Genomic DNA, 72,089 nt, shown 5'->3' with positions numbered 1-72,089 from the left:
GTCTTTCTCAGGTCTGCATCCCCTTAACAATTGTATGTATTGAGCCGTACTGTATTGTACCCATTCTGCAATCTGTTAAATAAAGTTTTCATTCATTCATTCATTCATCTCACTTCAATCATTTTTATTGCAAATGCAGAACATGGTATTTTCTCAAGCAGTAAACACTGTAATCTGTGTTGCATGTACCTCACAAACTGAACAGTTAGTAACAGTTTCGATTTTTATTTAAAGATAACGAGAGCAAGTGAGAGAGAGAGAGAGAGAGGTATCGGTAGATAGAGAGAGAGAGGTAGCGGTAGATAGAGAGAGAGAGAGAGAGAGAGAGAGAGGTAGCGGTAGATAGAGAGAGAGACAGAGAGAGAGAGAGAGAGAGAGAGAGAGAGAGAGAGAGAGAGAGAGAGAGAGAGAGAGAGAGAGAGAGAGACTATGCTCGGAGCATTTGAGTAACGTTACATTTTCAACAAGATTGCTGCTATTTAAACACTTGATGGAAAATGGGGTAACGTTAACCTTATGTCGACTGTAGTATTGTATGACCTCGACATAACGTTTACACGTTAACGTTACTCCGTTTCCATGCAGTAATTATAACGGTGGCCAGCTAAGCTAAGGGAGCTAACTGCTAGCAGTAGCTAACGTTAGCTGGTAGCTGTAAAGTTACAACGAATCAGCTGTTGATATTATGCGCCATCAGTAGACAACGTATCATGTATTAAACTAGAGTTATAGACAGGGTCAATTTTCAGAAAATCATAACCCTGAAGGCATTTCGTGTTTATTTTTGGTAGACAACATTTCTAGGGGTATTAAGGGGTGCTGAATCCAAATATGCTGTATACCAAGCTCAAAAATGTCAAATAAGGCCTCAAAATTGAGAAATCCAACATGGCCGCCAGCGCCAGGCTGAAATCTATTTAAGTGCATATCTTTTTGACTAAACAAGGTAGAAACATGAATGAAATGTGTTTTTATATGTTTGCATACATGAGGAATTTAAAATCATATCCTGATTTTAGATCAGTTGTGAAAATGTTGTTTGAAACTCATATTTATAGCAGAAACGGTGGTCGTTATTGATGCATAACTCATCAACCAAATAAGAAAGAAAAGCAGGATGATCCCAGGCCATGGATTTATGCATCAAACTCTTTTCTCTTGATTTTTTTTAATCAACATGTCATTTATGCAAATTAGATAGTCCTTAATATGCGTACAGTAGCTTAGGTACAGTAATTTATTGTCAGTCATCAATCGTATTCAGGCAGGTGTCGCAGATGTCTTGCAGTTGCATGATTCATCCAATGCCACTTTTCCAGAATAGAATAGAATAGATTATAATATAATAAAATAAAAATATTATTTTACTATATCAATATAAGTGAAGGTTCAAGTTTCTTTATTAGTTATTGTAACTGAGGGGTACAATTCCCTGACTGTATTGATAAGTATGGTATCATTAAACCACTACCGCTTTATGTACTTTAACTACTGGCCATACAGTACACGATATCTAAATATGATGAACACTTTCCCACAATGAAATCGGTTCCACACAAAGGTAATAATCAAATATTTAATATAGCAAAAGGTACATATGATATTTACTATTACATTTATGATTTGAATGCACTTGTAAGGCAAATGAGTACTCGTAGGCAAATCAACACTGAATGTCCAATCTCTGGTTACGCAGGAAGCAAGTATACAACCTGGCTCTTAGGGAATTAGATCTATGGTACACTTAATGATATAGCGGGATGTTCTGGAAGGGGTCCTCCCGGTTGTAAGCCGGTAGGGGGGGTAGGAGAGCCGTCGGTAGTAGACCGTCTGGTCAACGATATCTAGGGAGACTTCAAGTACAGAAGACAGTGCAGTAGACTCTTGATCCGCAGATGAATACACCTTGGTTCTCTTGTAGGCTGTAGCTCCACAATGAAGAAGAAGCTAGGCGACCTCAGTCTCTCTGAGCGCCGACTCAACTTGACTCCTCTCGGGGGTAAATCCAACACTCACAGGCGTCAGCGATTATCCGCTCCACAAATCACAGTACCAAAGCAAATATATTCCAGCCGCATAGGGCTCATCAGTCGTCGGGTAGGTAATCCAGTGTACATGTCCCTCGGTCCTCGTCTAGATCTCCTCGGATGAAGGCGCCATGTGGTCGGCCCAGCCTGGTTAAGACTCTAGATAACACGAGGAAGCGTTGGAGATGCTGGTCACTTTAGAACTCTAACCGCACGATGCACCATACACGATAGACTATTATTACTTAATAGAAATACGTCGCACTCGACGGTACAGTGCCAAACTCTGACAATTCAGCTATTAATTCGCACGAGGTCTCGATGCTATTCTAAGGCCAAACAGGCCATACTACACCGCACGTCGTATCGTGGGTGAGGCTTCACGTTCTGTTACTAAGTTGGAAGAAGGGTAAAGGACTAAAGGACTTCTACATTTACTTGCGCCATATTTATATGCACGGTGAACAAATAGTGCCACTCTCATTTCGGTAGCCGTATCCCTGAGCGGAGCCGGGGCTAGTACGGACATGTCTCGTCGGTACCTTTGAACTTGACGCCAGGGGCTGGTCCCCTGGCGCCTGGTCCTTTTGTCCAATAAGAGAATGAACTATTATGGGCTATAGTAGGCTAAAGGGATATTCCGTGTATATGTACAAGGAATATACAAGGGATATCAAACGATATACAAATACTATTCAATATATATCCATAAATAAATATATATATTCGGTTTAATCTGATCCTTCGTAACAGTTATCATACAGAATACTTTGCATGAAATGTTTCTTTCTGTGTTGCTCCTGAGAGTGTGCTAGATAATAACAAGATAGTATAAAATAAGTATAATAAGTATAAAATAGAAAGTCAAGAAGTCAAGTACATAAACAAGTGTAAACAACAAAATTGTTCAGTGTTTCTATATATACAGTATGTACAGCTGGTACAAAAATGGTGAGGTATAGCTTAGCTTGTGGTGCCATCTTGTAGTGGTGAGGTGCAATAAGGAATGAGAATGATGTGCAATTTCCTTACCAATAATATAAATATAAATATAAAGTGTAAATTGTGTCTAAAGTGGTAAAGTGGGTGATACAGTGTGTTGTTTATTTAAGTGAGTGTATGTGCGCTGTGGGTGTGTTGATGGTTTGCTTATTGTTCATTGTTCATTCATTGAGCATCCTGATGGCCTGGGGATAGAAGCAGGGTTCGAATTATCATCTGAGAGCTATGGGGGCCCCCTGAATTTTTTTTTTTTACTATTATTTTCCTGAAATTGTGGCTGTTTTCGAAGTCATATTTAGAGGAATATCTCATTAGAATTTGTCTAATACTAAGTAATAATGACATCACACAACAGTCTAATCATTAGACTATTGTGTGATGTCATTATTCAGTCTCATTCTTAACCATCAATATTTGTTCATTTTCTTACTCACCTCTGATATATAATGCTGTAGAAATCGTCGGAAAGGAGAGACGCACAATTTCTATCTTACGACAACACCAAGTAGTGTGTCATTTATTATCTTCTTAGCACAAGTGACAGCTGTCAGATCTATGCCGTGCTAAACTCTGACAGCTCCTCGTCACCAAAACCTTTTATGAATGACATTCCACCAGCGCGTCTTCTCTAAGCCCAACCCCCATTAAAGTGACAGTGCCCCATCAATACATCAAAACAATCTAATGGTGAATTATGTCCATAGCACCCACTACAATGCCATATTTACTTATTTGCATTTTGCATCTGATAAAATACAACAATTTAATTTGAAAAATGAGACAAAATGTATGAACTTGAATTAACATTTATTTGTCTCTGCACTTATAAATCAAAAACTAACAAAATAATCGAATGGAAAAAAAACAGCAGCATTCATCAGGATACAGTAAGTAACATTATCATCTGATAATAAAATGAACATAAAAGCTGCCCTCTAGTGGCCGGCGATAAACTCTTCATACTTGTATAAATCAAAATAAATAATGTTATAAACAAATGTGCACAGGTAATCAAGCAACTCTGCATCTGTGCCCTTATCAAGTTCAACAAGGTCAAGAAAAACATTGTCCACATCTCAGTGACATCACATCTGACATAAATTATTATGTAAGCTTTTCCATGAATTGTGCTTTCATCCAGTGTTATACTGATACGTGAATCCTGCGATTTGACATGAGAATTTTTTTTTTCATCTCTGTGGCAATGTGCTCTATGATCTGTGCACAAGAATGATCGGATCGGTGAGCTGACCCGACTGTCGCACCGTTCAACTCATTAAGTGTCATAAGGGGGTTCAATTTGGTATAAGGCAACCTTTCTTTAGCGACAGTATATGCTGCCCTGAATGAACTGGCTGTCTCCTTGAGCAAAGCAGATGTGAATTCGCTCACTTTTCTTGGAAGCACTTCCTTCTGGGTTTGACATTCTATAGCTTGCTTATGAGCAACGCTATCACTGTGCAAGTATATTTTCTTCCTCAACTTCTTGCTCTGAGAGCTAGTCACAGTCCCATTCATCCACTGCTCTGCCAAATGGGCTCCAAATGATTTATTTAACAATATCTTGGCGTTTTTACATGGAAGGCAGCCAATGCATCCCTCCTTGGCAAATAACCAGCTATATTTATTTTTCCAAAAGATCCACTGACTCGGACCCCAGCATTGTGGTGGTTGAGTAGCAGCACAGTCCAGGTCTAGTGGTGGATACTCGGGTCTGGCAGTGGCAAACGGCGCGGTAACAATAACAGGTGCACTGCGCACAGGAGCAGCAGAGCTAACACTAATACTAGCACTAGCAGTGTCAACTTCAGTGACAGTAGCGCTGCTAGCTGCTGCACTAACAGCGTCATACTTTGGCCTTTTTATAAAACCAAAGCTGTCCAGCTTTGTACAGCCTTGCGGCGGGTTGAGCCTTTTTTTTGGCGGCATGTGGCGTACTGTTTAGTGTTTATGTTTTCAGTTGCAGCCTGCAGGACACAGACGGACCGGCAGCCTTCTGTTTACATCAGCTGCTTCTTCACTAGGTTGGAGTAGCGTTAAACTTATGGGGCGACGCTCATGGGCGACACATAGCGGCTTGGAGGTGAAATGCAGCCTATTCCACAACATTAATTACTCTGTTCTTTTAAAAACTGAAAAGAAAAATATGATCTATTAACAATTTATTTAGGTAGCATAAATAATACTAATTCGTACATAAAAAATAAATAAAAAATTATATAATTTTTTTGAGAGACCCCCACAGGGGGTCTTGACTATGGGGGCTCAGACTATAGCTATGGGGGCTGAGCCCCCATTGGTCCCCTCATAATTCGAACACTGGATAGAAGCACCTTCTGAGTCTCTCTGTGCTTGCCATGGAGACTCCGGTATCGCTTGCCTGATCGCAGCAGTTCAAAGAGGCAGTTGTTTGAGTGGCTGGAGTCTTTGATTATTCTCTTAGCCTTGCCCATGCACCACTTGTTGTAAATGTCTTGGAGAGTGGGAAGCCCACCTTCAATTGTGCGTTCGGCTGAACGGGCCACTCTTTGTAGTCTGCTGCGGTCTTGTGCAGTGCTATTCCCAAACCAGGAGGTGATATTGCCAGTCAGGATGCTCTCTATTGTGCATGAGTAGAAGTTCTTGAGGATCTTCTGACTCACGTTGAACTTCCTTAAGCGCCTAAGGAAGTAGAGGCGTTGTTGTGCCTTCTTGATAACACTGTCAATGTGTGTGGTCCATGTCAAGTCCTCGGATATGTGGACTCCGAGGTACTTAAAACTGTTCACTCTCTCAACCAGTGCCCCGTCGATGCTGAGGGGGCTGTAGTCCCTGACCCCGACCTCCTAAAGTCCACAATCATCTCCTTTGTTTTGCTGATGTTCGGGGAGAGGCTGTTCTCTTGACACCATCCCGCTAGAACCTTAACCTCTTCCAGGTAGGCCCTCTCATCGTTTGCAGAGATCAGGCCCACCACTACTGTGTCGTGAGCAAATTTGATGATTGTGTTGTTGTTCCGCTGTGCCACACAGTCATGTGTGTACAGGTAGTGGAGGAGGGGACTCAGGACACAGCCCTGGGGGGCCCCTATGTTGAGAGTGCTGGATGAGGAGGTGCAGTTGCCTGCTCTCACCACCTGGGGTCTGCCCGTCAGGAAGTCCAAGACCCACTGGCAGAGGTCATAGTTCAAGCCCAGGTCCCTGAGCTTGGCTATGAGTTTGGAGGGGACTATGGTATTGAATGCTGAGCTGTAGTCGATGAATAGCATTCTCACATAGTTCCCCTGCCTCTTGTCCAGGTGTGATGCTGCTGTGTGCAGCACATGGGCTATGGCGTCCTCCGTGGACCTGTTGGGGCGGTATGCAAATTGCAGGGGGTCCAGGTTGATGGGGAGGGAGGAACAGATGTAGCCCTTCACTAGCTTCTCAAAGCACTTCATGGCTATGGAGGTGAGAGCTACAGGGCGGTAGTCGTTGAGGCAAGCTGGCTTGGATTTTTTGGGTACAGGGATAATGGTGGACTTCTTCAGACAGGTGGGGATGACAGCCTGTTTTAAGGACAGGTTAAATATGTCAGTGAATACCGGGGCCAGTTGGTCAGCACAGACTTTTAGGACGCGGCCGGGAATACCGTCCGGACCTGCTGCCTTCCTGATATTCACTTTCTTAAACGTCCTCCTCACCTCATGTTCTGTTATCCTGAACACTGAGTCTCCATCAGCAGTGCCCCCCTCCTCCATTGCAGTGGTTTGTAGGCTGGTGCTGTTATTCCCAGCCTCAAACCTCGCATAGAAGGTATTGAGATCATTTGCCAGTTGGATGTCACTGTTCAGTTTGAGGGAGGTGCCTTTGTAATCTGTCATCGTTCTGAGGCCCTGCCACATAGCTCTAGAGTCAGCCTGTTCATATTGAAGTTCAATTGAATCCCTGTAGCGCCTTTTTGCTTCTATTACTGTCCTCCTAACATTGTATCTCACCACCTTGTGGTAATTCATGTTGCCATGTTGTTGTTGCCATGTTGTCACAAGCCTGGCGTTGTATGCTGAGGTGCGCGCCTTCAGAGCTTCACGGACGGATTTGTCTACCCAGGGCTTTTGGTTTGGGTAAACTCTAATTGTGGTAGAGGGGATTGTTTCTTCTACCAAAGTACAAACAAAGTCCAGCACTGTTTCCGTGTAGTCATTAATATTATCTGTGTTATCGCGGAACACCCCCCAGTCTGTACATTCTAGTGCAGCTTGGAGCGTCTCCTCCGACGCCACCGTCCAGCGCTTCACCTCTCGCGATACTACAGGAATGTGCTTGAGACTTTGTTTATACTGCGGTACAAGAAAGATGGCGTCGTGATCTGACTTGCCGAAAGGACTGGCAGCATGTGATTTTTAACCGCTCTTAAATTGCGAGTAGCAATGGTCTAAAATATTCCCGCCTCTGGTAGAAGAAGTCACATGCTGGTAGAATTTTGGCAGCACTTTTCTCAGATTAGCGCTATTGAAATCACCCACAACCACAATAGCAGCGTCAACGTTAGCTGCTTGGAGCTTGTTTACCTCGTTGTGGAGCTTGGAGAGAGCGTCGCCTGTGTTTGCTTGTGGTGGAATATACACTCCGATCAGAATGACAGACGTTAATTCTCTCGGGAGAAAGAATGGCCGGCACTTGATGGATATATACTCCAGGTTTGGGGAGCAGTGGTTTGAAAGCTCTTTCACGTTGCCTGGATCACACCAATTGTTGTTCAACATGAAAGCTATTCCACCTTCCCGCTTTTTACCAGAATCTTCCTCTGTACGTTTGAATACTTGTTACAGTAATCCTTACAGTGACAGCTTATTCACACTCTTCCTCAGTGTTCCGGCAGGTGTTGACTTTCTTACAGTTGCATGCTTCGATACATGCCATGTGACTCTTCCTGAATAGAATAGAGTAGAAGATAATTAAAAGATTATAGCCAGCTCCCGTACAAGTATATTCGAACACATGATACAATTGTCCTTACAGTGATTTATTCTGTTCCTTCATTCCTTTTTTTCTCTCTGTTATAGGCATTATGTTCACAATTCTGTTAACGACAAACAGTCTAGAGTATACAGTCTTGCAGGTGGATGTAGAGATGTAGAGATCCAGCTTTCATGTAGAGATGCGTACATCGGATTCTGTCATAGTGAGCCAAGAGTAGAAGCAGCACATCTGTGTCACACGCTGACACGACGATTGTTTCCACTGGAGCCTGGATGAGAAAATCAGACGTGTATCAGCTTCCTCATGGGCAGCACTCAGAGAGGAGACTTCAAGATCTGGATCTGTTGACTTGACAGTTGTCACTTCAGCAAACCCCCCTGATACTACAACTACAGTGTTCATCATCCGGGCTGTATTCTATCAGGTGGTTTGAGAGTAGTTGAGCGATATCTGATTTGTTGTCTTCAAGGGCCATGAAGCTCGACCAATCGGCAGGAAGTGGAACAGACTTGTTTTTGATTTCACGACGTACTGGTCTGTGGCGCTGTTTGCGTGTCACCCTTGTGCCTGTTTTGATGGATTGGTCATGGTATCTGTCAAAGACGACATCTACCCTCTGGTATTTTGCTCCCATCTTCAACACGGTGTCAGTGAACTTGTTGGCATAGTCACCAAATGTTGTAGTGTCAGGTTGCTTTCCGAGTGCCATTACCAGAGCTTGGCCATCAATGACCAGGCAGCTGGGTCCCTGAAGGGTAAGATCTGCAGGGGTTTTAACTTGTTTCGTCAGTATATTTGCGAACACAGACTTGTTGGTGGAATGTAGACTCCCGTTAGTTGTGGCCAGAGATGGCGTGATGGGCATGAGCTCATGCTGGAGGATATTGTCAAGGTCTACCTTACGACCTGCTCTGTAAGCTGTGATGAGCCTTTGTAGAATCTGCCTGTCCACTTTGATGGTGTTTTGCTTGTTCTTGGAAAGTTGCACAACTTCATACAAAGAGGCAAATGTCTTGGCATTGTTCTTTCGAATGGGTGATTTCAGGTTCAGGTGCTGGTCACTATCTGGAGGTTCACACAAACGTTTGTCCACAAACATGTTCAGTTGTGCCTGTCCAAGGTGTTCTGCGCCAAGTATGGATTCTTGAATCTCCGGTGTGACTACGTCCTTGTTGATGTATGTAAGAAAACTTACAAAAGCACATTTAATTCAGGTTTGTACCTTGTGTAGTCACACTTAACTCATTAAGCCCCACCATTTATTTTTAGAAAATTCGCCTAAAACAGCATGCTTACATTAAAATGCTTATATATCCAGATCTATAAGAGCTACTTGCATAAACTTGGTGCCTGAAGAAAGCTAAGACTTGGGGGATTCTAATGTTGGTGTCCAACACTGTACAGTTATTACCAAATTGCTGTCGTATTCCTGCAAACACTGAATAAATGTCATTTTTTTATCCTCACCTATACAAAGATTACAGTTAGACAGTCAAAAACACCCTGTTACTCATGGTTGCACCCCAGCTATATTCCTACTCTCTTCCTCCATAGGTGCAGATGTTCTGTGCAAAGTTGCATGTCTTGTGGGGCGGCGTGGCTCAGGGGTAGAGCGGGTTGTCCAATGATCCAAGGGTTGGTGGTTCGAATCCCGCTCAACCCCATGTCCATCCCACTGCCGTTGTGTCCTTGGGCAAGACACTTAACCTACTTGCCTTGTATGAATGTGTATGCATGTGAATGAATGTTGGTGGTGGTCGGAGGGGCCGTAGGCGTTGATTATTCGCCACGCTTCCGTGAGTCTGCCTCAGGGCAGCTCTGGCTGCAATTGTAGCTTACCACCACCGGGATGACTGTGTATGAACGAATAATGGACTCTGTGAAGCGCTCTGGGTCAGTGAAGAGTGCTATATAAATCCAAGTCATTATTATTATTATAGTAGAATAAAAACTGTGGGTTTAGCACCTGTTTTTGTGGAGAGAGGGCCTGGTGCTGGCGGCCATGTTGGATTTCTCAATTTTGAGGCCTTATTTGACATTTTTGAGCTTGGTATACAGCAAATTTGGATTCAGCACCCCTTAATACCCCTAGAAATGTTGTGTACCAAAAATAAACACGAAATGCCTTCAGCACTTTATACAAGCACATTTTCTGAAATTCTGCCTAGTCTATTAATGGTTTAATGCTTCAGTCACAGTGACGTTGAAAGAGCAGTTGTCATGAACCTCTTTCATTTCTCTATGGAGATCCGCGCTGGTACTGCTCTAACACCGCTTGCAAATAGCATTGGGGAAGCTTTAGCTTGTCCTTCGTTGTTTACTTCAAACCCGAAGTACCTCCAAACAGCACTTCTGCTGTTTTCTTTATCCACGAGCACAAGTTGCGGAGGCTCTGCATTTGCCATCATTTTCAGCTAAAAGCTCTTGTTTACAAATACAAACTGAAGACTGCTCTGTGAGGGGGAGGGCTGGACTCGGAGCAGGCGGAACAGCGCGTCAACAACTTGCTGTAGAACACTCGCCAGCTGGTACCGATACTGCAGAAAGTATCGGTATTTCGGGAAATGAGTATCAAAGCCGTTTTAAATATTCAGTATCGATATGTATCGATACTTCGATATTTTTGACAACACGAGTACTGCATGCACAGAGAAGAAAAAAGGTATGTATCTTCTTGTCTAACTCCAGGGTAGATGGCAAATAAGCTAATTTCCCAAAATGTTGGAGTTTTCCTTAAGTCATTCGTTGTGTGACATTAACGTTACATCAATAACATCAGCATATTTACCCGACCATAGCAAGCATTAGGTCGCTTTCACATATAGTTTTGGTGGACTCAGTGCGGTTCTGGGGGTGAAGTTGCAACATTGTTGCATTCTTCATTTGGTTCACCTGCTTTCACACAGATATCTGTCAGGCGGACCGAGACCTTCTGAACAATGTCACGCGGTCGAAAAGGGCGCTTGTCTATTGGACAGTGGAAATGTGTGTGTGGCTGCGATCCTGTGTGTGCGCGCGCGCGCGTGTGTGTGTGTGTCTGTGTGGACTGCGAGTCCTCCAGATCAGCAGAGCCGAGTTTTGACATGGCATTGATCCATTGTTCTATTGAAGCACATTACCACCATCCTCTCGCTAAACAACTTGTAGACAACGGTGTTTTTATGAGTGCCCACAAGTAGCTGTTTTATTAATAATATAATAAGCCGCGCGCCTCGGTAATAATAATAAGCCGCGTTTTTTCTTCCTTCTTCCCAAGATGCACAGATATATAGATAGATAGAGAGATAAGATGCAGTGTGCTTGTTTTGCAGTGAGTGCTGCGAGCAGTGGTAATAATAATCACTTCCTATATTTGGTTCGCGTTTGGTTCGATGAAGCCGAACCGAGACCTACGTTTTCAGGCGGACCAGAGTTCGACTGTTTGGTCCGCGAACCGAGTTCGACGCGCATTCACACAGACCCGAAAAACCGGACTATCGAATTCTGGTCCGAAAGTCCGGACCAAACAGCCCCTGTGTGAAAGCGACCTTAGTCTTTTCATATCTCTCAGTTCCTTTGCTCAGAGAGACTGTACTGAATTGTACCCATTCTGCAATCAGTTAATAACGTTTTCAATCAATCAATCAGACAAATGTATAGAAAGGCTTTTATTATAACATTCTTTGCAGTAAAATCTGCGGAGCACTGGTACTCGTGGGCGGTTGTGGGGCGTGCGTGTCACGGATACGTGGTGTCAATAGTGTCATCATAGGCGCCCGCAGTAAGGCAGTTGTTAGTATCGCTGCATTTCTCTACACTGAGCTGAAATTAAACGATTGCACATAAATTAGGTAAATAAATATTCACAATTATTATTTATTATTTTTATATATTTATATATTTTATATTTTATTATTTATTAACAATATTTATTTACAACACATAAATTAACTTATTACAATTATACATACAGTAGTGACAACACACATATGAACTATTTTCAATACAGGGAGGCACATACAACACTCAGGGCTCAGAGTGCACACTGGACGCTCTGACCGAAGAGTCAGTTTATCAGAGCGGAGCAGATTTTCAGAGTGAATTTATGAATTCACCTTAATATGGCCCTATGAAATCCGTTTTATTTTTTTCGGATATGAATTTTCCTGTTTTCGGATTTCTCTGATTTTATGTTTTTTCCTTTGGATTTAACCAAAATAAACTACACATTTATTGGCTGTTCATTTATATTATATCATCAGGGCTTCTCCAGGTTCCAACGCCGTATTACTGTGGTTGTATTTACTTCCTCGTGTGACATCACTTCAAATACGGCAACCAAGACGCTCCGAAAGCAAGTCGTGTCGATTAGGTACCATGCAGTGAAAAGCGGCATAAGAGAATACTTCATAATGTTTCATGCAATTAAAAAGTAAATATATATTTAGTACAGTATGATTTATTTATTTTAAATAAGTGACTTTTCCTTTTTGATAAAGTCTATAGTGCTGGTTGCGCATATGCATAGTTTATGTTGATGGCCTTTGTCTATAATGTGGCCATAAAATAGAAAGGTTTAATTATTTTGTTTGTTTGCACTAAGTTAATACTTAGACAAATGTTGCCTATATATTTCAGTCAGTTCAGCCAAACATTATTTAAGGCAAACCGCTGTAATCCTTTTACCAAATAAATGAGAAGCATGTTTAAATGCCTCCCCTCTTGCTGTACCAAAATCTCTCCTAGCTCTAACCGGTCACTGTCAAAATAATGTGCCTGATCAATTAATCGATATTATCGATTAAATCGAATTAATGATTTAGGACAATTTTGAAAAATTAAAATAAATTTTTTTATAAAAAAAATTATCTTTAGGATAAATTGGCCAAAATCGGCCTTCCTTCCACTTAATGCCCCTGCAAAGAATATACTCCCTCCAGAAAAAATACCAATGGTTAAACACTTCAGATGTTTAGGAGTAGAAGTGTTCCCTACTATAAGCCAAACGGTGAAGTACAATTACATAAAATTCCAAGATAAGATCAAATACGACTTTGACAGGTGGTCCAAATTTAAAAACTCAGTACAGGCACGGGTATCAATAGTTAAGATGGATGTGTTACCTAGAATCAACTTCATTAGCTCAATGTTACCGTTACCCCCTCCTGATGGTTACTGGAAAAAATTACACCACCGCATACAAATTTATTTGGAATAACAAACCTCCACGTATAAAAAGATCCACCGCACAGAGAAACAAAGCCGGAGGTATGGCATTTCCAGATTTTTACCACTATTTTAAAGCGTACTCTTTAAGACCACTGACAACCTGGTTTGATTCCCAAGCATCTGTATCCTGGAGAAACTTAGAAGAAAATATAGTAGCACCACATAGACTGCAGGACATAGTATACATACACCATATTATCAATTAAGCAATGCAAATTGAAATTTGGCCCCATTATTACTCATGTGATCCGGATATGGCGTGAAACACAAAAAAAATATTCCAACCAACATAAATGGCATAGTCATACTCCCCTACATACATAAAAAATGTAATCTCACCAGTTCCACATATTATTTTTACACACAGTTATTGGTTTGTTTGAAGGCTCATGGAGTCCCATTAAGGATACGAATTGAGCACCACAGATATCACAAATTCTTCTATGAAAGAGAGACATCGAGAGGTTTCGTATCTGATTTTTATCATCACTTACTAACGTCTTCCTATGGAATCCTCCCCCTAGACTTAGTCTGGAGGAGGGATATACCAGACTTGGAAATAAATTTTGATTGGCAAGAAGTCTGGGCAAACGTTCGAATTGCATCACGTAACCCGGACCATCAACAAATTAATCTTAATTATATTCATAGGACATACCTGACTCCTATAAGATTGAACAGAATGGGACTTAAACAAGACTCCAGATGTTCCTTATGTACAAATGGGGATGAGGGTACAATTATGCACATGTATTGGGATTGCCCTCCAGTTAAGATATTCTGGAAAGAAGTGTCCCAGCAACTATCAAATTTCTTATTTTTTAACATACCTGTACACCCCTCCGTATTGCTGTTGAATGATGTTTTTCAGTTTGCAGCCCCTATACAGCTAAAGAGACTAGTTTTATCTGGTCTCACAGCGGCTAAAAAGCTGATAGCATCACAATGGTTTCAACTGGAAAAAATATTGTCGGAAGGTATGGGTTCTTACATATCTCGATGTGATTTAACTAGAAATATCTACAGCAAGAATTTTAGGTGTCAGTGAAACTAAAATTGCAATCTGGTTAGAAGTGATGGAGAGAATAAAAGCTAGCATATGAATTGTAGTGCCTGGTTAGGAACAAATGATAATGGATGGATTATCCAAGTGGGGGTCCGGGGGGGGTGAGCGAGCGAGAGCATATGTATGTAGGGTATTAGATAGCAAGTATTAGGTATATATCTCGTATACTACATTTATTTAAATTGTGATTTCATTGGATGTTTACTGTTAATGCTTGTGTGTCTAATTTTATGTTATGTTTAAAAAATAATAAAAAAATAAAATACAAAAAAAAAGAAAAATTATTTTTAAGAGTCACCTTTTATTTTACAAAAAGTGATGTTTGGTGAAAGTTAGATTTGCACTTTATTAATCCCAATAGGGAAATGTATTCTTGTTTGATGATCAAGAGGCACCTTTTATTTGTTTTAAGTGAAGTTTGGTGAAAAAGCAAGTTATTGCACTATTAATCCCAATAGGGACATTCATCTTTGTTTGATCAAGAGTAACCTTTTATATATATATATATATTTTTTTTTAAGTGAAGTTTGGTGAAAGTTAGGTTTGCACTTCAATCCCAATAGGGACATTCATCTTGGTTTGATGATTTTTTTTGTCAAATAAAAACAAAGGTTATTTGAATGATTTCCTTGGCGTTTCTAGTTTTCAAGAGAAAGAAATCGATTAAAATCGTAAATCGGATCTAAAAAAAAAATCTGGGATTTAATTTTTAGGCCATATCGCCCAGCCCTAGCCTGATGTCAAACTGCCTCATTCTTTCAGTTTTTGCATGACTACGTCCTTGAGAATAACTGAAAAGTTGGATTGGGGCTGTTATCCTGGTCCAGGAGGGTGACATGGATCCACTCACTAGGAGAGGAGGATGAGTCAGATCAGACAGACTTCTAGGTCTTTTGTGAGCTGTGTGTGTGTGTGTCTTACTCTGATCTCCTGCAGGGGAACACACAATTTACAAATGACAGCGTCCATAAAGGAACCCGTGATTGCATTGCTATAGCACAAACTTATAAAACATCAGATATAAGATAGCTAGCACTAACTTTCCCTGTCTCTGCAGTCTTGCCTGCGCTTTAGCCCAAAAAGTTCAAGTTTTCAACTGAGGAAAAAAAAGGAGCTAGATACCATGGCGCTATACAGACAGTGAACGTTCCCACTAGTTAACATTAGCTAGCTATCTTAACTTAGCTAATTAATACTCCAGTCTGCAAAGAATACGACACTCAGTGCTAATTGACGGAGCTGTAAACACCGGTAGCCTAGCCAAGCTCTAGTGTTTACTGTAAGCTTGGCGCTGTTTAGCTAATGTTACATACAGCTCGTTGGTGGACATGCAGGACGCAGCCTCAACATAACTGAAATAGCGTTTGCTTAGCAAGCAAACAAATAGCGTTGTTTGACTTTCCACACCACCGTCTGCTCTGTTCAGCTGTGATGCTACTCTGCCACATGTGCTGTGGTGAGAGTATTGTAAACAATGGAGTCAGAGTGCGCTCTGCTGGTCAAACTAAGTGATGACACCATTTCTAAGCAATAAGCATCCTTTCCTGTATTCAGTTCTGTAAACATTTTCATATCTGATCTTATTGGCCAACATATACGCCAATATGTCTGTGATAGGCCAATATCGGCTGACCGATTAATCGGTTCGGCTCTAGATCAGACCACCTGTAGTACTGATCCATCAAATGTAGCTAGTATTGGCCTGGTAGCGATATTGGCTATAGGATCTGTCTATCCCCATATATTGGTTCAACATGTTACTTTCCTGGTACGAGTGTAGTGTGAAATGTCCCATTGTTAATTTCAACAGGTTACATTTAAATAATTGTATGTCCTTCTTTCTTACTCCCTTGCCTTACTTATCTGTGAAGAGGAGGTTCGCCCTCAGCAGCAGGAGAGGAGCCCCAGTCTGGGCCAGGAGGACCCACAGCCCCTACAGATTAAAGAGGAACAGGAGGAACTATTGGCCAGTCAGGAGGGAGAGCAGCTTCAAGGTCTGGAGGAGGCTGATATCATAAAGTTGACATCCACTCCTGTCCCTTTGAAGAGTGAACATGATGAAGAGAAACCTCAGTCCTCGTGGTTTAACCAAACCCAGGACCCACAGCTGCTACAGATTAAAGATGAACTACATCAACAAAATGAACTATTTAAAGATCTAGAGCCTTATTGCTCCAAGACGACTTTACATCCTGTGAAATATGAAAATGATGGTGATAATACTCTGTCCTCATGGTTTAACCAAACCCAGGACCCAGAGTCACAACAGATTAAAGAGGAACAAAATGAACTATTTCAAGATCTACAGGCTGATGGTTCCAAGACAACCTTACATCCTGTGAAATATGAAAATGATGGTGATAATACTCTGTCCTCATGGTTTAACCAAACCCAGGACCCCGAGTCACAACAGATTAAAGAGGAACAAAATGAACTATTTCATGATCTAGAGGCTGATGGCTCCACGACAACCTTACATCCTGTGAATTATGAACATGATTATGTGAATACTCTGTTCTCACAGCTCAGCCAAACCCAGGACTCAGAGCTCGTAAAGATGAAAAATGAACTACATCAAGGGCTGTATGATGATGACAGTTCTGGAACTGAGACTGAAGACAGTGATGATGACAGTTCTGAGACTGAAGACAGTGATGATGACAGTTCTGAAACTGAAAACATTGATGATGACAGTTCTGAAACTGAGACTGAAAACAGTGATGAGAGTTCTGAGACGGATGACAGCGATGATTGGAATGAGAGTGAAGGACCAAGTTTGATAACTCTGAAACCAACGAAGACAAAGAAAATAGAATGTTTGGCCAACAGCAGGCCTGGGTTCATCCAGAAGGGAGATCTGAAGACACACATGATAACTCATACTGGAGAGAAATCATTTAGTTGTTCAGTTTGTGGGGAAATATTCAGTCAGAAAGGATATCTGAATAGACACATGATAACTCATACTGGAGAGAACCCATTTAGTTGTTCAGTTTGTGGGAAAGGATTCAGCCAGAAAGAAACCCTGAATAGCCACATGATAACTCATACCGGAGAGAAACCATTTAGTTCAGTTTATGGAAAGGTTTTCAGTCAGAAAAGATATCTGAATAGACACATGATAACTCATACTGGAGAGAACCCATTTAGTTGTTGAGTTTGTGGGGAAATATTGAGTCAGAAAGGATATCTGAACAGACATGTCTGTACTCTGGTAGAAGAAACAATCCCCTCCACCAAAATTAAAATCTACCCAAATCAAAAGCCCTGGGTAGACAAATCCGTCCGTGAGGCTCTGAAAGTGCGCACATCAGCATACAACACCGGGCTGGAGACAGGCAACATGGAAGAACACAAGATGGGAAGATACAACGTCAGGAGAGCAGTAAAAGAGGCAAAACGGCGTTACAGGGATAAAGTTGAACTTCAGTTCGAACAGGCTGACTCTAGAGGCATGTGGCAGGGCCTCAGAACAATGACAGATTACAAAGGCACCTCCCTCAAACTGAACAATGACATCTCCTTAGCAAATGATCTCAATTCCTTATATGCAAGGTTTGAGGCTGTGAATAAAAACACCAGCCCACAAACCACGGCAATGGGGGGGGGGGGGGGTCTGCTGAGGTGAGACGGATCTTTAAAAAAGTGAATATCAGGAAGGCAGCAGGACCGGACGGCATCCCCGGCCGCGTCCTAAAAGTCTGTGCCGACCAACTGGCCCCGGTATTCACTGACATCTTCAACCTGTCCTTGGAACAGGCTGTCATCCCCACCTGTCTGAAGAAGTCCACCATCATCCCTGTACCCAAAAAATCTATGCCCGCTTGCCTCAACGACTACCGCCCTGTAGCCCTCACCTCCATAGCCATGAAGTGCTTTGAGAAGCTAGTGAAGGGCTACATCTGTTCCTCCCTCCCCATCAACCTGGACCCTCTGCAATTTGCATATCGCCCCAACAGGTCCACGGAGGACGCCATAGCCCATGTGTTGCACACAGCAGCATCACACCTGGACAAGAGGCAGGGGAACTATGTGAGAATGCTGTCATCGACTACAGCTCAGCATTCAACACCATAGTCCCCTCCAAACTCATAGCCAAGCTCAGGGACCTGGGCTTGAACTATGACCTCTGCCAGTGGGTCTTGGACTTCCTGACGGGCAGACCCCAGGTGGTAAGAGCAGGCAACTGCACCTCCTCATCCATCACGCTCAACATAGGGGCCCCCCAGGGCTGTGTTCTGAGCCCCCTCCTCTACTCCCTGTACACACATGACTGCGTAGCACAGCGGAACAACAACACCATCATCAAATTTGCTGATGACACAGTAGTGGTGGGCCTGATCTCTGCCAACGACGAAAGGGCCTACCTGGAAGAGGTAGAGAACCTGTCACAGTGGTGTCAGGAGAACTGCCTCTCCCTGAACGTCAGCATAACAAAAGAGATGATTGTGGACTTCAGGAGGTCGGGGGTCAAGGACTACAGCCCCCTCAGCATCGACGGGGCACCGGTTGAGAGAGTGAACAGTTTCAAGTACCTCGGAGCCCACATATCCGAGGATTTGACATGGATCACACACATTGACAGTGTTGTGAAGAAGGCACGACAACGCCTCTACTTCCTCAGGCGCCTAAGGATGTTCCAAGTCAGTCAGAAGATCCTTAGGAACTTCTACTCATGTACAATAGAGAGCATCCTGACTGGCAACATCACCTCCTGGTTTGGGAATAGCACTGCACAAGACCGTAGCAGACTACAAAGAGTGACACGTTCAGCCGAACGCACAATTGGAGGGGGGCTTCCCACCCTCCAGAACATTTACAACAAGCGGTGCAAGGGGAAGGCTAAGAGAATTATTAAGGACTCGAGCCACCCGAACAACTGCCTCTTTGAACTGCTGCGGTCAGGCAAGCGATACCGGAGTCTTAAGGCGAGCACAGAAAGACTCAGAAGAAGCTTCTATCCCCAGGCCATCAGGCTGCTAAACGAACAATAAACACTATGCAACAACCATCAAATGCTCACAGCACACACACCCACACGCACAAACTCACTTAAACAAACAAACACACTGCAGCACCCACTCTCCACACTTTAGATCACACAAACACACTTTATATTTATTGATAAAGGATTTGCACTACAACTCGTACACCTACTGTAAATTCTACCTAAATTGCACCTCATCCTATTTCTGCCTTGCACTATATAGTATTGTATATTAGTACACTACACAGTATTGTATATTATATGGTAACTCAGTTACGTCTACTCTGCATCGAACATTGTACATATGTCTATATTGAACACTGTGACCTCATTTTTTTACTTCTAATTTACATGCTATACTATGTTATTTTATTTAATACTTATCTTGTCTTGCACAGTCTCTGGAGCGTAACAGTAAGAAGCATTTTGTATAAAAGTATTCTGTACTTCTGTATGACAACTATTAAAGAAACTTGAAACTTGAAACTTGACACATGATGATAACTCATACTGGAGAGAAACCATTTAGTTGTTCAGTGTGTGGGAAGGTTTTCAGTCAGAAAGGATTTCTGAATAGACAAATGATAACTCATACTGGAAAGAGACCATTTAGTTGTTCACTTTGTGGGGAAATATTCAGTCAGAAAGGAAAACTGAATAGACACATGCGAATTAATACTGGAGAGAAACCATTTACTTGTTCAGTTTGTGGAAAGGTTTTCTGTCAGAAAGGAGGTCTGAATAGCCACATGAGAACTCATACTGGAGAGAGACAATTTAGTTGTTCACTTTGTGGGGAAATATTCAGTCATAAAGGAAAATTGAATAGCCACATGAGATTTATTTGTTCAGTTTAAGTGGAGAGTAGACTTGAAAAGAAGATAAACAGTATACACAATAGGAACCTCATGTACTTTTACTAAGCAGTATACACAATACGAACCGTACTTTTACAAAGCAGTATACTCAATAGGAACCCCACGTACCTTTACAAAGCAGTATACTCAATAGGAACCTCATGTACTTTTACTAAGCAGTGTACTCAATAGGAACCTGTGATGTACATGGGTACGTGGGTTGGTCATTACCATTATTACTGTATTTATGACACCATCTGAACATCAGGTTAGTATATGTAAATATGTTATGTTTTGGATGTGATGTGTGTGGGTGTTTGAATGATGGCTAATGCTGTCTCTTTCTCTCTATCAGGTGCCGCCCGTCCCTACACTGAAGAGTGCTGATTGTCTAATGGGTAACAGCTGATGATAATCATCTCAAGAGGGACGGGTGGACAGATATACCAGACAGCACACACTCGTCCGGGCGCCTCTCTGTGTCAGTTACCAGTGACCAGGGTGTTGGAGGTTGCCACTGTGTTGCCATTTACCACAGTGTGTGGACAATTGTATATTGTGTTGGCCTTGTGTGTTCCACTTCCACGGTTAGGTGGTAAGTTAATTTGGGTTCACACTGTTGTTTTGATACTGTAGTTTCACTGTATTATACTGCCCTTTGTTTTCACTTTTGTGTGAGTTTGTATGTGTAGTTGGCCTCTGGGCCTATTCTCTCTTCCCTGTTAAGGGATTACTACCATACTGTTGGCTTTTAGGCCATTGTTGCCACTGTTTCCCCGTGGGAACTATATTACTCACTCTTGTGTGGGTTTGTATGTGTAGTTGGCCTCTGGGCCTATTTTCTTCCCTGTTAAGGGAATACTACACATACTGTTGGCTTTTAGGCCATGTTTGCTTACTCTAGTATTTTACCTGTGTTGGCTCTTGTGCCTTACCTATTATATTACTTGTTTGTTCTCCCCTTACCTTTCTCCCTGTTTGTTAATTGTTTGTGGGTTGTTTTTTCCCTTTGTTAAATACTCATATTACAGGTGGAGGTTTGAATTCCTGCCCCAGATAATAAATATAATTTACCTTTTGAAAGCGCGTTTGTGTTGTTTTACTATCTGCCGGGACCTTGCTTTAAAAGCATCTACTGAGGGGGTTGTTTTGTTCATGTGCAGCTTGCCTCAAGTTTCTATTCTATGTGGTCATTAGACCTTAGTACATGACATGGGGGCTCAATGCCGGTCTTCTGTGTACTTGTGACATGGGAGCTTGCTGGTTGCACAATTGTATAGTTCCTTGTTGGTACATGACATGGGCATGTGACATGTGAACTTGTTGATTGGAGCGTGTCAGGTAGTTTGCGTCTTTTCATTTGGTAAGTTGTATTATTATATATCCATATTTCCGTACTGCACACTTGACTGTTGTAAACCATTGTTGTGAGTTATGCTCTTAACCATTCTATTTTTTTCCACATAGGTAAAGGGTGGATCACCTGCTTTGGTTAGGGGGAGGGGGTCGTCTATTCCGGTGGAGTGCGCAATGAAATCGGTAAGCGACTGAAGATATGTGTAGTCCTCATTCCGCGAGGGAAGTAGTTTAGACAGGGTAGTTAGTGTTACCCAGTGTGATCCTAGTTAGGTGTTTAGAACCGGCATTTATTATTTTTATGAATGTTAGATGTGGACATTAAATCGAATTGGTCAGGTTGTCATACTGCATAATGTGTCTGTTAAGTGTTGCACAGGGACATTGTTGAGTACTATAGGTGAGTGGCTATTTTGTAGGGCTTATTGAAGTCTGATTGGTTGGGTAGTATTGTGTGTTGCTACGGGAGTGTACTTTCTTTCATAACTGTATTCTGTGGTAGAGAGTAGAGCTATGGAGGTTTGTGATCAGGATGTTGGTGTGTCGGATCTTGATGGTGTTGACTCTGCACTAGGTTCGGAACATACCAGTGTTACTTCTGCTGGTGACTTGAGCGCACTGAGCGCTGAGCTGCGTTTAGCCTGTCTAGAGGAGAGGGCGGTTTTGCGCAGGGAGAATAGAGAAGAGAGGAAGGAGGAGAGAGACAGAGAAGAGAGAAAGGAGGAGAGAGAATGGGAAGAGAGGAAGGAGGTGAGAGACATGGAGGAGAGAGACAGAGAGAGGGACAAAGAGGAGAAGGCGGCTGATAGGGAATTTCAATTGGCGATGAGGAAACTAGAATTGGAGGGTGGTGAGGCTAGGCGTAGCGCCACTTCCTCTCCAGTACTTTCCGACTCCCTTTGATATTAGCCAGCATATGTCCTTGGTTCCCCTTTTTCATGAGTCTGAAGTGGAGTTGTTTTTTACTGTGTTTGAACGCACCGCGCAGGCTCTGTGTTGGCCAGTGGGCATGTGGGCAATTATGTTGCAAGGCAGGCTCACAGGGAAGGCACAAAAAGCACATGCCGCGTTGTCGTTGGATGACAGCTTAAACTATGAGCGTGTGAAAAGCGCTGTCTTGCGTTTGTACGAACTGGTACCAGAAGCATACAGGCAGCATTTTCGAAACCGCCGTAAATCTCCTTCCCAAACCCATGTTGATTTCTCCCTGGAGGAGAGACTTAATTTTGATCGGTGGTGTTCTGCGTGTGAGGTAAAAGACTTTGAGTGAATTGGTACTTGTGGAGCAGTTCAAAGCCACCCTGCCAGTCGAAGCTGTGCTCTATTTACATGGGCAGGGGGTGTCAACACTCCGACAGGCTGCTATTTCGGCAGACGAGTTTTAATGGTCACGCAAACGTGTTTCTGTACGTCCTACTGTATGTGGTGGAGGTGGCTCATTCATGAGTGACTCTGCATTTCAGCCACGCTCACCGCCGTCTAAAAGACCGGTGGTGTGCAATTATTGTAAGAAAACTGGCCATATGGTAAAAGGATGTCATACGCTGAGGAAGCAACAGGAGAAAAAAGGGTCAGCTCAGAAACCAAAAGGTGTGGGGTTGATTGGTACAGTGTCATGTTCTGACCAGAATAGCTCTCTGGAAAAAGAAAGTGATGACTGTTTTAAACCCTTTCTGTTTGATGGTTGTGTGTCACTGTCGGGTGACATCTGTGACCAACGGAAGGTGAGAATACTCCGTGATACAGGTGGTTCTCAGTCATTCATCCTGGCTGATGTCTTACCGCTGAATGAAAACTCTTACTGTCAGTCTAGTGCGATGGTGAGAGGTATTGAAATGGGGTGTATGCGTGTGCCTTTACATAAGGTGCATGTACAGTCAGATCTTATCACAGGTTGTTTTCCTGTCGCCGTTTGCCCATGTTTTCCTGTGGAGGGCGTTGAGTTTATCATGGGGAACGATATTGCTGGGGAGAGTGTGATCCCTGTGTTGGAGGTTGAAAACGCTCCATTGACTGACTTGTGTTGTGATGAATTGATTAATAATCACCCAATGTTTTTTCTGCTTGTGTTGTCACCAAGGCACAGGACAGGAAGCGAACTCAGGCTTTGACGTTGAGTGACTCTGTCGGTGGCTATCGCCCAGGACAGGGGGCCATCTATTGGAATGATGGAGGAGATTGCTGTAAGTAGCGTTCAGGGGAAGCTGGTAATTCCCAAGTTTGCTGACGTTTCACTACCACTGACTCGTCAAGCATTGATCACTGCTCAGCACAGTGATTCCTCCCTATCAAATTGTTTTGCGGCAGTGGCCAGTGCTACTGCTAGTAGGAAACAGACTTTTGTGATAGAGGAGGTGGTGTTGCACACCTAGACCGGGTGTAGCAGATTTGAGGTGTGGAGGAGACTGGAATACAAAGCGTCAAATTGTGTTGCCAATGATATGTGGACATCACATGTAAATGTTGGCGCATGACCATTTAGGTATTGCTAAAACTTGTAATAGTGGGGACGCCAAATCAGGGGGTGCGTCCGGCTCCCCTGCGCTCCATTCCGGACATGGGGGAACCTTTTGAACATGTATCTGTCATCTGCCTAAAACAAGGGCGGAAAATCATTACATGTTGACAATTATGTGTGGTTCCACCCGTTTCCCGGAGGCGATACCTCTGAGGAAAATTATTGTTCCAGCCGTTACCAAGGTTCTAATTTGAGTGGCACCATTTTGGGTCCTGTTGATGTTATTTGACAGACGCCATTTTGGATCCTGACAATGTTATTTTTGTGACGCCATTTTTGTGGGGAGATGGGCGCTGTGATGGTGACAGGGAAATGTGCTGATTTTTGTTTCCCTGTTTGCTGTCCTGTTACGCGCAATGAGATGATTCTTTATTTTCCCAGGAACTGTTTCCAGTTTGTTGTCTCCTGTTGACAGGTTGGTATCGGTGGAGCGGCCTGGCAAAAGTAAAGTTTGTTGTTGTTTTTTTTTTCACAACATTCGGTGATCCACGTGTAGACCCTTAAAGGGCAACACAAAACAGTTTGGAATATTTCCAATGGTCCAAACTATTTGCGAACATGTTATTCTCTAGAGTTCTACACACCATGGGGAATTTCATGTGTGGCTACATTTTCTGTTCCTGAACTGAGAACACTACCAGTCTACCATATGCCAAATACTGTGTTGGTGCAGGTTGTGGTTGGGGTGGGGCTGTGCCATTTGTTCTGTTTGTTATTAGGGATGCTGAACAGGAGTCAGAATTGTGTTTAGCCCTGCAGGTGTGTTTGCTTTGTCTCCCAGGGTAGGGGGCACTATGCGTCCTCGTTGGCTAGGGGAGCCCTCGCTTCTGTCCGGGGGTAAATGAGGATATAGATAACCTTTACAATGATCACAGCACAGCAGTCATGTGATCCCTGCTTTGGCGCACAAAACGTTCTACTTTGTACTTTCATTATCCATTATGTTTTGTTCTATTCTATCCCAGTCATATTCTACTAGGATCCTGTGGAGGGGAGGGAAGAGTGTCGGGCACTACTTATGTGGGAGGTACATTGTTGGTGTTGGGGTGTGTTGTGTTTCATTGCTGAGAGAAACCGTTTACAACTTGAATCGCAAGTTGCAGTACTGACAGCAATGTAAAGAGCTCTACCGGCCTGCGTGGACCAAATATATATTGTTGGCCACTTTAGATTCATCACACTACACTGTGGGGTATATGGTTAGAGTGGTGTTTCTTTGTTTATCCAGGTGAGCTTGGTTGTGTCTTATGGCACTTATGATTATGTGTGAGTTAGATGGTGAGATGGTTAGATCTCACCATGTTTTGAAAACAGTGTGCATACATTAGCCAGTATGTACTACTTACAGTTTTCACTGGGCAGAAATTAGACCCTAATGGCCTAATAGACCCGCTGCATGTGGGTGACGTCACTGCGCGTCTATTGTACCTATGTCGTTGTACATGTTGTGCATGTTTCATTTGTTCATTTGTTATGTTGTCTGCTGTGTTTTCCAGAACATCCTGGAGCACGGTGTGCGTGTTGGGAGTGCGGTCTCCCTTAAAGCAATACGCATATCAGTGGCCGGTGGCGATGAGGGAGGTAGTGAGAGGGGAGGCTCTGTGCACCCTGGACAAGGGGCTAGCTGGGCCTAGCCATGGTCCCTGGGGCTCTCCTTGCCTTCTGGCTCCAAATGCTAATGTGTCTCTCCGTTTTCTGTACTACAGGAGGGTGAACGTAATAACGGTGCCTGAATTGTTCCCGTTGTCCAGGATGGGGCCCGTCATGGCCTTCGGGATAAGGAATGCACCGGCCACGTTCCGACGGCTGATACGTCTGGTGTTGGGTGATGTGCCTAGGGGCATTGTGTGTGTTTTGGGTGAGGTGGTGGTCGACCGTGTGGGCCCGGAGCGGGGCCTGTGTGGTGCTGATGTGACCCATTTGGTGGGTGGTTTTGTGGGGGAGAATTTTTTTTCTGTAGTTTCTGTTCTCCCTGGTATGTGGTACTAACCTCATGTTGGTAATGGGTAATAATGTTTTGCTAACCCTACAGGTTCGCTCTTATGGGGGGAGGTGTGACGTACATGGGTACGTGGGTTGGTCATTACCATTATTACTGTATTTATGACACCATCTGAACATCAGGTTAGTATATGTAAATATGTTATGTTTTGGATGTGATGTGTGTGGGTGTTTGAATGATGGCTAATGCTGTCTCTTTTTCTCTATCAGGTGCCGCCCGTCCCTACACTGAAGAGTGCTGATTGTATAATGGGTAACAGCTGATGATAATCACCTCAAGAGGGACGGGTGGACAGATATACCAGACAGCACACAATCGTCCGGGCGCCTCTCTGTGTCAGTTACCAGTGACCAGGGTGTTGGAGGTTGCCACTGTGTTGCCATTTACCACAGTGTGTGGACAATTGTATATTGTGTTGGCCTTGTGTGTTCCACTTCCACGGTTAGGTGGTAAGTTAATTTGGGTTCACACTGTTGTTTTGATACTGTAGTTTCACTGTATTATACTGCCCTTTGTTTTCACTTTTGTGTGAGTCTGTATGTGTAGTTGGCCTCTGGGCCTATTCTCTCTTCCCTGTTAAGGGATTACTACCATACTGTTGGCTTTTAGGCCATTGTTGCCACTGTTTCCCCGTGGGAACTATATTACTCACTCTTGTGTGGGTTTGTATGTGTAGTAGGCCTCTGGGCCTTTTTTTCTTCCCTGTTAAGGGAATACTACACATACTGTTGACTTTTAGGCCATGTTTGCTTACTCTAGTATTTTACCTGTGTTGGCTCTTGTGCCTTACTCTATTATATTACTTGTTTGTTCTCCCCTTACCTTTCTCCCTGTTTGTTAATTGTTTGTGGGTTGTTTTTTCCCTTTGTTAAATAATCATATTACAGGTGGAGGTTTGAATTCCTGCCCCAGATAATAAATATAATTTACCTTTTGAAAGCGCGTTTGTGTTGTTTTACTATCTGCCGGGACCTTGCTTTAAAAGCATCTACTGAGGGGGTTGTTTTGTTCATGTGCAGCTTGCCTCAAGTTTCTATTCTATGTGGTCATTAGACCTTAGTACATGACAGAACCCCAATTACTTTTACAAAGCAGTATACTCAATAGGAACCGTATGTACTTTTACTAAGCAGTATACTCAATAGGAACCCCATGTACTTTTACAAAGCAGTATACTCAATCGGAACCTCATGTACTTTTACAAAGCAGTATACTCAATAGGAACCCCATGTACCTTTTTTTTTTGAAGGCACATAATGATTATGAGGTGGCTATCACTGGAGCCAGACCCTCTTTGCTAGTATCTGGAGCTTCAAAACAGGATTTGGAAGTGGCTTTCATGTATTAAACCAGTGGTTCTCAACCAGGAGTCTGTGGATTAATGCATTTAATCTAATATAATCTTGTGTATTTTGCTTTTAAAGCTGCAGAAGGAGAGATCAAATATGCTGTATGGAAGCTACTAGGGGTAACTATGTGTTTTATATGAACCACCCTCCTGTTGACCAAAGCGTTTCAACCATTCTGTCTGTTATATGGATATGGGTATAATTAATGTAGGTATGACTACAGTGTTAGACAATCGCAGGCAGTGGATACGTATGGATTGAGTTAAGTATAGACAACAGAGTTCATATGTTATGGAACCCTGAAGAAGTCCTGTTTGTTTTGAAACGTTAGTGATTATTTTGCACCCTAATAAATATTTTTCTAAAGATCCATGTGCTCATCACATATAGTTATAAGGACTATATGGTCCTTATCGGAGTAACACTGGTCCTCATCTGAACCGGTTTAGAGCATGAACTCTAAAGTATGATATAGGTTGAGAATAGGTAACAGAATTCAGAGTTCTAGTAGGTACAGTGGTGGGTCATTGGCAAACTTAATTACCATGTTGGAGCTATGCGTGGTGTTATGGAAATGTTTATTTCAACCTTTTACATAATTTGTACAGCTTACTGGACCTATTTATACTCTAGACAGCATGTTTATAGCTCTGTTAAATACATATTCTGTGTACAGCCTTGACTAGTTAACTAGTATACAGTTTCTCAGACACTAGGGCGACAGTCTTAAGTGTTCTTAAAACAACGACCAAGGCCCAGGACAGTTTGTCTTAGATATGTCATATTTTCAGAATGTCATCTTGTCCTTTTTCTTTGTTGTCTTTTGTTTCATATCAATCTTGTGTCGGATACGACAAAACCCCTAAACCCATCTTTGTTTTCATTTGTCATTCCAAACTGGTGTATTTAATTGTAAGTCTGACCAGAGCTCTTTCTCACTTTCTGGTCAGTCACTTGTCTCTGATTGTAAACAGAGGATACTATCTGTGATACAGATATCCTGCAGCGGGAAATCAAATCATATATGGGATTTTTTTTTAAATTATTATTCTTGAACCAGAATAAGTGGAATACTTCCTCCTCATAGGCGGCGGGTATATAAGGCCAGGCTAGGCTATGCCTACCCAAAATATGCTGGGAAATTTGAAATGTATATATAATATGTGCGCAGGCTGCTGGCTATTGTGTGTGTCTTGTGCTGCAGCCCGCTGGCCGAGGTGTCAACGACGAAGGTGTCAATCGGTGGCAGCGTTTAACATTCCAGGTACAGGCAGTAACCAATCACGCATAGGCTCAGGTTAAATAATGTACCAATCACATCATTCACATGATCATCCTGATCCCGCAGGCCGAGTAAAGCAAACATCTGCATTCCGAATTTCAGCCCGCCGATCGCTTTGTAGCAAACACCAGCGCACTATTTTGAGTCAAATTTCAAAAAGCTGATGGATATACGGTATTTTTCCAAGGCATATAAACAAAGTAATTTAGAAGCTGCACCGGGCTGGCCTAGGGCATAACATACAGTTATCCTATAACCATAGTTATAGGAGTATAGCTCTGCACTCTAGTGGAACCCTATCCCTTATCAATCTAATACTGAATAATTTTCTTCACATGTACACACCCATCCGCCTGGCCACACCCACATCCGCTCCTCTACATAAGCGGGGTCGTGGCCATACTAACAGCTCCTTCCCAAGTCTTTCACCACCGAAGGCGAAGACCACGGGGTCCTCAGTGAGTCAGTGCAGAGTGCTCGCTATACTCATATAACTATGGTTATAGGATAACCGTATGTTATATAGCGTATAGCTTATGCTCTGCACTCTAGTGGAACACAGGAGCAGAGCGGAAGCTTGACAAATGTACCAGCTGAGGCCCCCCACAACCATCAGAACCGGGGAGGACTCGAGCCCCCGTACCCCCCTAGAGTGGGACGGGAGGGAATCTGATCCGACTGTGCGAAGAGGGTTTAGCAACTCAACGCACAGGGTGAGCAGATCGTGGGACTTACCTTCACACAGAAGGACCCGCGACTACTCAGGCGCGCATCCCATATGCCACTAGGGAACAAATAAAAATAAATAAAAAAAAAACGGTTACAGCCACTAACATCACAGGGTCAAAGGTCAAGAACCCAACCCTGTAGCAAGGCCATAGCGCGGAGGAGGACCCAGCACCAGGAACAGCCTGAGGGTCAGGACCCCCCGAAAAGGGGGCCTGGTAAGCCCAACGATGCCGTAGCATCGAGACCCCACCAGACGGTCACTAGTGACACCACCCCCCACATCGCCAGCGTATCGGACATGGCCCAATCCAAGAGCAGGCCCTTCCCCCCCTACAGCACGCGGCCCTGAAGCACTACAGAGGCTACACCCCCTGTGGGGCCAGTCGGCGCACCGGGGAGACAACCCCCAAAGAGGTTGATCCCTCAATCCTGGCAACAGGTCAAGAGCGTAACTCGACCTGTGCCCGGAGCACTGCGGACTAGACAGGCGCCTAAGGGGTCTACTGTGAACAGCACCCTGGCGGAAGGGGCGTTCGGTATGCTGTGCACCATGTCGCAGCCTCCACAAAATCCGACCCCCTAGAGAGGTCGAGGTAGAGAAGGCTAACACGATTGGCAGACGTCATGAAAAGTGCGGGGGCACACTCGCAGGCAGTGATTCCCTTAACCCCCCCCAAGAAAAAAACTCAGAAACACAATTGCGCGTATACACCGGCTATACAGGCAGTACAAGTGTTACAGTTTTCAAGAAGGGGTTAACCCAGGCCAACAGGTCGACGAGAACGAGTCCGGACCTGGGCCCGGCGGACCGGGACGTACACAGGGATGCCAGAGGGGTACAATAGAACCACCCAAGCAGGGGAAGGGAGGGGCGAAAAAGAATGGAGAAGGACCAGGCCCCTTAGCACAGCGCAAGGTACAACACAATATGGACCAAGCAACTGCGAAGGATAACTCGTAGTGATGTAACCACGACACACACCTCCATAACATCAAACCTCGCGACACCCGGGCCAACCCGGCATTTTCCCCCCGAAAAAGCACAAAGTCCTTCAGGGTACCAGAACAGCAGATCTGCGCCCCGGCGGACAACGGGTTAACTGACCTGGTCCGGCGCGACCAGAACCAGTCCTGTGTCCTAATCACGCCACCATCCCCAGTCCTAAGAGGGGTAGGTACACGTGTCGATGAAAACAAACAAGCAGCGCATGATAGCAGTTTACCTAGCATGCTACATGAAAAGCGTATATCCACTAGGATAAGCTCAACCATTGCACACCAGCCACAGACGATAAACTTGTTTGTGAAAACGGGTTTTTATACAAGGCTTTAGGCTCATGTGCGAACACGTCACCCGTGTTTATATACTTCACCAAGTAAAGAGAAAACACAGACGTTTAAAGAGAGGGTCAAAGACCTCGGTAAAAGCAGGGCCGCCTCAGGGGGTGTGCGAGCAGTGCGGTCGCACAGGGCCTCGCGGGAAGGGGGGCCTCGCAAAAAGAATAATAAAAAAAATTAAAAAAAAATATTGTTTATTTATTTTTTATTTTATTTTATTTTTTATTTATTTTTTTATTTATTTTTTAATTTTTTGCGAGGCCCCCCTTCCCGCGAGGCCCTTTTTCATCACAGACCTAAAATCTCGTTTTGCTTATATGCTTATATATTTCACATTAGACACGTTTGTAGAATGTGTCTGACTTGTTCCTGCCTCTGCGGCTCTGCAGACTGCAGTGTTCCGGTTTCTGCGGCTTTGCTGCTCTACAGATTTTAGGATAGTGTTTCCGGGCTCTTCTCCCGTCCGCCGTAATACACCAAATAGAAGAAGAAGAAGAAGAAGAAGAAGACACACGAGGTAGAGGGATGATCTAATTCAGCGCTATTCAGAGGAGCGAGTGGATGTCTTTTCAAAAGCAGCATGGATCAGAAGAAATTACACCGTGGGCCAAGAAAGTCTCCTTCCAACTTTACCATTGGCATTGATACTGCGTTATGGTGAGTTCATGCAACCTATTATTATATTCCCGCCGTGGATCTCTCTCTCTCTCTCTCTCTCTCTCTCTGGAGCCAAACTGGTCGACTAGCTGTAGCCTATTGTAGTATGGAGTTAGTAGCTAACGGTGTGTGGCCTGGTGTCAGCGCCTGTATTGCTTTTCTCATGTTGTAGTTTCAGTGGTAGTGCGTTAGCTAATGGTTAGCGATAGCCGGGTTGAGCTAACTGGCTAACTGATAGCATCAAAGTAACGTGCGCAGCCAGCAGCTAACGTCGTAGCTAGCTGCCGGCTAGCTGCCGGCTGCGCACGTTACTTTGATGCTATCAGTTAGCCTAGGCTAGAGTTAGCTGTTAGCTTGTGCTACGAGTCGACCATTGACATTAGCCGTGAGAATAGCAGGGGGTTCTGGCTTATTTTGTCCCGCCAGCGAGAGGCCTTTCGTCAACGTGGAGACCTGTGTTGCGGCCTTTCGCCCTGCGTTCCTTGGTGCAGGTAAGATTAATGAAAATGTCATGACATTACCCCACTCTTCCTTCCTTCCCCTCCCGAATGTTTTGTTAATAACGATGTTTTTTTCCAGGCAAAACATATGCTACTTCACAACATTTGGAGATACGACATGTGCTGTGTGTGAATGTCTTGGTCGTTTGTGTAGCTTGGGTAGCGTTGGGCCGTTGGCCAAAGCTGTGTGTGGCCTGGTGTCACAGTACCTGGCTAGCCTATTTAGCTGATGTCGGCCATTGGCTCCTTGCTGCTTTGGTTTCTCTGGTATAGACCCTCTTCTCTTTGGATTTAAGTGTTGATCTTTGTCCTTTTGGATCTCTCATACATGCTCTCTCTCTAACACACATGACAAACACACATGCTCTCTCTCTCTCTCTCTCTCTCTCTCTCTCTCTCTCTCTCATACATGCTCTCTCTCTAACTCACATGCTCTCTCTCTCTCTCTTTCTAACACACACAGTCTGCCTATGGCGGCCTTTCTCGATGGCTAGGCTGTGCTCGCTGAGTCTGTACATAGTCAAGGATCTTCAGTCACAGTGCTCAGGTATTCTGCCACTGTGTACTCTCTGTTTAGGGCCAAATAGCATTTCAATTTCTTTCCAATGTGTCTCTCTCTCTCTCTCTCTCTCTCTTTGGATTTAAGTGTTGATCTTTGTCCTTTTGGATCTCTCATACATGCTCTCTCTCTAACACACACACACACACATGACAAACACACACATGCTCTCTCTCTCTTTTTCTAACACACACAGTCTGCCTATGGCGGCCTTTCTCGATGGCTAGGCTGTGCTCGCTGAGTCTGTACATAGTCAAGGATCTTCAGTCACAGTGCTCAGGTATTCTGCCACTGTGTACTCTCTGTTTAGGGCCAAATAGCATTTCAATTTATTTCCAATGTGTCTCTCTCTCTCTCTCTCTTTGGATTTAAGTGTTGATCTTTGTCCTTTTGGATCTCTCATACATGCTCTCTCTCTAACACACACACACATGACAAACACACATGCTCTCTCTCTCTCTCTCTCTCTTTCTAACACACACAGTCTGCCTATGGCGGCCGCTAGGCAGACTGTGTGTGTTAGAAAGAGAGAGAGAGAGAGAGAGCATGTGTGTTTGTCATGTGTTCTGGCAACAGTTCTGGCTCTGCTAGTTTATTTTCTATCTTTTGGCGCTTTTTTGGTGGACAAACCACCGCACATGTGCACGTGACTCATGACTGGAGTCTAGTTCTGCTAGCACACATAGCCTACTGTGTACAGACGGTTTCAAACTGTATTTTAAATTAGAAAGCAAACAAAATAAATGGACAAGAGAAAAATAAATCTCAATTTGGTCAGTAGTGTCATTTGGACAAGCAAAGCCATTACTTTAAGTTGCAGGCAAGAAAGACAAGTCTGTCCACTGTCTCTGGTTTTAAAACTGCCCTGTTGCAGGTCACAATTTTTTTTTTATATTTAAATATATTTTTAATATTTTTAATATTTAAATATATTTTAATATATTTCGTTTTTTTTTTTATTTCGATATTCGATATCGATTATTAAAATATATCGCGATATTTATCGTTATCGTTATATCGCCCAGCCCTACTATCATGTCATCAGGAACAGGTGCTGGCAGTGGCTGCGGCAACGCCACGCCATTAGCGGCTGCGGCGGCCGCCATGAGCTCGGGGAACAAGGCAAGCAACTCCCCTTCCGTACCTCCCTCCACGTCACTCGCGTCCCTCACATACGGGAGGCTGCCATGGGCGCCACCATCCGATGCGGCAGATAGCTGGGCATCTTGTCTCAGGGTCGGAGGTTCTAACCCAACCCTGGAGTACAAGGGACCCCAAGGAGATGCAACACTCCCTGCCACTCCCCGAGGGGGAGAGTGATACGTCTCTACTGGGGCTTCGAACAAGAGAGCTCTCGCCCCCTCCATATAATCCTCAGTCTCCATCGGAAATGGAGACGAGGCAAGAGAACTCCAGCACAACATCAAAGCCTGGCCGTTCGCCCCTGTTGCTCGCCGCCTTACGACGAGAGCGAGCTGAGGTGAAGAGTCTGCATCGCAAATCCCCTGCCACCAGAGGAGCTGTCGGCCTTTCGGCCGACTGTCCACTGGCGGGGGAACCAGGGCCGGAACCAGGCCATCTCACGGGAGATGGAGGCTCAATGGCCCCTCGGAGAGGCAAACTCACCACCGGACGCCGCCCGGGCGTATCTGACTGCCACGACCCCGGAGCCAGAGACGCCCCACGACGCACGGAGGATGCGGCAATGGTGAAACGCTGGTGAAGGGTAATGTTGTGAGCGTCCAAACCCTCCGAAGGTGCAAACATTATGTCTTAGGTTTTCTCGAAAAATTGCGAGAGAGAGAAAAATAAGATACAATGTCCACGTAGCTCCTTTCCAACAACTATTTCGGCACTAAACTCAAAGTGGTGTATACAGTCACTTATACGGTGGTGAAAATAGGGAAGGAACTGTTAGTATGGCCACGACCCCGCTTATGTAGAGGAGCGGATGTGGGTGTGGCCAGGCGGATGGGTGTGTACATGTGAAGAAAATTATTCAGTATTAGATTGATAAGGGATAGGGTTCCACTAGAATGTGAACTTTCCTATAAGGGAGAAAAACATTCTGGACCAGGTCTACAGCAACGTGAGGGGAGCCTACAAGGCTGTGCCCAGACCACACTTTGGACTATCTGATCACATCTCAGCCTTTCTCTATCCAGCGTACAGACAACACCTCAAGCAAGCCCCACCAGTAAATAAAACTGTCAAAGTGTGGAATGAAGAAACCGAACTGGTGCTTCAGGACTGCTTTGGGAGCACAGACTGGGACATGTTTAAAACTGCTGCTCAGAGGGATGACTCTACTGTGGATTTAGAGGAATACGCTTCTAGTGTAACTGGCTACATCAGCACATGTGTGGAAAACATTGTGCCCACAAAACAATGCAAGACATACCCAAACCAAAAACCCTGGATTAACTGTGATGTTCGGTCCAAACTACATGCCCGCTCCACTGCATTTGTCTCGGGCAACGCTGAGGACTACAAGAAGGCCAGATACGACCTGCGTAGATCCATCAGCGAGGCCAAGGGACAATACAGACAAAAGCTGGAGGGATTCTACACCACCAATGATTCCCGCCGCATGTGGCAAGGCCTGCAGCACATTACAGACTACAAGCAGGGGAGCAAAGGGGTCACAAACAGCCAACCCTCACTGCCAGATGAGCTGAATGAGTTCTACGCCCGCTTCGAGGTCCCCAACACCAACCAAGTGAGAGGGGTTCTGACCACGGAGCGCACGCAGGACCCATCACTCACCGTGACAACGGCAGAGGTACGTGCGGTTCTGAGGAGAACAGACCCACGGAAGGCAGCCGGCCCAGACAACATCCCCGGCCGTGCCCTCGGGGTCTGTTCATCAGAACTGGCTGACGTACTTGCTGACATTTACAATCTGTCACTAGCACAAGCTGTTGTGCCCACCTGCTTCAAGACCACCACCATCGTGCCCCTGCCAAAGAAAAACACTGTAACCTGTCTGAATGACTATCGTCCCATTGCACTCACCCCAATAGTGATGAAGTGTTTTGAGAGGATAGTCACACATCAAGAAGACCATCCCAGACACACTGGACCCTCTGCAGTTTGCCTACCGTCAGAACCGGTCCACTGAGGATGCAGTCAACACCGTCATCCACACAACCCTCACCCACTTAGAGGGCAAGGACACATATGCCAGGCTATTCTTCATTGACTATAGCTCTGCATTTAACACAGTCATCCCACACAAACTCTCAGCTAAACTCCTCACTGTGGGTCTAACACCGGCTCTTTGTGACTGGGTGCTGAACTTTCTTACAAATAGGCCCCAGTCAGTCAGAGTCGGCAACCGGACATCAGACACAAAGATTTTAAGCACAGGGACCCCCCAGGGCTGCGTGCTGAGCCCCCTACTGTACACCCTCTTCACACACGACTGTGTGGCCTCCCAGAACAACACCAGTATCATCAAATTCGCAGATGATACTACAGTCATTGGACTGATCACTGGGGGAGCTGAGGAGGTATACAGAAGGGAGGTGGTGGAACTGGTGGCCTGGTGTCAGGACAATAATCTCTCCTTGAACGCAGATAAGACCAAGGAGATGATTGTTGACCCACAAAGGAGGAGTGTACAGCAGATACCTCTGTACATAGGTGAGACGGAGGTGGATAGGGTTAAAACATTTAAATTCCTCGGTATCCACATCAGCGAGGACCTCACCTGGGCTCACAACACCCAACAGATCATTAAAAAATCCCACCAACGACTGTACTTCCTAAGAAGGCTGAGAAAATTTGGTATGCCACCTAAGATTCTCAGCAACTTCTATAGAAGTACAGTTGATGGGTGCTCCAGTAGCACACCATGTTACCGCGCTGCGTCGCGGGACTCCGTGCTGCGTCACGGATCTGGTTGACTCCGAGTTCGATTCCCGGACTCGCCGTCATTTGCCGAATGTCTCCCCCTGCTCTCTCTCCCGTTTCACCCTACAACTGTCGGTCATGCTTGACCAGAAAAGCGATAAACGCTAAAAAAAAAAAGAAGTACAGTTGAGAGTGTCCTTACCAGTTCAATCACAGTCTGGTATGGAAACTGCACTGCTAAGGACAGGAAGGCACTCCAGCGAGTGATTAAAACTGCTCAGTACATCTCTGGAGCAGCCTTCCCCTCACTGCATGACATTTACTCTACCAGGGCCACCAGGAGAGCACACAACATCATTAAGGACAGTGCACACCCCAAACACAGACTCTTCAACCTCCTGCCATCAGGCAGGCGATATAGGAGTCTGAAAGCCAGAACCACGAGACTCACAAACAGTTTCTACCCACAGGCCATCAGACTCTTGAATGCCTAGCCCCCCCCCCCCCTCCACACACACCTTCTACTATGAACTATGAATCACTAAAGACACTTTTAACTGCTGCTATGACCCACTGTCACCTCCATGGAACGTGCAATTGTAACTCACTGTGCCTTGTTGTATTGTATATATATATTGTATCTATTTTTATTATATCTTATTTTCTAGCACTCACTTGTATTTAAATATGTTTAAGTTAAGTACTGTGTGATTTTTTTTGTGAAGGGTGGACTAGCAAAGTAAGATTTTCATTGTATGGCAAACTGTCGTTTTAACTGTGCATATGACAATAAACAATCTTGAATCTTGAGCGTAAGCTGTTGCGTTATCTTGGCAAACAAGGGCTTGCTCTAAGAGGACATGATGAGAGTCCGAGTTCATCAAATCGTGGACACTTTTTAGAGCTACTGTATGTACATTGTTTTCAAAGCATGATGAGATCTAAATTACGAAAAACTTTCCCTTCATTGCTGTCAGCACTGCAACTTGTGATTCTAGTTGTGAACGGTCTTTCTCAGCAATGAGGCACATCACATCCAAAACTGGCTAAGAACAACAATGCGCCAGGAGAGTCTGCTTCACATTGAAAGTGATCTCACAGACAAAGTTAAAGCAGAAAAGATCATTGATGCCAAGACGAAAGGTCACATTTTGCTGCATTAAGGTAAGACGATGGCTAATCTATTATTGGATGCCTTCATTTGAACACTTAATTTGCACTATTAAATGAGTGGGGCTTGCCTCGCATAGCATAGTCACGTGGGTGTGTGTATTGACAAAAAAGGAAAGAATGTGCACGCTCTGCGCGATATAGCCTACCCTAATGTCCGGTTCACGTGCCGCCTATGTTCCTCCTGTTAAAATGCTAGGTCTGTGTTGAAACCGTCAGGGACGGTGTAGGGATGTTCCACACAGGGACCCATCAGACTGAGAAATTCAAAGCCTAACCTGCCTGGTAATAGGATAAGCCAGCAGGTTTTAACAATTGTGTGTATTGAGCCGTACTGTATTGTACCCATTCAAATTTTCATTAATTCATTAATTTAGCTCAATACACACAATTGTTAAGGGGATGCATGGATGGGGGGAACTGTACATTGGAGGTGGTGGGGGGGGGTTGGGTGGGGGGTAACTGTACATTGGATTATCGACTAAACCTTACATGGTCCCAAGATCGCGTTTAATAGCAAGAGTAGGCGTCCGGTAAAACTGCTTTAATGTGTTCCAGCGAGGGATTTGTCTTTGCACTGTGACCTTGGATAGGATATAAAAATCTAGGCGGAACTTTAAAAAAAGATTTAATCAGTTATTATCAAACCACTATACAATATCTGCATTTAAATGACATGCGCACCAATAAGGACCTTCAGGTATCTTCTATCTATTTCTATCTTCTGAGGAGAATTGAGATTAATCTGATGGTGCCTCTCTACACATAACAAGGCAGGCAGCTTCTCCCCTTACCCCGTAGAATGTCTTTCTGTTGTTTAGTTCTGTAACTATGGCCAAAGTGACAATCAAGAGGCTGTCAGCTGAGGAAGAGTACCCAGATCTGAGTCAGCACGACAGCCACATGGCCAAGGTCTTGACCCTGGACCTGTACAAGGAGCTGAGAGAGCATGCCAACCCCGAATGGCTTCACCATAGACGATGTCATTCAGACGGGGGTTGATAATCGTGGTACTGTGCTATAGACCACGCTGAGCCTGACTCTCATACAACACGTTTGAACAGTTTAGTGAGGTTGTTTGTTTTAGGGATGCACCGGTACCAATAGCAGATATTCTATATTCTAAACTAGAATACCTGTATTGGAGAATTTTACACGATACTAAATCAACAAGAAACATGACTAACGTGCCAAAAATCAAACAGCGACTTGATTTGCTGAATTTTTTGACACGTTAACACTCTCTAATAGAGAACATTTTATTATATAAAATGTTTTGTCCAACGACCCCAAAATGACAGTCCAAGTCTATACTGTTCATTAAAAGTAAGGGATCGGATCAGTATTCTGTATCGGCCGATGCCAAAATTCCAGGGGAAAGTTGTATCGGTGAATCCCAAGTTTGTTTAGTCTATGATGACCTACCCCAGTGCCTCCTTATCTTACCCTCTTATGCTTAGGCTTGTGTCCATTCTATGTGGGAATCGGATGTCTGGCTGGAGACGAGGAGACATATGAGGTCTTCAAAGATCTGCTGGACCCCGTGATCCAGGACATACACGGTGGATACAAACCCTCAGACAAGCACAAGACCGACCTGGACCCAGCCCACCTGAAAGTACTGGAGGACTCTTGAATTGGATTGGAGTATTTCCACATAGTTTAATGCCAGTGGTGGAAGGTAAGCAAGTATCTTTACTCAAAGTACAATTAAAGTACTTTACACAAGTATTTTCATTTTAGGGAACTTAGCACTTTTACTCCACAGTATTTATCTGAACCCATGAGTTACTAGTTAGTTACTTTGAAGAAACATATTTTGCATAGAAAAGATTGATGAAGATAATGTTCTTAAAACTTTGAAGCATGTCAACTTCAAGAGGATGTAATCACTGATCTATCCACACACAAGCACACATGAGCACACACACGACACGCACGCTGTGCACGCTCACACACTAGCAGCCACTTTAACATGAGCAGACACACACTCATGCCGCACACGCCCACACTTATGGCCAAAAAGGAAAGGTCACTTTAAATTAGTATAACAACAGTAACAGTGTATTGCACTACCTAAGCTACCTAGCATGTCCTATATGCCCTGTAAATAACTATGTACAGATACCGAGATGTCCCACCATGCTACCTGTTACCTGTTACCTGTTTATTGCACAATGTTGTTTTTTATTGGATTCTATTACATGTTGTACCACTGTATTGCACATCGCTGCGGGCAAGACCACCCGCATTTCATTGTATACTTGTATGCCGTGACAAATAAAACTCTTGACATGACTTGATCAGAGCCAGCATAACCGGACCACATACCACTTTAACATAACCTTTAATCAGAGCCTGCATAACTGGACCACATACCACTTTAACATAACCTTTAGAGGTCAATTGATGAAGAACTGAATGCTGCCTAGCACTGGAATACACAAACTTCATATTGAATGTGTATTTTTACTTTTTATACGTACATTCAATATCAAATACTCCATTTTTATTTAAGCCAAGATTTGAATGGAGGACTTTTATTTTTTTCCCGGGTATTTCTACTTTTACATAGATAAAGTAACTGTGTACTACCTCCACCACGGTTGAATGCAAATTTTTTTGCTCAAATGTATTTAGCGAAGACATTTTAACCGGGTCTCCTTTCCCAGGGCGGCGACGACCTTGACCCCAACTACGTCCTGAGCTCCTTCGTGCGAACAGACTGCAGCCGCGGAGAGCGATGCACCGTCGAGAAGCTCTCCATCGAAGGTAGAGCACCTGCGTTGAATTTGAGAGAAGAGATTAATGAACGAATGGCTGCATTTCTAGTGCACCTTTCTAGTACTAGTACGACACAAAGCATTTTGGAATGACTTGGTACATTTGATTTTGATTTGATTGAAGTTTATTTCAAATATGCAACAACAACAAACAAACATCAAGTACAGATATAGCCTTAAGCTGTTCAAATAATAAATGTATATGTAATAATTTTTTTTTTGTCATTTACTTGAAAAGGAGTGGTAAGAAGCCTACACTTATTTAATCCCACCCCTTTTTACTCATCATCACATCATACTTTAGTAACTTTACTAATTCATACTTTACTAACTGCTCGTTTTATTGTCGCTTATAATGAAAAAATTCACTTATTTTTTAAAGAATTCCTTGTTAATATTTGCCAAAACTGTAGGTTACCCTGTATAGTTTCTCTAGCCCTTTTATGTACAACTACATATGCACAGTATACAACATACATACACATACATACAGCCAGTTATCAAACCCCTTCTTCATCTCTGTACCTCTGTAAAATCATTTGACTATATTTTATTTGAAACTGTTTTATGTTTTGACATTGCTTTAACTCCACAATCAGACCGTTCCATAATTTTACTCAGCAAATTGAAATACAAAGACTTTTCATGGTCGTTCGAAAAGTATGGATGGCTCCAGTTGGAAATGAACCTCAAACCCTGGAAGCGTTTAGTGCCATGCTCCGAGTGACAAGTCGAGCACTCATTGACCCACAGAGCTACACAGGACCAGATGTGTTCATCGGTTTGCCTGGCCAGAGAATCATTGGCAGTGGCTGCAGTCGCGAGGCAGGAAACGTTACACTGCTGCCAGGAGTGGAATGAAAGTGTTTGCAGAAAGCAAAAGCAGAACAGAATGTGGTGGTCTCCTCTCAGACCACAATGTTGCAATAAACAGAGGTTGATGCTAGATTGAACAAGGTCATCAGCGTTTTATTGGGGGCTGTCAGTTCTTGGCCAAGCTGCAGAGCTGCAAGTCGTCAGAATTTTAACGTTAAAAGTTGTTTACAAACCTATCCCTAACCTTAAGCCTTCCACTGTCTAAAATATAAAAAATAAATGTAAACAGTTCCTTCCAAGCTGTCCTATCTAGCATCTACCATATACCAAGTCTAGAGTCCTGATGTTAAATTATGTTGTAGAGGGTGCCCTCTAGTGGCGGTATGTAATGATGTAGGCCTATAGTATTTTGACTGTAAACTTGAAGTTGAAAAGTGTCATGTTCCTCTTGTGGAAGCTGTGGTCTTCATCAAACCTTTCCGTCTCTTTCCCCTGCAGCTCTGGACTCCCTCAAAGGAGACCTGAAAGGCACTTATTGCGCTCTGAAGAACATGCTGAGCAGGAACTGTACATCGATCACTTCCACTTCGTGTTGCTGCTGTCCGCTGGAATGGCTCGTGACTGGCCTGATGCCAGGGGGGAATGGTGAGGTCCTTCATACATTTCTAGTTGCAGATCTTCATCTTGTCATGATGGGTATAAGCTCTGGGTTCACAACAAGTGTCATGATTCTCTCTCAATCCCCATCCCTCCCTCCCTCCCTCCCTCCCTCCCTCCCTCCCTCCCTCCCTCCCTCCCTCCCTCCAAATATTCGATTCAAATGTATTGTCATCATACAGCACAAGTACAGTACAACGAAAACAAGTTTGGCATCCAAACAGAGTGCAAATGTAACAGTAAAGTAATAGTAATATACAGGTGATTAAACTGGGTATAACATATATAAACGAGTACTACTGAGGGTGGTACTAATCAGATATGTACTGTACAGAGTTGTAGTATTACTATGTACAATGATTATGTGCAGGTATGTACAGACAGGTGTGGATAGACGGATATATATATGGTGAGAATAAATATATATATATATATTATTAAGGCTGTCAAATATATCGCGTTAATATCGCGTTAACTCCCGATTCTATTAATGCCACACATTTTTTTAACTCAAGATTAACTAAAAAAAAAAAAAAAAAAAAAAAATGTTTTTACTAGACTTCACTCAGGTGTATTATTGATGCTCTCATTGATACTATGTTTGTTTCTGAAGTGTGTGTGTGTGTGTGTGTGTGTGTGTGTGTGTGTGTGTGTGTGTGTGTGTGTGTGTGTGTGTGTGTGTGTGTGTGTGTGTGTGTGTGTGTGTGTGTGTGTGTGTGTGTGAGATATAGAGAGAGAGGGGGGTGAGAGAGATGAGGAAGGGGCAAAAGAGAAAAAGAGCTGGGAGAGTGTGTGTGTGAGGGAGAGAGGGGGGTGTGTGATTAATCAGCCCTTGTGTGTGTAAATGTAACAAGTTCCTAACGTTTTCTTTCCCCTATTATTTCATGCACACTTTATTCATTGTTTTAAATTATTATTTTCTTTTAAGTTATTTTGTGCATCACTCTGTTTTGAATTTGATGCAAATTTGCAATGCATGAGAGTCATCCTTTTGTGTTAAATGGCTGCACAAAGCAAGCATTTGTTGACTCGCATGTTGATAAGTGTATTAAAACTTGGAACTTGAAAAAGATCTGTTTAAAGGGGAACTATTTTACTATTTCTTTCACTATTTGGGCACTTTTACACAATTCCTGTGAGTCTATGGAACACCTCTGTAATATATATATTTTTTTTATTCATTGTTTTGTATTTCTAATCAAGTCCTCAAAAACAGCATTTTTCTACCTCAAGATCTTAAGCCGTTTTGAGCCTGGGCTCCAACCACTGTGTGCAGCTCATCTTGTATCTCAACATTAACATGCAGCGGTGTCTCTCTGACATCACAAATCATCACATTTTCAAATGACTCAGTTCAGTGAGGGTGAATATTGTGAGAGGAGAATTGGAAGAATGCGCCAATATGAGAATTTTGAGACATAGATCATATTAATATAAGTTCACATAGCTAGGAAACAATGCTAAACACTCAAAAAGGCCATTTATAAGATAGTTCCCCTTTAAGGTAAATTTTCTTTTTTTAAATAAAAATGCGATTAATTTGCGATTAATCGCGAGTTAACTATGGACAATCATGCGATTAATCGAGTTAAATATTTTAATCGTTTGACAGCACTAATATATATATATATATATATATATATATATATATATATATATATATATATATATATATATATATATATATATATACGGGTATATACAGCATTATTGTACAGAGTTATATGCAGGTGTATAAGTAAGCATATAGAAGGATTATATGCAGGTATATAATAGAAATACAGATATATAAAACCAGATATATAAGTATATATGCTGTAAATATAAATCTTTTATATTTAAGGGCCAACAACAACAGGACATTCCTGGTCTTGATGAACGAGGAGGACCACCTGCGTGTGCTCTCCCAGGAGAAAGGTGGCAACATGAAGGAGGTCTTCAACCGCAAGTCAAGTCAAGAGTTTTAATTGTCACGGCATACAGGTATACAATGAAATGCGGGTGGTCTTGCCCGCAACGATGTGCAATACAGTGGTACATAACTTCCTTCATGTGGAACGAGCACCTGGGCTACGTCGTGACCTGCCCCTCCAACCTGAGCACAGCGCTGCACGCTGCAGTCCGTATCTATCTGCCCAAGATGAGCAAACATGGCAAGTTCGAGGACGTGCTCGAGAAGCTGAGGCTAAAGAAACGTGGAACCGGTATGTTCTGGTTCCCTCGTCAAGGTCCGTGATCTGGGCCGGACATCTGGCCTGTTGGTCTAATTATACGTTCAAATACAACACGAAAAGGACATTAAATGGTGCAAAAGCATACAAAGTAGATTGAAGGTGCGAACGGGAGGCGAACAGAGGCAGCTTTGCTCTCGAGTAGAAAATATTTCAACTTGAGTGCGAAATCCATGAGCGAGATGTAGCAAATTATAGGTATATCTTAAACAATGGATATTAAATACACTGCTGTGAACGCTCTGTGGCCTATAGATACTGAATAGGTTACATTTCGTAGAAGTCAACAATGCCACTGTTGAGACCAAACACACTAGCATGTCTTCACACCAGTTTAGCTAGTTAGCAATTTTGTCTTCCTATTCCCCAGGACAGTCAGTATTTGTGAACATTAGGGGTGTAAAGGTACACGTATCCGTACCGAAACGTTTCAGTGTGTAGTGTGTACCCTACCTACCGTACCGAACGGCTGTGTACCAAATGAATACAACCAAATGTTAACCACTAACGACCGGGGGCTGTTTTTTTCACAATCTAATATAATTATTATTTTCTTTTTTTCCGATTATTAATTTCAATATAGAATATTAGTTGACAGCCCTACAAGTACAATTAGTTACTGCACACTACATCACCCCTGAGTGGAACAGCCAAACTTTCCCCCACTGTACCGAAAACCCGCACCGAACCTTGACTTCAAAACAGAGGTACGTACCGTACCGTGTTTTTTGTGTACCGTTACACCCCTAGTGAACATGCACCGCTCTCTAAAGCTAGAAATCAGAGGGAGAGCCATCCAATCAGTGATGTCACAAACCTTACAAATGAGGTTTTAATTCAAGTCAAGACATAGTCATGCTAGAATAAACTTAATTTGGGTGTAAGAGCTCACACAAACATTTCATGGCCTCAAACTATCTGATAATAAGTCCCATTCCTTATCTATTGAGCAGCCCCAGATTTTACATCCCAGTGATATCACCAATTGGAGGGTTTTCTCTCTGACTTCCAGCTTTAGGAGAGAGTAGTGCATGTGTGGTATATTCTTAATGAATATCTAAGGTTATTTTACAGTACAATGAGATTGCTATCTGGAAGGAGGAAAGAAGGTCATCAATGATTCAAATGGTATTTCTCTACTGATAGAGAAAATAACTGTTTAGGCCAGGCAAAAGAAGAACTATAGTTCAAACCCATTTATTTGCCTCGGCGGCTCAGAGTGAATTAGAAAGTTGCTTTTCCCATACAAGGATTATCAGAGTTTGTCTTGTACAAAGGATCAACAAGGTTTGCATTCTCAAACCCCAACATGTACATACAACAGTCATTGTTAACATCAATGAAAATAGAGAATCTACTGTAAGCACTTTTCTCATGAGTAAGCCTGGTTTTTAAGATAAGCATCTAAATCTATATATCACAAACAGTGACTACTCCATCCAGCTTACTTACATGAAAAATCAGCAGACACATTATCTGGTGGGGCGGGAGCCGCAGAACTCTGGGGTGTCTGGGCTCTCTGAATTAACACTGTTTTGCTCTTAAATACTATAATTTCCCACCAATAGTAGCACATTTTAATAATACGTTTGGTCCAATCCGGTTGGTTTTTCTGTGGGGGCTGTCCCCAAATCGATCTCCTGTGGGTGTGGGTCTTCCTTCAGTACACACAGGGGAGGGTGCTTTTGATGACCCCCCTCCTTGGCTGCTCAGGTCTTTCTCAGTCCAGGGGGTATTCCACTTAAACATTTTACCAAGTCTCTAGTGTATTATGAATTTCTCTTGTCCAGTATTATCACAGTTTACTCTTGGCTTATATTTTGATATCAAACAGTGATAAAGAATAACTTGTTTTGTGAATTAGTTTCCATGACTATCATCCTGTGAATACATTCTGCTCTTCACAAGTCTGGGCTGGGCTGGTCTGCCCTCTGCACCCAGTGGGGGCTATCACCATATTTACATACAGTACTCAGTCACGTGTGGGGGTTGAGAATGGCTGTCTTGTAACGCCAATACTATTACCTTTGGCTGAGCCTGGCTTTTACATTATGATTCTCTAATTATTCACACATATTAGTTATGAAATCCAGTCAAGGTTACCACACATGTTCACACATAGTGACCAGGCATGCGTTGGTGATTTCAAAGCTGGTTGCACGCGTGTTATTGATGTCACGTGCACGCGCACACGGGCATGCGCATAAATGTTCCCTCGCATGCACACAGGATGTAGCCTTCAATATATAAAGAAATTATATTGTCAACAGATATGGTGGAAAAACAAACAATGTTTTAAATGTAATTGTAGTTATTTAGTTTGTATTTACTTTTCTAGTTTAAGTTAATTCAATTAAAGAAATTGTTTTACACACAAACACAAAAGCAAACTTAAAATAATCAGACAACTTGTGTTTACTTGAAAATTATTGGTGATAATTTGATTAATGGCGCTGAATCCCCTTTCACATTCTGCAGTGCTGCATGGAATGACTTTTGTGCATAAGTATTTTACTGTAGTGTAGTGGTTGGATAGGATGGACTAGACAGAGCTCCCTGCCCCCTCACCCTCGGGTTTGGTGTGAACGATGGTCTGACTCAGGCAGAGCACCGTTCACACCAAACCTGTGAATGTGATTGCCATTATGTGAAACTGTATCACTGCTTTAAAGTAGTTAGATTACTGATGAAAATGTATTGATTGTTTGTATTTATCTGCCCCAACATAAGCAGCCCCTCAAAACGAAGACCCTTCTGACCCTCAAAACAAAGACGCTTCATCTGAAGACACAGGTAGGTCCAGAGACTGTGGTAGTTTAACCAGAGAGTCAATATAATGAGATGGATCACTGTGGTAGTTTAACTAGATGGAGTCTATCAGATGGATACTGCATTTTTTTTCTCAACATGTGACCATGTTGTTTAATACCATGGGCCCGGACAGATACCAGCTCTATACGTTGTCTTTCACTCTCATTTTACTGGTCGCCACAATGCATTGTACTCTGAACTTGTACTTGTGCAATGACAATACGTTTATTCTAATTCTAATAAAACATTTGCAAATGTGATTCATTGGCCAATTAATGTCCATCCGTTCTGACTAAATCAAATATGTTAAAGGGGTTATGCACTGCTATTCCTAGCACTATTTGGGCAACTTTACACAATTCCTGTTAGTCTATTGAAGACATTTGTAATTTTTTTTTCAAAAAAATTCATTGTTTTATATTTCTAATCAAGTACTCGAAACCATCATTTTTCAGCCTCGAGAAATCAGGCTGTTATGGCCTGGCTCCGCCCATAAGCACTTTGAGTGACAGTCAGACCACAGTCTGCACTGGTAGAGGGAGGGAGGGAGGGGGGGGAAGAGAGAGAGAGTTCAGTTCAGAGTTTTTATTTGCCACATGGAATAATACAATCATAGTTTCTTCATTAAAAAATCATAAATAGTCATTCCATGGACAAAAGGAGCAGGAAGAAGAATAAATCTTATAGTTATATAGTTACCTGCCCCTTATTCCTAAACTAACATGTATTTTCTTAATGGTCGGCGTATAACCATATATTTACACAAATAATCATTTATACCATGAGAGAGAGAGAGAGAGAGAGAGAGAGAGAGAGAGAGAGAGAGAGAGAGAGAGAGAGAGAGAGAGAGAGAGAGAAGAGAGAGAGAGAGAGAGAGAGAGAGAGAGAGAGAGAGAGAGAGAGAGAGAGAGAGAGAGAGAGAGAGAGAGAGAGAGAGAGAGAGAAGCCCCTCCCTCTCTCTTCCTTTTTTTCTTTCTATCACTCTCCCGTTCGGAGGTGTGTGTGTGTCGCGCGGACCTCCGTGCAGCAGGTCCCCCCCCCCCCCCCCCCCCCAAGTGCCCCCTCTCTCTCCCTCCCTCCCTCTCTCTTCTTTTTTTTCTTTCTATCACTCTCCCGTTCGGAGGTGTGTGTGTGTCGCGCGGACCTCCGTGCAGCAGGTCCCCCCCCCCCCCCCCCCAAGTGCCCCCTCTCTCTCCCTCCCTCCCTCTCTCTTCTTTTTTTTCTTTCTATCACTCTCCCGTTCGGAGGTATGTGTGTGTCGTGCGGACCTCCTATGTCTGACTTTGATGGCTGATCAAATGTATTGATTATATATATCTATCTATCTGTCTGTCTGTCTGTATGTCTGTCTGTCTGTCTGTCTGTCTGTCTGTCTGTCTGTCTGTCTGTCTGTCTGTCTGTCTGTCTGTCTGTCTGTCTGTCTGTCTGTCAATCGATCAATCAATCAATCAATCAATCAATCAATCAATCAATCAATCACTGGCTTAAAGTAGTTTTATGGCTGAGGAAATTGATTAATTGTTTGTATCTATCTGCCCAAACAGATGATTTACTTAATCAGAGATTAACAGGAGTGCATGCTCTCATATTCTGTAACCTGAGTTACAGTAGGTAATTAAATGGCTATTAATAAGTCAGGGATTGTAAGATGTATGCATCTTAAAGTGTATACCACATCTATGTACCAAGAAATATACCAGCTCTATATGTTATCTTTCACTCTCATTTTACTGCCTGCTACAATGACAAGTCAAATTGTTGGAAATACGATTCATTGGCCATTAAATGTCCAACCTTTCAGACAAAATCAAATAATGGGTTGCATTCTACGCATGCGCTACTGTTACGCTTATGCGAGGTAGCCAGGTACACACGGCGAGTCGAGTGCAGCACGTTCTTGAGCGCATACGTGCGCACATCCGTGCATGTGCGTGCACGCGCTTCTGCTCACAAAAGCTGGTTGCCCGCCGTGCAATCCCGTCCCATGAGCAACGCATCCCTGATAGTGACTGAACTGTCCTGGGGCACAGGAAGAACATACGTGAATTCTTAAAATTTGGCAGAATTCTCTTTAAGTGTTCAGATGAACAATGTTTTCAAACCTAATGTTGGATGGGATGTTGTGTACATTCATAGTTAAGACAGTTGAGTACTTTTGGGTGATGCATCCCATTCACATTCAAAAGTTATTTGGATTGGCTTTACAACTGCAAATACATGTTTTACAGAGATGCATGGGGCTTGTAATGTTCTTCTTCTCTAGGGTTCAGTTGTAATCTCACGGACAATTTAATAAAAAAATGGAATCAACTGCATTTGGATGGGAGGTTTGGGTTGGATGGATGATTGTTAAATCATATTATACACCCTGGTCTCTTTGTCTCAGGTGGCGTGGACACTGCTGCTGTGGGTGGGGTGTTCTACCTCGCCAACGCTGACAGACTGGGCTTCTCTGAGGTGGAGCTGGTCCAGATGGTGGTGGATGGAGTCAAGCTGCTGGTGGAGATGGAGAAGAAGCTGGAGAAGGGCCAGTCCATCGATAGCTTGATGCCCGCCCAGAAGTAAACCGCCCGATGACTTCCCTCTTTCCCTCCTCCTCTGTCCTTCTGATTTTATCGTGTTTTATTGTGAAATAATAATTAAATGATGTGAAATCAAAGGATACTGTCTTTTTTACATGTATTTGTTGGGATATTACAGGGGGCCTTGATTACAATATGTCACTGTAAGATAATACTGTTAATTGTTTACAGTGATAGGCTGTCCAAACCGTAGACTGTCCAAACCGTAGACTGTACAAACCGTAGACTGTCAAAACCATAGACAAAACTATACGCTTTCAGATGAGCTTCTCTTCTGACCGTCGTATAATCAAAGTTACTGTATGATATTTAAGACCTTCAGTTCACTATTTCCCCTCATTCACAATTCAAGTGCTAATTACCTCTCCCACATTCTTATGAAGGCCACAACCACTACCCCAAGTCGAATGACCAAATTATCACGCGTGCCCCATTACTCTCAGCCAGGTGTCCTGTGTGTAGAATTCTATAGCAAAGAAGCCCTGTGAATTTTTATGCTAGTGGGTTCACTCACAGAGCAACTCAAGATTCAAGAGGTTTATTTGTCACATACATACCAGGGCATAGTGAAATGCGGGTGGCCATGCCCGCTTTGATTGTGCAATAATAATAATAATAATAATAATAATAATAATAATAATAATAACTTTATTTGTATAGCACTTTTCATACAGAGGTTGCAGTTCAAAGTGCTTCACAACAGTAAAAAATACAGGCATAAGCGAGCATAAAAAAGATAGACAGGTAGCAAGGTATGGTAAATCAGTGTTTTACATTAGGATCTAGCATCCCAATAGGCTCTCTGCTTACAGTTTTCAGTAATACAAATAATAAAAATAGTTTAAAATGATTCAGTTTAAAAATAGTCAAACATTTTTAAAATAGAACGGACATACAACAGGGTATTTAACATACAACAGCAGTGCATCAGTAAGAAGTAAAAAGTGTGACAGTAGGAGGTAGTCAGATAAAATTTGCATAGAACCGACACATGAATTTGATAGGCAGTGGATAAAAGTAGGCAGGGTAAGAATAGTGCAGGTAAGTACAATTTGTGTCAGGATATCCCTGATGTTTCATTGAAATACCTGAGCAAAGAGATAGGTTTTAAGCTGTCTTTTGAAGATGTCTAGCGAGTTGGCTTCCCTGATGTTTTTGGGGTAGTTTGTTCCACAGTTTTGGGGCATAGTTGATAAAGGCTGCATTACCGATCCTCTTTTGACTGTTTCTGGGGGTCTCTAGTAGTCCAGCAGCTGATGATCGCAGTGTTCTTGCTGGTGTGTAATTTATTCGAGTGTTGGTGATGTAGCTAGGTCCCTGTCCATTTAGAGCTTTGTATGTAAGGAGAAGGACCTGAATCAGTTCTGAATCTATGATAACCCCGAGACTAGTGACCTCAGATTTGATCCAAGGGGTTAGTCCTCCCAGGTTCTTTATTAACGTTCCTTTTTTAGTTTTGGGGCCGATAATTAGAATTTCAGTTTTGTTCTCGTTTAGTTTCAGGAAGTTCTTACTCATCCATTTATTTATTGCCAGTAAACAGTCTGTAATGGAGCTAATCGCTGTATGATTTGGTGAATGAATGAATGAATGAATGAATGAATGAATGAATGAATGAATGAATGAATGAATGAATGAATGAATGAATGAATGAATGAATGAATGAATGAATGAATGAATGAATGAATGAAAACTTTATTTAACAGATTGCAGAATGGGTACAATACAGTACGGCTCAATACATACAATTGTTAAGGGGATGCAGACCTGAGAAAGACGTTTGTCTTGTTTCCATCAGGGTCCCCCATTTTCAATTCATATAGACATTTATGACATACACAACATACATGACATTTATGGCATAGGGACATATAGGTATTTAGTACTGATACATTTGTGACATAAACGGTATTCAAATATACAGTACTGTTACCCCTAGATCCTGACAGAGTATATACATATGATGGGGAGGGGACTGTACATTAGGAGGGGGTGGGTGGGTGGGAGAGAAATATACCTACGGCGGGGAGGGAATATATACATGCAGTGGGGAGGAGACTGTCTATTAGGAGGTGGTGGGGGTTTTGGTTCAGCAGATATGTACAGTTGTGTATCATCCGCATAGCTATGGAAATCTACATTATGTTCTCTGATGATATTACCCAGCGGTAACATGTAAAGGGAGAAGAGTAAAGGACCTAAGCAACTCCATAGTTGTTGTCGTATATATCAGACATGTGCTCTCCTAGTCTAACATAGAATTTCCTCCCTCTGATGTATGTTTTGAACCAGCCTAGCACATGTTCTGAGAAACCGACAAGGTTTTCAAGACGATCGATTAGAATATCGTGATCGATTGTATCAAATGCTGTACTGAGATCTAGCAGGATAAGGATGGAGATCTTATTCTCGTCAGAGTTTAGCCTGAGGTCACTGATTATTTTGGTGAGGGCAGTTTCAGTGCTATGATATTTTCTGAATCCCGACTGAAATTCTTCAAATAATACTAAATAATAAAATAGACATAATAAACAGGTAATAAAATAGACATAAAATAGGCATGTTAAAGTCCTGAAATAATGCAATACAATGTTAGCTACGAATTAAGGCACTGGGTCCTATGTACACTACTATACAATATACAGTGTTTACTCTATATCCTTATGCTATACTTGCTATTTCTAAACTATATTATACGAGAACCAGGGCCACCTCAGGGGGTGTGCGAGCAGTGCGGTCGCACAGGGCCTCGCGGGAAGGGGGGCCTCGCAATTTTTTTTTTTTTTTTTTTTTTTTTGCGAGGCCCCCCTTCCCGCGAGGCCCTTTTTCATCACAGACCTAAAATCTAGTTTTGCTTATATGCTTATATATTTCACATTAGACACGTTTGTAGAATGTGTCTGACTTGTTCCTGGGTCTGCAGACATACTCACTATTGGAGCTCTGGGGCTCTGCAGCAGACATACTATTGGTTTCAACGAAGGGAGTGGTTACATCATGTGTACGCCGGCGTCGTCAGCTGCGTTTGACTATTTCGCGCGTGCAGCTTTGGAGGTTATGCTTAGTTATGCCAGCCAAGACGAAGAGGTCGGTCATTATCAGTCGGTCGGTCACCAAGGAACGTTGACGAAAGGCCTCTCGCTGGCGGGACAAAAAGAAGCTATTGTGGAGCCTTGTCATGGTGCAGTCGGGATATAGCCATGATGATGTCGGCTAGTAGCTAGCTTAGCTAAAGGCTAACTAGCGTTAGCTAACCTAGAGACAGCGCATGCAGCCAAGATGAAGAGGATGGTCGTTTGGCAGATGAACTTCGTCAACTCCACGCGGTTGTCTCCATCCTCTTGGACGTTTGGTGAGTTTTTAACCTATTCTATTAACTCTATTCTATTCCCGCCGTGGATCTCTCTCTCTCTCTCTCTCTGGAGCCAAACTGGCCGACTAGCTGTTGTAGTACTAGTAGCTAACGGTGTGTGGCCTGGTGTCAGCACCTGTATTGCTTTTCTCACGTTGTATAGTTGTTCAGTGGTAGCCGCATAGCTTGCTTCTGCGTTAGCTAATGGTTAGCGATAGCCGGGTTGAGCTAACTGTTAGCCAGTTAGCTGTTTAGCTACGACGTTAGCTGCCGGCTGCGCTCGGCTGGGAACGTTAGCTTGATGCTATCAGTTAGCCTAGAGTTAGCTGTTAGCTTGTGCTACGACCATTGACATTAGCCGTGAGAATAGCAGGGGGTTCTGGCACTCTGACTACGACATCATTATTGACAGAAGATGTAGTCGGGCCTGCACCATGACAAGGCTCCGGCCATAGCTTATTTTTGTCCCGCCAGCGAGAGGCCTTTCGTCAACGTGGAGACCTGTGTTGCGGCCTTTCGCCCTGCGTTCCTTGGTGCAGGTAAGATGAATGAAAATGTCATGACATTACCCCACTCTTCCTTCCTTCCCCTCCCGAATGTTTTGTTAATAACGATGTTTTTTTCCAGGCAAAACATATTATGTTACTTCACAACATTTGGAGATACAACATGTCCTGTGTGTGAATGAATTGTCTTGGTCGTTTGTGTAGCTTGGGTAGCGTTGGGCCGTTGGCCAAAGCTGTGTGTGGCCTGGTGTCAGTAGCCTACCTGGCTAGCCTATTTAGCTGATGTCGGCCATTGGCTCCTTGCTGCTTTGTTTTCTCTGGTATAGACCCTCTTCTCTTTGGATTTAAGTGTTGATCTTTGTCCTTTTGGATCTATGTATATTCATGTTGCCTTTGTGAAGTTATCTTTTCCTTCTGTTTTGTTCTTTCATTAAAAGTTGAATATCCTTTAGGGGGTCATCTTTGCTTATCTCTCTCATACATGCTCTCTCTCTAACACACACACATGACAAACACACATGCTCTCTCTCTCTCTCTCTCTCTCTCTCTCTCTCTCTCTCTCTCTCTCTCTCTCTCTCTCTCTCTCTCTCTCTCTCTCTCTAACACACACAGTCTGCCTATGGCGGCCTTTCTCGATGGCTAGGCTGTGCTCGCTGAGTCTTTACCTAGTCAAGGATCTTCAGTCACAGTGCTCAGGTATTCTGCCACTGTGTACTCTCTGTTTAGGGCCAAATAGCATTTCAATTTCTTTCCAATGTGTCTCTCTCTCGCTCTCTCTCTTGCTATATGTTGACTGTATCATGCCCAGCCTCGGGCAGCGCTATTATTTAAGAATATGTTGACTGTATGAAAAAAAAAAATATATATATATATATTTTTTTTTCTTTTTTTTTACCTTTTGGGGGTGGGGGGGCCTCGCTTTTAAATCTCGCACAGGGCCTCGCATTTCTCCCAGGCGGCCCTGACAAGAACCACATCAGTTCTTTCCTTAAAGTGACCTTTATTTTCCTCGTTCCTTTAAATTGTCCTTTCCATTGTGTTTAAAGTGACCGTTTGTGTGTGAGCGAATGCAGCATGTGTGTTGTGTGTGTGCTCATGTGTGTGTGGAGAGTTCAGTGTCCGATCACAGAGGCACAGAAGTCAGATCTAGTAATGAAGTTAGCCAACATTATGCCAACATTAAGATTTATTTTTGTACTCAAATGTAGGTTTTACAGCGAACAGGTAAAAACAAGTTAAACGGTGAACAGGTATAGTTTGCTAATGGGGAACAGAAATGAAAAGACAGAGACATAATGGTTTCTTCCAAAAGTTCAACAGCAGTCAGCAGGTAAGCGCACAGGTTAGTCCCTGTCCCTTCATGTAAACAATTCATGTTCACGGGTTATATTTATATGTAGTGATGAGGATGGATCTTTCAAGGAGGCAGGTAATAGGTTCCTGCTGCTCAGTCTGAGCTTTTATTGGCAATGGAGCAGACTGTGTCATCGGTACTCATGCTGCTGTGTGATGTCAGCACAGTGTCATCTGTACTCATGCTGCTGTGTGATGTCATCACAGTGTCATCTGTACTCATGCTGCTGTATGATGTCATCACAGTCTCATCTGTACTCATGCTGCTGTGTGATGTCATCACAGTGTCATCTGTACTCATGCTGCTGTGTGATGTCAGCACAGTGTCATCTCTACTCATGCTGCTGTGTGATGTCAGCACAGTGTCATCTACTCATGCTGCTGTGTGATGTCATCACTGTCATATACTCATGCTGCTGTGTGATGTCATTACAGTCCCATCTGTACTCATGCTGCTGTGTGATGTCATCACAGTGTCATCTGTACGCATGCTGCTGTGTGATGTCATCACAGTGTCATCTGTACTCATGCTGCTGTGTGATGTCATCACAGTGTCATCTGTACTCATGCTGCTGTGTGATGTCATCACAGTGTCATCTGTACTCATGCTGCTTCCTATGCATTGTGTTTCAAAATACAATTATTACCATGTTGGCAGGTTCCTTTAATCCGTGGCTTTATTATCTACTATAGGCAGGGCCGCCTCAGGGGGTGTGCGAGCAGTGCGGTCGCACAGGGCCTCGCAGGAAGGGGGGCCTCGCAAAAAAAAAATATATTATTCTTTTTTTTAGAATTTTTTTGTATTGAAAAAAAAAATTGCGAGGCCCCCCTTTCTGCGAGGCCCTTTTTCATCACATACCTAAAATCTAGTTTTTCTTACATGCTTATATATTTCACATTATACGTTTGTAGAATAGTGTTTTGGTTTCTGCGTCTCTGCTGCTCTGCAGATAGACACGTTTGTAGAATAGACTGAATAGTGTTCCGGTTTCTGCGGCTCTGCTGCTCTACAGATAGACACGTTTTTAGAATAGTGTTCCGGGCTCTTCCCGGACCCACGAGGTACAGGATCTATTCAGCGCTATTCAGAGGAGGGAGTGGATGTCTTTTGAAAAGCAGCATGGAGCAGAATAAATTACACTGTGTGCCATAAGCTTGTTATCAATACCAAGTATGATGGTTATGCCAACTTTGTCAAGACGAAGAGGATGTTCGGCAGATGGACTGAAGATGAAAGTTGTTGCATGTTAGAAGAACCTTCAGTCAGGCTATAGCTATGTCGGCTAGTACTAGTAGCAATTTGCTAAAGGCAGGGACGCGTGAAGTCACAAAGGTTCTATGTTCTGTTCTGATGGATCAGAACCAGCCTGCTCTGCGTTGTGAATTGTGTCTCCTAAAAACCCTTGTGCTTTCAAAAGACCATAACTCTGGCCTTGTTTCACGGCGGCTATGCAGGAGAAAAAGAGGAGAAATTGTACCAGCATCTGTTTTAATTCAAAGTTAAAAGTGTAATCACAATGGTTCTGGTTCAATTACAATGCTATAGTATTGATATACGAGACCCTATGCCGTCTGTAATCAACACTAGACTAAGAAAGTAGATTAAAGAATGGTAGTTGTTGAGTTGTGGATGGTCTTTGTTTGTCTGGTGACAAACAAAAAGGTTCTGTTCTCGTTCCAAAAGCTTGTTCTCCGTGTTCTCCTCTGCTCGCGCCGTCCTCTGTGTGAAGAGGTGGGAGGTGTGTTCCTGTGTTGGTTCCGTTTCAGTGTGTCCCCACAGTCACAACACCCCCCTTTTTATCAATGAGCCGGGAGTGTCTGCGTGATGTCACAGGATGACGTCAAGCAGATGTTCCGCTCCAATCACGGGCTCCCTAAGTTTGAATTTGAAATAGAAGGTTGTCCTCAGTAAGCCAACCCTCTCTACTTTGTTTCAAATCAGAGAAATAGATACCGTCTAAACTAACTTAATACTTTTGTTATTAAACCCAAGATATATATATATATTCGAATTGAGATTGATTCCATAAACACAGAGATATCATTTTTGAATAGTTTCTCTTGATGCTATGAGAATCACAGTAGTTTTATCATTAAGCCCACTTCTATAGTTTTCTAATCATCTTCTTTTAACTTAAATCAATATCTATTTTATACAGTTATTATTCAGCACTTTTAGTATTTTCCAATGTAGTTTCAGAAGTGGCTTAATTTCAAACTCTGTGATTCTTACTCATAAACATTGCATATTTCATATCATTAGATTCAGGATTATTACCACAATATGACAGGAACATTTGCAGTTCATTTTAAGCTAATTCAAGTATAGAAACAGACATTTGAAAGTGTATTTGAGTTACTGAGATACTGAATCCTAGTCCCTCCTACGGCAGCTGTCCCCACATGTCGTGCCACAGGGCCAGTTTAACAGATACCACCGATGTGTGACTTTTGACCTATTGTCTTCTTGTTGCCAACAGTTGTATGCAAATCTACCTCCTGTTGTGAGCCCAAGTCTCTGTAGACACACACAATCTCTAAGCTAAGTCACTCTAGTCAAATCAGGTTTAAACTATATTTGATTGCCAATTGTTACACGTTGACTGTTTCTATAAGACTAGAACACATGATTTTGATTAGTTACTGAATTCCTTAACCCAAGGTAACAGACATCCTTTTCTCTTATCTATTTGAACACCAGTTTCAGGCAGAATGCAGATCTATGGTTACCAAATGATACTGCAGTCCACACTTGGATAGAGATTAACTATCCTTAATTAGCTAGTATAATATGCTAACCATAGATCCTAACTTCTACTTATTGCTTTCCACTACCTGGATAAAAATAAAACATTTTAAATCATACTTGGATATAATACATACGGCATCCCACACTTGGATCCTAAAAAATCAAAACAACATTCTTTTTCTACATCTCTTTCCTATGTATAATTATCGTCACCCAAACATCTTTATTTTCAGTCCATTTTCATTCCCTTTGTGCAGTCTTTGACACTCTTTTTCGTACCAGGATCAATTTCCATTGGTTTCCATTGGGGGGTGTCAAATTCTGACTTGGAACCAGGAGAGGGGGGTCAATATTTTCTGGATTGACCTGGCCACCCCCTCCTCATTTCTCAGAGACGGTGCAGATCAAGACTGCTGATCTCACTCTTAATGCTACCACCAACTCTTGGCTTCAAAACAGGGAGGTAGAATCAGAAAGCCAGTTGACTTCCGATCCCTCCCCTTCTTCTGTCGAAGCCTCGTGCCTCGTGCTGTCACTCAAATAAGGGCATGACCCCCTGCTGTATGGCCTGTTCAGTTGAACCAGGAGCTCTTCCCTCGGATGTCAGTTGCGTCGATCTCAGGTGGGGTTATGAGACCTCCCCTCTGGCGCTGTCATGGCTGTTGAGGAGGTTGTGTTGTCTCCTACAGTCGTCGCTGGCTCAACCCCCGTCGCTCGATGACACCGGGTCAGTTGCTAAGGCCTTGCAGCCTGTCTGTTGACAGCCGGAGCAGTTGATGAGGCCTTGCAGCCTGTCTCCTCGTAGATTGCCTGTCGTTTGGCCTCTCTCGTTCCCCTCCGAAGCCTCAAGACTCGGTCACTGCGTTGGCCGGAACTCTCAACGCTTGAGAGTTAGGCTTCTCCTGGCTCTGTTGGTACCCGCAGTGTTGTGGTTCCCCATGGAACCGCTGGGTAGACACTAGCCAGTGTCCTGGATCAACAGTACCGATGGAGTCCTTGGTCTTCCTCGTACCACACTCTGATGACTGCTGACTCCCCAATCTCCCATTCGTATCCTGCAGTGAGTATATATCGCTTCGGTGGACAACGCAGGTTACTTCTATCACAACAATTGATTGAGAATCCATATTTTCCTCCCTCAGACACTCTTTACTGGTCTGAGTTTGACAACTTTCTTTTCTTTTCCAAATAATTTATCTATATATTTCATGGCTTCTAGATCGTTAATATTCAAAATTCAGAAAAATTCACATGGCTCTCATTATATTATGCTGATTATGCTGTCAAAACAGTATAACCCCACCACCCTTTGATGTGGAATAACATTCTAAACATCATACCTCTGTTCCTGGACAGCTGCCTCGGGGCCCGGACAGCCAGTACTGACGAGACCTCTCCCCCAGTAGTCCTACACGCACGGCAACAAATCACAGTCCGCTTTAAACACACATCTTTCACACGCTCTTCCAGCCTCTAACAAGCCGTCAGAGTCCCCCACAAGCCAATCATCAATTGCACATGTCCACACCCTACACAAAGGCTATTTGGCCAATGGCGACCAAAACCTATTGAGCTTATCAATGTACAGAGAATCATGTTTTCCAACACTCCACCAATCGCGACACAACCCCCAGATCCTAGATCTGGATTCTTAATGAGCGGAGAACAACACCATGAACCCGCTCTAGTCCATTCACATTGTTCTCAGTCCACTGTATAGACATATATTACCAGTCCCGCTGTGTCATCACCATCCTCCGTTCCTAAGAAAAAATAAAGAAAAGAAACAAAACAAAGAAAAAACCACCCAAAACAATAATTGAAAACAATAAACAAAATGTGTGAGCATTGCTTTTCCCACTCAATCCTAGAAACAAAATTAACCTATCATCTAGGGGCATAACCACCCCTGTATATACTAAGAAACAAAATGAAAATATAAAAAGAATAAACAAAATGAAAGCTTCCGGCCTAAGGCAGGAATTGCTTGTAAACCACTAGGAAAGAAGAATAAAAAGAAATATACTTCTAAATCCTATAATCACGATTGTTAATGCGCTCCTATCAATATCATAAACCCTAGGAAAGACTATAGGTCTTCTTAATTTCATAATCATGCAGTCCACACTTTGACCAAACTGATTATTGATCAAGCATGGATAATTAGTACTGATCACAAGCAGACGCAGTGTCACATCATTTCACTGTCTAATATTTCCTGTCTAATATTATTTGATGTTCTTGTTAGTCCGATTAGTTCATGCATCCGTCAGTTACTTCATCCCTCCACGTTAATCACACATCCATTTTAGTAACTTCCACTCATAACCTAATCACCTAACCCCTCTATATATTTTTTATTCTATTTTTATTCTAATCAATAGTATACATTTTTTATTCAATTCATTTTCATTTTTAATACCCATCTATATTCTTTATTCTGCCGGCGGCCTCTGCAGACATGACCTTTGAAAATGACCTATCAGTCCACAGATCCAGCAAACCTGTCCTTGTTTCCTCGGTTGTGGGACCCTGTGGGCCCCCCGCCTGTAATCGGATGGCCCTGGGTTCATCGGGCCCAGAGTCTGTCCTTGCTCTCTGCCATTATCACCATGGCTCTCACCTCTGACAGTCCATTCCTGGTTTTGCCCCCCTTGATCCTGATCTGGGGAGAAAACCACGTACCTATTTTGTTCAGCCACCGTCCTTTGAACCTGCTGTTGGGAGGGGTCTGGAAATTCGCCCCGCCAGAGGCTCTCAGCACCCTGTCGAGGCCACGCTCCCTGTCTGGGCAACGGGGCACAGGGCATTGCTTGATCACGGCGGCCTAATTCCGACGCCCGAAGCATGACCTCAATCACTGTACCATCTAGCAGTACATTCTTTCTCGCCAGTTCTTGCTCCAGTCTCTGCGTCTCGTGTGCGGCTTGACCAATCTCCAGCTGTGTCTTCATCAGGTCTCGATGCACTGCCTCATGTCGTCCGAACGCTGCTATAAACGCTCTCTGTTGTCTATAGGTCGACCCCCATCCCAGCGCTGGCGGTCTGACGTCCCATCTCTGGGCCCCGCCTCCCCTCTTGGCTCTGGTACTGAGGAGGGCCTGGACAGGGGGAGCTTGCGGGCTGTGGACACTGTTCTTGATACCGACCTTGGTTTTTCCCGTATCCACCTCTTCTGTTCCCCCATCGAGGGCCTCCTCCTCTGGATTGATAGTCCTGATCACAGTCTCTAGATGTATGTCCAAAATTCCCGCACTCCAACACACAATTGACCGCGCTTTGGATCCATTCGCGCTCCCTCTTCTGTTTCCACCTTGTCCCCGTGACTGCCAAGGTGTTCCCCTTGGATTTTGTTGTTGTTCTGGCGCAGGACCCCCCTGTGTCCCCAACTGGGCCCGTCTCTGGTCATTTGGTTCCCCATTGGAGCCCGTCTCCCCTCTTGGCTGTGCGGACTGGACTAGGGCTTGGAGGTATTCCACTACCTGTCCTGCCTCGGTTGGCTGTTGTTCTTGAGGGAGGCACGTCCTCCGCTCTTCCTCCACCCTGGCCCTCGCTGACTGGCTCCTCGTCATCGGGCCACGCCTCTCAGTTTGGTACTGATGGTGGGGGTGGGGGAAACCTAGGCAAGGGACACTGGTGGGCTGTAGAAACTGTTCATGTATTATCTCATACCTGCTATCGGTCTCTATTCCAGCCGTATGGCCAGAGTAAACTCCCTGGGACTGCTGCAACCACATCACTCTCCTCAGTTGCTTTCTTTGTATCTTGGTTAAATGGCAGTCACCTGCAATGGACACTTCAGCGTGGATCGGCTCTGGTAAAACAGTTGTCTCTGGTTCTCTCTCCTCAAAGACCCCCTGTGTCGGAGTTAAAGATATTATTTCCAGTCCCTCCGTCATGCTCGTCTCAGGAGGGGAGTCAGTCACATTCAAATCAATCAGGTTAACGTCACTGTTCAATTCGGTCAATGAAATGTCTGCAGAAGTTATCGGCATTTCCCCACTACCGGCATTATTTCTTTTCATCGCCTTTCGTAATCTCTTTTTCTGTTTTTTGATTTGGGTACGCATTCTATACGGGCCTCCTTTCCTATACTTAAATACAAGGTTTTGTAAAGGCCTGAATATCTTTGGCCATTGTTTCTTCACTTTTATTGTGACATTTCCAGTCGTTGAAATAGACAGATTGTCTACCCTTGCTATGGTTATTGCATCTAAACCTTCAGTTGCTCCTATCTGTGTATTTGCCATTCTCACTATTTTCAAACACTCGTAATATCACCGTTTGGAAAAACCCGTTTCTCTGTACTTAAACTATTTTTACAAACTTGAGTTAATATCACTCACACTGGCAGACTTATTTGGTGCAGACAGGAATTGACAAAACGCTTAGTTATACTACACCCAGACTTTAACAGTCAATTTGATCCCCCGTTGGAGTTTGGAATTGTCAGCACTGCCTCTATCCGCCCTCGAGCAGCTGTGAAGAAAGAAAGAAAAAAACATACACTTAATTATCAGTGGCATTTCCCTTTCACAATCCATCATTATCTTTAAGCATGGAATGTCGGGCATCTTCTATACTAATATCACTTTAGAGAGCGTTAGTGCAATTTTCTTTCGAATTTTAACGACACGGCCTTAGTTGTGTTCTGTCTGTTGTCTTCATCGGAAAACTGGATCTTCCAATCCTTTTGTACTGTATCCGCATCACATGACTCTGAGGAACACTATTTCGCATCAGCCTCTTCCGTCTGTTGATCAATCAGAAATTTGTTATTCACAGCCTATCATTTCTAAACACTTGTGCTGGATATGGTAATTTAGTTGCTTAAAATCGCTTCTTCCACTTAATGAATTTGTAATTCCTTTGTGATAAAATATTCTAAATCTTATTGCTCTTCAAATGACTATGTGCATATGTAATTCTAACATTTCCTTCTATGTGTAGCTGTATTTATTTCTATCTGAGAAAGTCTAACATTGTATTCCTCTCATACTTTTCTTTTTACATCACAGTATTCACATATTTTATCCATAATTCATACTCATCTCCCCCGTTAACACCTTAACCTTAGGTGTTAAACACCACGCTTTCAACTCACGAGGAATTAAATACATTTTCCGTGATTTATATCACAGAATCCCTGTGGCTTGGCACAGTGTCCCCCAACCTGTTCATTAAACTACAGGTGCAGACACCACCCCCATCTTGAAATCCCTGCAGACCAATGATATCCCACCGGTCGCCATTCACGGAGTCTCCATCACACCAGCCAGAGTTCGTCCAAACGCAAAGGAAGAAGCACGAGCGCCATGCCAACCAAAGCGTAGCGCCACTGATTCAACACGACCGGCCGCCACCCAGGGCCCACATCATACGGTCCTCATCGCCTCACTTCTCCGTTAAATCAAGTGACCGGAAGCAACAATAACCAGCACTAGAACCCTACAGAAAATAACAACAACCAGCCCTAGAACCCCTGCAGAAAATAACAATAACCTGCACTAGAAACCTATAGCAAATAACAATAAACAATTAAACAAGTCCAAACAGGAGAGAAAGAGAGAGCGTAGAGAGCTCGTACCATTGTAAACTCGCACACTTAACCCAGTCTAACCCAGCTGCACACCTAACCCACATGAGTCACCAGGCCCACCTAACCAACTCAATAACGAGGGAGCGTGAGAAGGAGAAAAGGGGAATAAGAGTGAGCGCACCACAACCACATCGCATTCCCCTAATGTCCACCTGTGCCACCCCAACTGTACTTAAACTACACCTCCACTCCTCCTATCACAACGCCCTACACCTCAAACGCAATACTCCCAACCTACTAATGCCTGCCCCATCCCCTAAACCAACATCTGGGTCGCCCTTCGGTCCTGTGCAGGCGTGAGGTGCAGAAGAAACGGAGTCCCCACGAGCAAGTTCAGAGTGGTTTTTTCGGCCGCTTTACCTAAGAGAACCCCTAAAGGTGGTTTCCTCAAAAGCTCTGTCGCACAAGCTCCAGTAAATATACACTCATATAGTCAAGCTTAAAATATCATTCAACAATATCAAAAATAAAAACAACATTATATATAACCGAACCACCAATAGTAAGCCACCCTAGATCCCAAAGTGACAAGGTAAAGAAAGAGAGAGAGAGAGAGAGATAGAGAGAGAGAGAGAGAGAGAGAGAGAGAGAGAGAGAGAGAGAGAGAGAGAGAGAGAGAGAGAGAGAGAGAGAGAGAGAGAGAGAGAGAGAGAGAGAGAGAGAGAGAGAGAGAGAGAGAGAGAGAGAGAGAGAGAAAGAGAGAGAGAGGTGGGGAGAGAGAGAAAGAGAGAGAGGGGAGGCGGTGAGGGGGGAGAGGGAATGGAAGAACGGGAGAGGGGTAGAGGGAGAGAGAAAGAGAGAAGAGAGAGAGAGAGAGAGAGAGAGGGAGAGAGAGGGAGAGAGAGAGAGAGAGAGAGAGAGAGAGAGAGAGAGAGAGAGAGAGAGAGAGAGAGAGAGAGAGAGAGAGAGGAGGGAAAGAGAGGGAGGGAGGGAGAGAGGGGGAGGGAGGGCGGGAGAGAGAGAGGGAGGGAAAGAGAGGGAGGGAGAGAGGGGGAGGGAGGGCGGGATAGAGAGAGAGAGGGAGGGAGAGAGAGAGGGAGAGAGGGGGAGGGAGGGCGGGAGAGAGAGAGAGAGAGGGAGGGAGAGAGATAGAGGGAGAGAGTGAGAGAGAGGGAGGGAGAGAGAGAGAGAGAGAGAGGGAGGGAGAGAGAGAGAGGGGGAGGAGGGGAGAGAGAGGGAGAGGGGGAGGAGGGGAGGGAGGGAGAGAGAGAGAGAGGGAGAGAGAGAGGACTTAAAGAGAGATTTTACGTCCATATATCACCTCATTGGCCAAAACTACACTAAATACAATATAGCTTATGCAGCATAAACGGCCAACCCTCTCGTCAAATTATCCCACTCTTAAAGAATGACATCCTAAACCAGGACGGGAGCCCCTGACATGGCTCTCCCGCCCCCTAGCGGACCATAACCCACACACCAACCCCACCGACTTCAGCTCTCACACACCTTACACTAACAACCTAGTGCGCACGCCCGTGTCCCGTTTACCACCGCAGCCACGACTCCGCGGTCCTCAGCATTGAACTGCCCCATAGAGAGAGAGAGAGGGAGGGGGAGGAGGGGGGAGGGGGGGGAAACCTGGGCCCCACATTCCACCACTAGATTAAACTATTTCACCAAACTATTACAGCATAACCATCTAACTCTACTATCAAACTAATCTCTAAAAGAAAAACCTCCTGTGTGTAGAACCACACGAAAACAAAAGCAGCTTTGAATGGAAACTTAACCTGGCCTCTGCTGCCCCCTACTGCATTCCTAAACAAACACCACCTTTCCCTCAAAAATGGACGTCCGGCGCCCCTACTCAAGATGGCCGCTTTATCGCGAGATATCCCGAGAGTCTCGTCATGCTATGTCATTAGCACAGGTAGCTTAGCATATTAGCTTAGTTAGCACGGCTAGTTAGCATTAGCTTAGCTTCAACCACGACACCGTAATAACGTCCCCAACGGCACATTGTCCCGTTTCGCCGCGCGGGCCGACACATCGCAATGTTAGTGCAACACCACTCCACCCTATAACAGAACTCTAATCCTCTCAAAACGCCAGTGTACAGATTTAATCAAAAAAATAAAAACATTACAACACACAGGCCATCTCAAACACTAGCTTGACCCTACCGCCTTTGTTTCCGCAGTGCATAGGACGACTTCCAGGTCAAACTTTCCACTCCATTCGATCCCTTAATACATTAAACAATTACCTTAAACGTGTCGAATTCGAAAATTTTAAAGTGCCATACACATCCCCGTAGTCCCATGATACTTCCGATCGACTACATACACTCGAAAGCATGCCGCACCATCTTTTTTTTTTTTATATTTTTTTTATTATTGCAAAACAAAAATTATTAAAAGTCAGTACTCAACACATAATGCATAATGAAACTAACAGTCAAGGTGGTTAAAATTACATGCAAGTACAGAAACAAGACAAAAAAAAAGTCTATAATAATATTTTAACCGTATACAGTGTATATCCAGCGAAATTAACAATTATATAAATGCTTATATAGGACATACCCCTAATACCTATTTTATAAAACCCTACACACATATGCTCCAGCTCGAACCCCCCCCTCCCGGACCCCTCCTTGGATAGTACCTCCATTATCCCTCACTCCTAACCAGACACTACCATTATAAGCTAGCTTTTATTCTCTCCACCACTTCTACCCACATTGACATTTTGGATTTGTTGAGACCCAGAATTATTGCTGTAGATATTTCTTGATATATCACATCGAGATATGTAAGAGACCAAACTTTCCGGCACATTTTTTCCGGTTGAAACCAGCGTGATGCGATCAGTTTTTTAGCTACTGTGATACCCGATAAGACCAATCTCTTTAGCTGTGGATTTACTGCAAACTCAAAAACATCATTTAAAAGCAATACAGAGGGGTGTACTGGTATATTCCAAGATACGAGTTTTGATAATTGATGGGTCACATCTTTCCAGAATGCCTTAACTGGTGGGCAGTCCCAATACATGTGCATAAATGTCCCTTCGTCTCCATTTGTACATTGGGAGCATTTTGAGTCCTGTTTCAGGCCCATTCTGTTCAGTCTTATAGGAGTCAAGTATGTCCTGTGAATATAGTTAAGATTGATTTGTTGATGGTCCGGGTTCCTTGATGTAAGACGGACATTTGCCCATGCTTCTTGCCAATCAAAGTCACTTTCCAGGTCTGGAATATCCCTCCTCCAGACAGTGTCTAGTTGAAGGGTTTCATACGAGGACGTTAGTAATTGATAATAAAAACCTGATACAAAACCTCCCAATGTTTCTCTTTCATAGAAAAATGTGTGGTATCTGTGGTGTTCAACTGGTATGTGTAATGGAACACCGTGAGACTTCAAACATAAGCGTAACTGTATGTAAAAAAGCCATGTGGACTCGGTGAGGTTAAACTTTTGGCATATTTCTCCATAACTAAAGAAGCCATGGTTATTTAAAATATCCCCTAATGAGTGTATGCCTTGCTCTTCCCATATAGGGAATCGTATAGGACATTTTCCCATTAAGAGTGCATTGTTATTGAATATGGGAGTGTGATTATGCCATTTTTGAGGGTTAGGATATATTTTTTGTGTTTCCCGCCATGTTCGGATTGCATGGGTAATTATGGGGCCAAATTTCCGCTCATTGATTGATTGGAAGTTTAGTGTGTGCTATGTCCTTCAGTCTCTGTGGGGCTACTATGTTTTCTTCCAATTCTCTCCAAGATACCAAAGCCTGGGGATCAAACCATATTGTCAATGGTCTTAATGTGAAAGCCTTAAAATATTGTAAAAAATCTGGAACTGCCATGCCACCGTCTGCTTTATTTCTCTCTGGGGTGGATCTTTTTATGCGAGGTGGTTTGTTATTCCAAATAAATTTGTATGTGGAGGAGTGTAATCTTTTCCAGTAGCCCTCTGGAGGGGGTAACGGTAGCATTGAGCTGATGAAGTTGATTCTTGGTAATACATCCATCTTAACTATTGATACCCTTGCCTGTACTGAGTTTTTAAGTTTTGCCCACCTGTCCAGGTCGTCTTTGATTTTGTTCTGTATTTTTGTGTAATTGTGCTTCACCGTTTGTCTTATGGTGGGAAATATTTCCACACCCAAGCATCTAAAATGTTTTACCATGGGTATCGCACCTGGGAGGGTTGTGTCTTTTTTTGCATGGATGTTAAGTGGAAGGAAAGCCGACTTCGGCCAATTTATTTTAAATCCCGATAAATCACCAAAGTTCTCTATCAACTTGAGTAGATGCGGCAATGTGGTGTTGGGGCTTTGCATGAACAATATTACGTCGTCCGCATATAAACTAATTTTATGTTGTGTGCCCTTGATTACGATTGGTTCTATGTATTGGGATTGTCTTATATATTGTGCTAAAGGCTCTAATGATAGATCGAATAGTCCGGGACTAAGAGGGCAACCCTGTCTGGCTGAGCGTGATACCGGAAAGATTTCGGAGATGAATGTGCCTGTTGTAATCATGGCCGATGGGTCCTTGTATAATACTTTAATCATATCAATGAATCCTTTTCCTAACCCCATCCTTTCTAATACTGCCCATAGAAACGACCATTCCAGCCTGTCAAATGCTTTCATAGCATCCAGGGATAGCATCGCCTTAGGTGTGGTGTCCTCTTTGTCTGCATCTAGTACGTGCAGTATTCGTCTTATGTTATCATTGATCAGGCGACCTCTTATGAAGCCAGTTTGGTCCGGATGAACTAAAGACGTCATATGCTTTTGCAATCTGACGGCTAATACCTTATAGTACAGTTTGACATCGGTTCCGAGGAGGCTTAAAGGTCTGTAACTACCGCACTCGGTGGGGTCTTTGTCTTTTTTGAGAAGGACTGAAATGAGTGCGATATTGTGGTGTTTATGGAAGCTCCCCTCCTTGACTGAGTATAAGATCATATTTAGTAATAAGGGTCCAAATATGTCCCAACAAGAAAGGTACATTTCTGATGGGATACCGTCTCTTCCCGGAGCCTTACCATTTTTCATTCCGGATATGGCCTTCTTGAGTTCTTCTAATGTGATCGGTGCTTCTAACTGTTTAGCGTCGTCCTCCGAAAGTTTAGGGAGAATAATTTGATTAAGATATGTGTCCAATTTGTTTTGATCAAAGGTCGTTTCTGAATTATACAAGTCGGAGTAGAATTCTTTGAATGTATCGTTTATTATTTTGGGGTCTGTTACAAGTACTTGTTGTTTTCTAATGGCAGTTATATCTGCAAATTTTGCATTAATTCTTAATCGCATGGCTAATAGGTGACTAGGTTTAGAACCTTGGATGCCGCCCCATCTCTAGTTTACCTCGGACGCCCCCGCGGCTAACGTAGCAGCTAATGCCGCTGCGTTCCAACGGCCCCCGAAAAAACGGCGTTCAACTATTACATTTCCCCACGGCTGTTGGTCATTAAAATTACATAATAATACAACAATAAGCTTTCACGTTGTCAGTCATTCCTAACCTCTAGCAGACTCTCAAACATACATATTATTGCAACACATTACCTCAGATAAAATTCAAACATCCATTCAGATTTGATCTCATTCTACTTATATCAAAGCTCCCGCGCGGCCATCTTTAAAGATTCACATTTTATGTTACATTTTTCAATAGCTTCCGCGCGTCTATTAAAAATGAGATTAAGAGCAATAGTTCACTTTAAATGTACTGAATGTTTAGATTACAAACAGCACATTGAAACGAATCGTTATCAAGTACTATTTATTCACAGATTTTGTCGCGACGGACGTGTACCGGAATATGGCCCAGAGTCTATACGTACTAAAACGGACTATCGTTTTCTGTAATCCACAAACCTCCATTTGTAGACAAACTTAGCCAGCCTCGTCCCAATCCATTTGACTGACCCCCAACACGGATCGATCTCCATTTAGTTCGGCTGATATTGTCCAGAGAGCTCACCCCCGTTGTTTTGAAACGGTGAGCGGCTGCCTCGGCACAATACTTTCAAAAACCTCCGTGATAGCTCCGGTGAGGCCACCCTTTGCATATTACGTCCACGTTAATCATCTCGCGACCCGTAACTCCCATTATCATATCGACGCCCTTCATACTCACATCTTCTAATTACGTGACCCGAACAATGTTGGAATTATAGTATTAACGACACCACGATCCCGCCGATGGTTCAGATCCCCGCTTGCCGCCGTTTGAGAGACGGCTCCAAGCGGAGATCTGCTTCACCCCGCAAGCGTAGACACATAACCCACCCATTTGTCCAGACATGAAAAAATTACCACACCTCATCTGTGCACGTTCCCGGGAAAAACGACTTAGGTCTGTCTATTAACCGGGATACACTCCATCGGACCTTCTTGACACCAGACTACCGAGACCACGATTCAATGGTCCTTTCATCTTAATGCAGCCCGACAATTCAATTCGCGAGAAGCGTACTAAAAACACCCCCGCCGGCTGATTGAACTAATCAATATGATAACAGTGTTACGCACCCCAACGCCTCATTTATAACCCTCCCCGAGAGACATATATATGAGGTTCATTTCTGTCAACCTGTTACATCCCAATGTATATATTCCCCAGTGTGTGTCTCCATGTGTGTGTGTTCTCCATTTTTGTTTCCTCCCTCCAGCCATTGTTCCCTCCACCATTGGTCCCTGCCAGGCCTGCCCTTCCATTATAGCAACACAGCACCGATTGGTGGATGGTTTTCCAGACTCCAACACTCAATCAACACCACCCAATCATGGATCACCCCACACCTGTTAAAACATGGCTTCTCACTTCAGTCACTCTCTCTCTCTGGCATGAGGCTAGGCCTAGTGTGATTTTGTAACCTGTAACTTTGACAATATTGCATTTCGTTTATTGGCCTTTGGTGCTCAGTGGAAATTGCCTTGTGTGTGTATGGCCACAGAGAGAGCATTGTTAGTTATAGTTTGTTTTTGTATATATTCTGCCTTTGTTTTATGTATCATTAATGTGTTTTTCTCTCTTTCTCAGGAAGCACAGATGGGGTGAGCTGCCATTTCCTTTGGATATTGTTTTCTCCTGTTTTGGTTAGGTAAGAGTAGTTTAGGTAATGTAATTTCTTTTACCATAGATTAGATTGGGTTTATTTGGAGTATAGTGGTGTTTGTTTGTTGTTTTGGCCTGGGCTCACCCTTGAGCTATATGTGCTTCCTTTGCATCTATCAATAAATATCATTGTTGTTTACAAACGTGGTCCATCTTTTCTGTCAACCAACTGTTATGTTACAGCCCTTTACCCTTAGACTCACAGGGGTCGTAACATAAATGGGGGCTCTGCCTGGATCTTGTAACCCGTGTTCAATTGTTGGTTGATGGATTTGGTGAACTGTGTTTGTTTACACTTGTATAGTAATTAATTAATCTGTGTGTAAAAATGGCATTTGTGTAAAAAAAATTATGGCAGTTAGTACTTTTGATCTGGGGAAATTCTTGAGCAATCCTACTTGGGAAGCGCTGGATAGCTGCCGCAAGGCAGACTTAGTGGAGATTGCCACACATTTTAAACACTCGGTTCAACAAAAGCATCTTAAGCAGGATATCAGGTGTCTTGTGGTAGATAAGCTGTTGGAGCAGGGGACGCTTGTTTTACCTGTGGTCTCTGATGAACATGCAAGTCCTCCTGGTGAACCTACGGAAGCACAGCCTTCTGAGGAGCAAGCTCATGGTGCTGAGAAGGCAGGTGTGAAAGTCACATTGCCACATTTTCACTTGGCCTCTCCTGTGTCATCTGGGTCTCGAGAAGGGGCCCAGGTCAAGGTTAGAATAGCCCGTCTCCAGATGGAGGCTCAGGAGAAGGCACAAGCACATGAGGCGGAGTATCGGCTTCGTAAAATGGAGCTTGAGGCGGAAAATGAAAGGGCTGTTAACATCCGTAGGTTGGAGTTTGAGGTGGAAAAAGAGCTCAGACTGCGGGAGTTGGAGCTGGGAGACCAAAGGAGTGGATCCAACTCTGCTACACCGACTCCTCCACAAGGCCCGGGTATGTCCTCCTCCACAGCTTATTCATCACACACTTTTGATATAAGTAAACACATTGCTTTGGTGCCTCCGTTCCGAGAGACAGAAGTTGATACTTATTTTAATGTGTTTGAGCGTATTGCTGCTTCATTGCGCTGGCCGAGAGGTCTGGCCTTTGTTGCTTCAATGCAAATTGACTGGTAAAGCCGAAGAGGTTTGTTCAACACTTTCCCTAGAAGATAGTTTACTGTATGATACTGTGAAGGATGCCATCCTTCGTGCATATGAGCTTGTGCCCGAAGCTTATAGGCAGATGTTTCGCAGTCACAAGAGAGCTGTCAACCAGACCTTTGTAGAGTTTGCTAGAGAGAAGGGAACTCTCTTTGATAAATGGTGTGCAGCAAGCAAGGCCTCATATTTTAACTCTCTCAGAGAACTCATTCTATTAGAAGAGTTTAAGAATCGTTTGCCAGAGCGTATTGTAATTTACCTGAGTGAGCAGAAAGTGTCCACTCTGCAGCAAGCTGCTGTATTAGCTGATGAGTTTGCGCTAACTCATAAAACTGTGTTTGTAGATAGGCGTGACTCGTTTCTCCCCCATGATTTCTCTCAGAAACATTCTGTCCCCAACCATTCAGAATTCACACACCCCGACCAAAAATGTCACCTCCACGCTCAAAAGAGGAGCGGACATGTTACTACTGTCATAAGCCTGGTCATGTTATTTCTGACTGTTTAACATTGAAACGTAAGCAGCAACCGTCCTCTCAGAACTTTAGACAACCCAAAGGGGTTGGTCTGATTAAAATGGCACCTGATTCCGATCAACAGATGCACAATGATCAGGATGTTCTCGATCCTTGTTTCAGGCCATTTACTTCCAAGGGTTTAGTTTCCTTGACAGGGGATCCAAAAGATCAGTGTACAGTTCAGATCTTACGAGATACTGGAGCCTCACAATCCTTTATCCTCTCTGATGTACTACCTCTGTCTGAGAAATCTTCCTGTGGTTCTAGTGTCCTAGTTCAAGGTATTGAGATGGGTTTTGTGCCAGCCCCGTTACACTGTATTCATGTACAATCTGATTTGGTCACTGGTTTCTTTAAAATAGGGGTGAGACCTTCCTTGCCAGTTAAAGGCATTTCCTTTATCATGGGAAATGATTTAGCTGGAGGACAGGTGAACGCTGTGCTGGAAGTGTTGGATCACCCAGACACAGATTCTCTGCCTGATGACTTGTCACAGA

General features: G+C 43.4%; 1 pseudogene across 1 annotated transcript; it reads left to right on the top strand.

The window, feature by feature from the left end:
- Window positions 1-38,233: 38,233 nt before the first annotated feature.
- On the top strand, window positions 38,234-49,298 carry LOC311226986 (creatine kinase, testis isozyme-like; annotated as a pseudogene). The gene is made up of 6 exons: window positions 38,234-38,409; window positions 38,863-39,020; window positions 40,075-40,174; window positions 41,500-41,646; window positions 43,502-43,862; window positions 49,087-49,298. The product of its transcript is annotated as a creatine kinase, testis isozyme-like (transcript).
- The last annotated feature ends 22,791 nt before the right edge of the window (window positions 49,299-72,089 follow it).

The sequence above is a fragment of the Notolepis coatsorum genome, assembly GCF_963971535.1.
Source record: "Notolepis coatsorum genome assembly, chromosome: 4".
NCBI lineage: Eukaryota > Metazoa > Chordata > Actinopteri > Aulopiformes > Paralepididae > Notolepis > Notolepis coatsorum.
Note: the sequence above shows the minus strand (reverse complement) of the source record. Positions and strands in the feature narration are given on the sequence as shown.